Raw genomic sequence first — 72,089 nt, 5'->3', positions numbered from 1 at the left:
CCGCACGCTGACATGAAAATTCTGGCCCTAGAGTACTATTATTCTATATGGTAGAAGTCATGGGTTTATGTGCTTTTATATTACTTACCTTGAGTTTCCTCACAATTCTATAATTCTCTTTTTGTCACTACTGATGTCATTCAGTGACACAACCAATGGATCATATCTAAGTTCTGCAGACCTGCCACATCCAGTTGTGAATGGTGGTGGGCAATTAAACAGCTAACTGGAGGAAAAGGCTGTGTAAATATCCACATCCTCAATGATGGAGAAGCCCAGCCATCAGTGCAAGAGACAAGATTGAAACATTTGCTACAATATTCAGCCAGATGTGCCCAGTGGATGCTCTATCTCAGCCTCCTCCTGAGGTGCCCAGCCAGTTTTCAACCAATTTGATTCATTCCACATCAAGAAACATCTGAAGGCACTGGATACTGCAAAGGCTATAGGCCTTGACAATATTCCAGCAATAGCACTAAAGACTTGTGCTCCAGAACTAGCTGTGTCCCTAGCCAAGTTGTTCCAGTACAGCTACAGCACTGGCATCTACCCGGCAATGTGGAAAATTGCCCAGGTATGTTCTGTCCACAAAAAGCAAGATAAATTCATCCCAACCAATTACCGCCCCTTCAGTCTACTCATGACCATCAGCAAAGTGATGGGAAGTGTTGTCGACTGTGCTATCAAACGCCAGTTACTCAGCAATTTCCTGCTCACTGATGTTCAGTTTGGGGTCCGTCAGGATCACTCAACTCCTGACATCATTACAGCCTTGGTCCAAACATGGACAAAAGAGCTGAACTCGAGAGGTAAGATGAAAGTGACTGCATTTGATATTAAGGCACCACTTGACTGAGTGTGGCAGCGAGGAGCCTAGCCAATGTGTATCAGGGGAAATCTTTCCACTGGTCGAGTCATACCTAGCACAAAGGAAGATGGTTGTGGTTGTTGTTGGAAGTCAATCACCTCAGTCCCAGGACATCGCTGCAGGATTTCCTCAGAGTAGTGTCCTAGGCCCAACCATCTTCAGCTGTTTCATCAATGACCTTCCCTCCATCATAAGGTCAGAAGTGGGGATATTCGTTGATAATTACACAATGTTCAGCACCACTTGTGACTCCTCAGATATTGAAGCATTCCGTGTCCATATGCAGCCAGACCTGGACGATATTCAGACTAGGTTTGATAAGTGGCAAGTAACATTCGTGCCACACAAATGCTAGGCACTGACCATCTCCAACAAAAGAGAATTTAACCATATTCCCTTGACATTCAATGGCATTACCATTACGGAATCCCCCACTATCAATATACTGAGGGTTACCATTAACCAGAAACTGAACTGGACCAGCCATATAAGTACTGTGATTACAAAAACACGTCAGAGGCTGGGAATTCTGCACAGAGGAACTCACCTCCTGACTCCCCAAAGCCTGTCCACTATTTACAAAGCATAAATCAAGAGTGTGATGAAACACTCTCCGCTTGCCTGGATGAGTGCAGCTTCAAAAACACTTAAGAAGCTCGACACCATCCAGGACAAAGCAGCCCACTTGTGTGGCATCCTATCCACCGCCTTAAACATTCACTCCCTCCACCACTGATGCACAGTGATAGCAGTGTGTACCATCTACAGTTGCACTGCAGCAACTCACCAAGGCTCCCTCGACAGCACCTTCCAAACCTGCGACCTCTACCACATAGAATGACGAGGGCAGCAGATGCATGGGAACATTATCACCTGCAGATACCCCTCCAAGTCATACACCATCCTGACTTGAAACTATATTGCCACACCTTTACTGTCGCTGGGTCAAAATCCTGGAATTCCCACTAACAGCGCTGTGGGTGTTCCTTAAACATGTGGACTGCAGCAGTTCAAGAAGGCAGCTCAACACCACTTTCTCAAGGGCAGTTAGGGATGGGCAATAAACGGTGGCCTAGCCAGCACTGTCCACATCCCTTGAACGAATACCACTGCCTCAACCACGGTCTCTGTGGATGAGAGTTTCCTTGACTTGCCCAATTAGTGTACTCGGAATAAGTTAGACCTCTTTGCATCAGGCACAGCAGTCATCATGTCAGCTGCTGAAGGTGCAAATGAGGAATTCTTGACTGAGAAGAGCTTGCAGACCTTTTATTGATGAATTCTGAATGCAAGAAACATTCTTAAGGATTTTTTTGCTGTCAGTGAACAGACACATGCACTTATTTAGGAGGGTTCTCAGAGAGTCAAACTAGTGCCTTTTTGGAAATGATGTTCACACATTTTGTCCCCTCACCAGTTAGAGTATTAAGGAGCATTCACTTTGAGCATCTATGCTCATGGTTCTTCTAGATTCTATCTGAAAGGCAGATTGCTCAAAGTGGTTGGCTCCTTATGCTGCATAGAAAGGTTATGGGCGTGAGGTGGTGGTGGTCCCTTGGCTGCTAGCTCCTGACATACTGTCATTGTTGGCTGAATCTCTGGAAGGTGCATCTGCATAACCTGGTCACACCTTCAACTGGTGTGGCACTCTTAAGGGAAAAACTACTGGAGGCCTGGCATGTGCTGCTGCCTTGAGGGGTCAACATATTATACTGGGAAAGTAGAAGATAAGAATGAGTGAAAATCATCTCCTTGGGATTAAGGAGATGGAAGGGACTGGAAGGTTGTAACTGTGTGGCACTTCAAATGGATCCCAGTGTAACAGTTCAGGTGTTCAGTCAATAACCTGAGTACAAAACCTGTGTATCCCTAAACAATCTGTCCTTGTATTCAAACAGGATGAGGACTTTAAGGGGTGGGGTAGCTCCATTTGGTGGCCTGTTTTGGTGGGCACTATGGGGAGAATTTTCCCAGGAAGGTGGAAGTGGCTTTAGAGGCGGGCAGTGAGAGGCCGGCGGTGGGAGGGGGCAGGAGGAGAAAATTGAAAAAAATGCCTTTGAGCCAGTATTCTAATGTGCTCCTGCCTCCTTTCCTGTTACGGGGTAAACAGGGAGTGAAGTCAAGAGGTGGGAGAGCAATTAAAGTTGTTAAGCGGAAAATTAAGAGAGATTTGCTTATAGATCCTCTCCCGAGAATGAATCAGTCCCACAGTGTGTCTTAAACTTGGCAAGTTGGAAAAGGCAATAGCACAGGGAGAGGGACGTCCTCAATGTAACTGACAAGTTGTGATGACTTTGATCAGTTACACTGGAGATTTGCAGATATGGCCAGATGAGAGACTGCTTTGCTACACACTCCTTCTGTCAGACTCCTATCTCTGCATAACAGGAGATTGCCAGCTCATTGGAAGGCACTTCAGCTAAACTGCACCTCACCCACCATCTGCCAGACTTTAGAGTGGAATGACAGCAACTTATGTAGTTCCATTATCCACCTCCACTGAGGGTCCAGGACAAGTTTGCCCTGCTGTATGCTCCAGTAGCAGCAGGGACAACAGCAAAAGCAGTAACATCTGTCTCCTTCTCAGCCACATGCCTCTCCCCATGGCGAAGGAAATGGCCACCAAGATGCCGAAAGGAGGTGAGACTCCCAACAGAGGGTCTAAGGCAGAGGTCCCAGCTATCACAACATATGTGAGCACCAGTGCTGCAGAAGGCTCAGGTTCGTCACAGCAGACATCTGTGTGCACATGGTGCTAGATTACCTTCCCAGTAGACCAGGCAGGCATTCATTAGCAATGACTGATAAGGTACATGTCACTGGAGGTCCACCCACCACTTCCCCCAACTACTTCTCTGCCTTTCATCAAGTTGTACACTCTTTTCTGCAAGGACAGAAAGCAGGGAGGTGTAAATGGTCCTAACGACGTGTGCAGAGCAGTGGAGGGTAACTGTGAGACATGATTGCAAGAGGACATTAGACTGAGGATGACTGTGAGTGTTGGCTATTCAGAAGGAGTGACTACCACACTGAAGTGGTTCATTCCAGGGCTTCACTGGGGAGCTCTGTGGCATATCCTAAGCATCTGCTCATAAATGCATCTGAGAGGTGACTGATGCCCTATTTAGCAAGACACACAATTACATCCAGTTTTCCCTGGATGAAGCCAGCCAGGCTGCTAGAGCAGTGAAGTTTGCAACGATCTCTGGCTTCCTACAGGTGCAGGGTGCCATCGACTACACACATGTGGCAATAAGAGCTCCCTGGCAGCAGCCACTATGATTCATCAGCAGAAAAGGCTTCCACTCTCTCGATATTCAGCTGATCTGTACCACCAGAAGCAGATTATGCAGGTCTGTGCAAGATATCCTGGGAGATCTCACGGCTCTTACATTTTGAGTCACTCACAGGTATTTGATGACCCTCAGCACATCCAGGGTTGGCTCCTCGGTGATAAAGGCTACCTGTTAAAGACATAGCCATTGATGCTTGTTAGATAGTCACAAAGTGCTTCAAAGGAGAGGTACATTGCAGCTCATTCTGCGACAAGCTCCTTGATTGAACAGACAACTGGCATGTTGAAGATGTGTTTCAGATGTCTGGACCAGTCAGGCGGCGCTCTCCAGTACTTTACCCAGATGGTGTCCTGCATCACTGTGATTTGCTGTGCTCTCCACAACCTGGCGCTACAAAGTGGGGAAGGACTTGTTAGGTTGAGAGATGGAGGACCTGCGTGTCTCCTCCAATGAGGAGGACGTCAAGAGGGCTGAGCTCAATAAGGCTGGGGAAGCTGGGGCTCCAGAGGAGGAGGCCATAGCATGGGCCAGATGTGTCAGACATGCTTGTGAGATCCTTATAGCCACAAAGTTACAGGATGATGATGCCGACTAGCTCATATGATCCTCTTTCACCTGTGCTCTCCATGCTGTCTAGACATGAACACCTTTGTTGCTATATGCAGCATCTCAATGAAGGACATCAATCTCAGAATAAGTAGTTACAATCTTACGTGATGCTGGCGTCATCCTTGGAATACTAAGTAGCCTCTGGAACATGTGGCCACTCTATAATGGGACCATAACTCCACCAGCGTGCACTGTGAACAGAGAAGACATGGTGCAGTCTCTTCTGGCATCTCACCGACATTCCACTGCCTATGACAGCCTTCAAGAGGCAGGAGTAGTACTGCCAACCTCAGGGCACTCGTGGCAATATGCCTGGTGTGTTGCTAGGCGCCTATGGAGGACAATCAGCACTTACTGGTTCACGCTTTGATGTCTGAGGTCTAATCTGAAGCTGGACTGTCGGATCTCTCCACAGGCAATCACTCATGCAAGGTTAGTGCTCAGGCCTTATCATTATACTGAGTCCATAGCATGAGATCATTCTTTAGAACGCAGTGATGGATGTGAACCTGCGAGTCAGGTCGCATTTGTGTATAATGTGAGAGCTTCCGCAGCAGCATTGTCTGAAGACTAACAATCACGTACGACCATGTCTTCGTCTGGAGTACCCCAACTTCCCGTGCAGCCTAGCCCTTGCATCTGTGGGCCTGAGAATCCAGGCATTGCATTTCGGCATTCATTAGTTAATTCTTTGATAATAAACAGCACACATCAGATGTAGTGAAGTTTTGCCCTGATCCCATTTGAGGCCTGCATATTTTCATTCCAGAAGTTTCAGATGTCCACACGGAAACCAAGCACGTTGATAACATTCTCATGATCAGAGAACCATGTGGATTGCCCATCGGAAAGCTGTCTCAGGGATTTGGGCAAGCCATGCTAGCCACACCTTCAGATCCAGAGCGGCATCCTCCCATGTATTAGTCCAGCATTTAGGGCCTTGACACACACCTCTGATCTCACAGTCATTTCCCTCTAGCAGGCATTTCAGGGGTCACCAAGTGTTAGCTATGTGCATAGCTCTGCATTATGCAGGTGGACAAGTGGGAACTAATATAGGGGTGATGTCTAGCAGTAAATATGGACATGACACAATGCTGCAGGCCACCAGGAGCACATACGATCTCTGAATATTGGTCGATATGTAACCCATTCTCAATCCTTACAGCCATTACATGGAGCCCATTGAAATATGCACCAACTGAAACTGACTCCAATGTCGCTGGACATTAAAACCTAGATGGACCACATGGACCATTCCTCAGTGCAGAAGCATTAGGTGAGTAAACCAGACTGCAACATCCATACTCATGAGGCCACATGATATGATGCTCTGACCCAAGTCCCAGATATGCTTTGCCCAACCACCATTTCTCTGGAGCCAGAGACTTTGCTCATGCCCTTGATGTGCACAGAAAGGCAACGCACTATAATGAAATGGTACGAGACACATGACCTGAAGCACATGAAGGGAGATATGTGAGGAGGGGCAGCCTCTGCTACACTTGTATGAGCTCAGAATGTTGCATCAGATAGAAGAGCCATTCACTAGATGAGAAGTTCACAGAAACAAAATGTTTACATTTTTGCAAAGTATATACAGTGAGTGAACACCTTTGCCACCTTTGTGTTCTCAATATTTCTTAGTTTTTCTTACCCTAATGCTACATTTCGGTGCAACTCCAACATCTGCAGCAGAGGTGGAGGCAGCCTGCTGACTGCTCCGCCCTGTTGACTGTGATGACTTTGATGGGTGTCCTCTGGATGGCCGAGGCCTGGAGGACCCTGGCCTGCTTTGGGTCTCCTACTGTGAAGCAGGTGCACTCTCTTCAGCCTGAGGAGCTAGAGTTGATTGGGTCACAGGCAGAGGGGACTTGGAGCATCTGGCCAACCCAGGAGAGTCCTAGGTGGATGGTCCTGGGAAGTCCAGCTGACACTCCTCCTCCCTATGGATGCCCAAGGACCCTCTTTGAGGAGAAGCAGCTCCTGGAGGGATATTAAGGTGCCCCATCCCCCTCTCCCCTAGCAACTGCTGGAATGTTTTCATGGCTGAAGCGATAGTTTGCTGATCCTCACACATCTGGCAGAAACTGCTAGACCAAAGCCTCCACGGCTGTCGTCAGCCTTCCAATGGAGACCTTGATAGGCAGACATGTCGGGGCCAAGATATCAGACTGAATGCAGACAAATTCCTCCATCCTCCCTACTGATCTGGTGATGGCTTCTGACAACGCTGCTGGTTGTGCCCCTGTCTGCCATTGGAGCTCCAACATCTCTCTAAGGACCAAGTCCAGAGGCTCATTATTGGACTCAGACTCAGAAGAAGTCTGGCCTCCAGCAGTCCTTCGAATGTCAGTGAACTTGGCTGTCACTACCACCGCCTGCTGTGAAGTGTGTTTGAGAGAATCAATGGTGATATCCCTTGTGCTAGTAGTGTTTGAGATCCCTGATGGCCTTGTGAGAGTGTAAGTTGAGATTGAGATGTTTGACGTGCCCTGGCAGAGCAGATGAGATCATTCATCCTCTTCCTGCACTGGATAGCTGTCCTCTTCTGCAGAGCGTTGGCGCTGACCGCACTGGCAACCTCCTCCCAAGGCTTGGTGGCGAGGTTGGTGGAATGTAAATAAGTTTTTTAAAGTTATCAATCTCTACAGGGATCATAACACATGAGAGATGTGGTGGTATGAGGCTATAAAGTGGAGGAAGGTTTAGGTGCTTGTAAAGGTAAATGCTTTGAGTGAAACTGGGTACCTATTGTATAGAATAGCGAGTTGGAGATGCCTCTTAATCCAAAAGTATTGTAAATGATTAGCTGTGGAGATGTTGCTTTAAGAGTGTGAAGAATGTGCTGGTATCTAGATTGGGCAAAGAAGGAAAGTGAGTTATCTTGCATACCCTGTGGAGCATGCTGAACATCTTAGAACACAATTCAACACTGTCAGTGCCACCTCCATCCAAAGGGTATCAGTGATAATTCTGGGTGATTTGATGGCATCCATTCCAAGGAGTCTAATTCATCCTGCCCTCAATACCTCCCATAAATTGAGAATGAGTGAAGTTGTGCATTCTTTGATGCCACGCTCAGCTAATCTCTCAGCACAGGTAGCACTTTAATAATTCTAATTCTGACCGAGTATAATAAAAGATAAAGGTAAAACCAGCAATAAAGTAATTTGAGAAAAATGAAATAAAAATGAAAAAGACAGTTTAGCAGTCTTATTTGCTTGTCCCTCGGTATTTTGTTGAATAGCACAAGCTGGATAATGCAATCCAAAAGCTTCTGGCTCAGCTGTTTATATCAGCTTTACACTGATTTTACCCCAATGCCTGCACCAGTGGATAAACAAATGAACTTACCCAGGAAACCTCCATGCTTCTTGTTCTCGAGGCCAGTGATGAATATAACTCTAAATAAAACATCAATGTAAATAACATGAAAGAAATTCAGCGCCAATCTTTCACAATTTATCCAAATCTTTCCAATTGTTGAAACCTTGTTAGATTCCAGTGTGCTAAATACTTTGGGGGGGATTTTTTGGTCCTGCCCGCCATGGGTGGGACAGAAAATTTGACAGATCGGCAAAAAGCTCTTTGACTTTGGGCAGGAATTTTCAGATCTGTGGTGGGTAGGACCGTAAAATCACCCCCTTTGAGTCTGGCTGCATAACCATAATCTTTTGGTATCGCCCTCATATGCCTTCAATGTAACTTTTCCATAGTTCTAATATCTTTGTTCTAATTCCATGCCAAGAACTACAAAAGGTATTTCACAATGCCTTGTGCAAATTCAACATCACTTCCCTGCTTTTTCGTTCATTGTTCCTGTGTATAAAACTTGAGAAACTGTTTATCTTTTTCATAAACTTTTTAATCTGTGCTTCCACCCTTTTATTTCATTAGTCCGTTAATATTCTTACTTCTTAAGGTATACTTTGTTTTGCTGCTCTGTTTTGCTGGATTCCAAATTCAGGACAAAAGGAGGATGATAATGAATGAAAAATTGTGGGGAGCACATAAATAACTCCCTGATGTGTTTATTCAATGAGGAAGCTTCAGTGACAGTAGTGCCCATTCACAAAACTGTCAAAGAAAAAACGATCTGCCCTTAAAGTGAGCCTTAAAACTATATATTACTCTTCTGTGTCCTTAACAATGCCTTTCAATATTGTGAGATGTACATCATCGGGGCTCAGCAACTGTTTTATATTTAGTCTCATTAACTTTTTGTAACTTGCGATTGAAGCACACAGATTGAATGAAGATTTTAAAAAAGGTTCCTTTATTCCACCAGCACCAAAACTGCATAAACTTTCACGGGAAAGTGGAGCTCCAAGGAACGAACTACCTACAGAGAATATTCACCACCAATGCCCCAGCTCCCTGCTCTATTCATGGCCTCAGCTCCTCAATGCAGTGACTCACCAGGTTTGTTCTGCTGCCCAACTCCTGGCTGCAGCCCTGCTGCCCTCTCCATCTCCATGAGGCTTCTCAGACTCAGGGGTGCTGCCAGTCGGACTAACAATGGGTCTAACTCCCCTCCTTAACCCACCCCCCACCTCCCAGGGGCTTCAAGCTGCCCTAAGCTCCTGCCACACTGCTATTCGCAAGGCCTAGCCTTGTCCCTGTTGCTTTCTCCCTTGACTCATGGCATTTGGCTCCACCCCTCAGCTTGTCACAGACTCTGCTCTCTGCAGGGAGGGACCCACATGGGCCGACCAGTTAACCAGCCATCTGGAGGCCCTACCACATTTTTTTAAAATACATTTTTCTTTTTGAATATTTTTATTAGTAAAACCTCCACATCTACCTCAGGTAGTCTTACAATTCCACTTTCCTCTTCCTTTGTAAAAACTGAGGGAAATTACTTGTTGTTATCTCTGCCGTTCCATCACTTCCAAGTACAAGATGCCCCCCTCCATTTCCAAGTAGTGCCACACTTTCTTTTGTAATCCTTTATTTCTTAACTGGGTAGATCTTGACTTTGCGCATTAGTTTAAGATAGATGATAATGAGTGGGCAACCAGTTTCACAATTCCAAATGTTTATTTCACTGAAAACAGGCTCATTTCTAACTCACAACAGTTTTACTCTATATTATTTACAATTGGCAATTGCCTAAAGTTTCTCAATAACCAGCATTCTGAAAATAATCCACCCAGTAATTACATTTGTTCTGCTAGCTATATTAAATTACTTTAGGCTGCAACATAGGGGGTTGATCTTACTGCAACAAATAGGAGTTCTGCTGCAAATTCTATATACAATCTTGAAGGCCAGGAAATTTCTTGGAAAGACTCCTGTTCTACTACATTACTTCACTGGAAGTGCAGCGGAGAGTCATTGTGAATGATTGAAAACTCATGAGTGCTACAGAAACCAATTGATTATTGAGAGAATTTGCACATATAATAGCACATTTGGCTACTCTTGATACCTGCTCTCTTGCTATTGCTCCTCTAAATGGGTATAATACTAATGTGACAACTTCAAATAAAGCAGCTTGATGTCTGAATAAGGAGCTTCAGGAGATTTTGAAACTGAGGAAATGTGAATCTAAAGTATTTAAAATAACCATTTTATCAGCTGTAATGTGCTGTACAAATTGCACGGAATGTATTTAGTTTACTGATAGCAGTGACTGTTTTTGTATGTTAATAAGTAAATTTCAAAAGCAAAGCTGCCTCCAACTTCATGTCATAATGTTCCTGAATGATATATTTCCATACAAAAGTTTAGCTTGGCTAGGCACAACAGACTTAAAATGGAATTCTATCGCTGCACTCTGAAAGAAACTCTTTTGCCTCAGGATGTGAGTCTAAGCAATTGATTTCAAGGGAATTAAATAGAATTAAAACATGGAAACATGCCATTTTGCTCAACCAGCCCTTGTTGATGTTCATCCTCCACATGAGCAGTAATCCTAATCCCATGTGCCTGCCCTGTTTCTATATCCCTTTATTAGTTATTGATATAGGAATAGGAGTAGACTATTCAGCCCTTGAAGCCTGTCTAACTTATTCTAAGATATTGGTAACTCCGATAATTATTTCCACAGCCTCACAACACAACATAAAAAAATTCAAAAGTGTCAGCCATGGTTCAGTTGGTAGTACTAATGCCTTGGAGTTCCAAGGTTCTGGATTCAAATCCCACTCCAGGACTTAAGTACAAACATCAAAGCTGATGCTCCAATCTTGTATTGAAGGAGTGCTACAGTTGGAGGTGTCTTTTGGATGAGACACTAAAACTGAGACCCCATCTGCCTACTTGGGTAGATGTAAAAAATCCCATGGTGCTATTTTGAAAAAGAGCAGGGATGTTATCACTGATGTCCTGGCCAATATTATCTTTCAATAAACATCACAAAACCAATCAGGTTGTTTGTGGGAGTTTGCTGTGTGCATATTGGCTGCTGTATTTCCAACATTACAACAGTGACTACACTTCTAAAAGTACTTCATTGGCTGTAAAGTTCTTTGAGATATCCGGTGGTCATGAAAAGGGCTGTATAAATGCAAGTCTTTCTTCTTTCTCAGTTCTATTCTCTTATATTCATTTTATAACTGTGCTGTTTTATTCTCTGCTGCCTAACCACAACACATGGTCTGTTTCTATCTTCTGTCTTCTCCTTTCATAACTTTAAAATATCTCAAATCATATCACGCTATTCACTCTCCTATCTTAATAAAAACAGTCCGTAGTTTTTAAGTGATATATATCATGGCCATAATTATAACTTAAGCAGGTAAATCTTATTAACATACAAATGTTAATACAATCATGTATGTAAATGTAACCAGACAGGATTATGGTTAAATGTTCACCTCAACCATTAAAAATGTAAAAATTCCAGAGGTAGGAGGTAACTTTAATCTAACTTATGTGGGAAACTGATAGGATCTGATTGGCTGCCTGTTTTACTTCCCGTTCAATTTTATTTTCCATTAAAATCAATGGAATGTAAAATGGGAATGTAAAACAGGTGATTGATCCAACCTTGTTGGTTTCCTGCCAAACAGTTTAGATTAAAATTATCATCTTTTGTTTCAAACCTGTCCCAGTAAAAATTCCACTTCATAAGAACAGTGCTGCTCTGTTCATTATCTAGCTGTGGTAATAGAATAATTATAATAACTGCCGTGTTGCTATAAAGCTGCTCAAGGGAACATTCAGGTTATTGAAAGTGTCCTTTAATCTGGTTTGAATTGACCTTTTGGGCAGAATTTTACGGGCGGGCATGCGCTGACCCAAACGGGCGTAAAATAATGTGAAAAGACGTCGGGCGAGCGTCCCAACATCATCCTGCACACACGCAATCTTCAGATTGGCAGGCGGTGCAGGGGTCGAAGCTGTGCCTGCCATCAATTAAGAGCCACTTAAGGCCATTAAAAAGGCAATTGATCCCAATTTTATGTTGCCCATGTGATTTTGCACTTGTCACATGGCAAAATGGGCAGGCGGGCAGCCCACGTTTTGCAAAACCTCATCCAAAAGCGGGATAAAAATGTTCAGCAGTATTGCCAGTGTTAGTTGTGAAGAGTTTATGAGATAGTTTGCTGCTGATCGTTTATTTGAACTTGACAGCTTCATCTCCCGTTCTGAGCTTCATTCTTAGCCTTTCGAGGCTTCATTTCAGGACTCATTGGTGCTCCAAGGCCCCTGGAGGATTTCGACCATGTGGACCCTTCCAGGTATCAGATTGCCTTCCGTTACCCTGGTCGTGGGATTTGTGGTCTATGCTGGTGGCACCTCCTCTGAGGAGGATGAGAGGGGCAGAAGGGAAAGGAGGCCAGGTATCCCAATGCAGCTTCCAGGGGAGCGACCTGTGGAAGGAGGGGCATAGGCACAAGGGGTGCAAGGCCAGCGGGAGTCCACGATGGAAGGGGCTGCAGAAGACACCACTATCCTGCTGCCAAGGTTTACAATATGTCTGAGATGCAATGCTGAAGGAGGCTCCGCCTCTCCAGGGAGACTGTGACATCCATTTATCAGATGATTTGGCCAGAGATCACCTCCAACAGTGTGGGTGGACACCCCATGCCTGTGGCTCTGAAGGTCACAGTGGCCCTCAATTTCTATGCCTCCGGAGCTTTCCAGGGGTCAGACCTCTGTATTCTTCAGAGAGGCAGGGACAACTGGGATGCCTTGATCCAACGCTCTTTCAGCTAGGGTGCCAAAGATCTACTTTCACCTCATGCCAGTGTAGCCACCTCCATCCCAGATGTCTGAAATGACCCTTTCATTTGAACCTAAAGTTCACTCGGTGCCCGTGCAGTAAAGTTTAGAGCCACTCACGTCCAACATTACATACTGGCATACCCTGCACCAAAAATATACAAAGGTGAAGCATACTCAGGCCATTGCAACAAAAACAAAATTTATCTCATTTTGTCCATCCAAAAAAATTAACATAATCTTTTCTGGTCTTAATTCCCAGACCAGAAAACATAAACAAAACATTACACGACAGAATATCACCCGTGAACAGTCCCCCTTGTGCTCATGGTACCTTAAACTTATGTTTGTGAGTGCTACGTCTTGGTGCCCCCCTCACTGGTACTGCTATCTGCTGTCCTGTTGGCCTTGATGACCTTGCCGGCTATCCTCTGGCTAGTGGAGTCTGTGCTGGCCCTGCCTAGCAGGGAGCGGCCAGTGCCATAGTTGGCACCTCCCTGGTAATCGCAGCCTCATCAGATGCCATGGCCACTGGCAGAGGGGCAGAGGAGCTGCTGGCATCATCCAGAGTGCCCTGAGAGGAGTCTGCGGAGATGACAATTAGCTTGTGTGCCAACATAAGGTCACTCTGGACCTCCCTGCTCGTCATTGTTGGATGGGCACCTAGCTGGGATGCTGGGTACCTCATCCATCTCTCACACTGGCACTGACCACCTGAGGTCTGAGTGCAACTCCAGGAATCCCTGATTCTGTTCCTGAAGATGCCCCTCCATGAGAGTTGCCACCTTCTCAATGGAGGAGGCAGTGTACTCAGTCATGAGGGTCAACGCAGTGCTCATGCTGCACATGGACTCCTCCAATACAGAGACCAAGGCACCATGGCCTCATGGATCTCTGCCAGATCCTCCTGTACATCCTGCTGGACATCCAACATCTGCCGCCTAATGAACGACTCCGGATGCTCATCAACTGCCTTCAACTGAGCATCATCCTGTTCTCCAGTAGCCCTCTGACTGCCAGCGCCCTGGGCACTCTCTGCCTCTGTCTGCTCCTCCAGCGAGTGTGAAGTGCTCTCACCGCTGTTCACCGATATTCTAGCCGATGATCTAATGGCCACCAAGGTGCTGGTATCTGCGCTGGTGCCTGGTTCAGAGAGCGGGTGTGATGCAGATGCATGTGAAGCCTGGTGGTCCTATGGCATCAGGGGTGGCTCTTCAGGGTCCTGCGATTGAATGCGTGCTGGTTAATCTAAGGGAGAACAATGACATGTCATTAGTTTAAATGATCACATTGTCACTGTGCATGCCAGGCGCCCTTCTGAGACCATGGAGATCTGCATCATGGTGCCATCATCTTTCAATGATCAATGAGGAATCTAGTTTTGAGGCTCCCATCAATGATGAGAGTACACAAGAATATTTGCACCATCCGAAACTCTTACCTCTGTGCACTGCACCCTTACTTCTCCAGCTCCAAGGCGTCCTGCTCAAATCTGGATAGGATTAGGAGGTTTGGGGGCCCTCTGCCTGTCCACGATCTTTCAATGTTGTTATGGACCGTCTTCTCCTGAAAGGACAGAGGAGCATTTGATTAGTCCACTCTCTACCTGCAGCGCCATTGCAGCCTGGCCAACGCCACCTGAGAAACACTTCACAGGGCACATCTGAGTTGTGGCCCTTGAGCCACAAGGCATTCAGTCCAAGCAGCCAGGGGTCACCTCCTTGGCCAGCTCTGGCTTCATTAAGAGTTGGCACTCAGATTCTAACACCCCTAAGCTCCACCAGGGGACAGCCAAACCTTAACACTTCAACACACTGATCCATGCCAACATGGTATTCACCCTTTCCAAGCGCAGCAGGTCATTTTGCAGCACTGGACCCATGTGCGCCACGCAATGTCATGGCTGCTAAGCTGCGCTGCCACATCCTCCCAAGCTCATTTTGTTAGGTGCAGTGGTCTCCTCCTTCCATCTATAGGGATAAGGGTGTCCCGCCTGTCAGCCACCTCCTCCAGGAGGACCGCGAGGCACTCATCCGAAAATCAGGGGGACCGAGTGCCCACCTGCCCTTTCCTCCCACCTGACGTCTCCAGCTGCACTTGATGTCATAACTTCAGTGTTCACAATGCAGAAGACGCGTCCGTGCCTTGCAGCCTTCAAGGAGCTGCCTGTGTCATTTTAAGCCGGCCACTGGGTTGCCTTTGGACTTGGCGGCCGACAGGCCCCTACCCCGCCCGCCCCTTCCCAACCATTAGGCGGACACGTTTCCCGCTGGACAGGCCTTAATTGGTCAGCCAGCGTGAAATCACGGGTCGTCCATCGTGGGCAGTGGCCCGTTTCCAGCCCGCCTATTGCGCCCGTCCACCAAGGGTAAAATTTAGGCCTTCATGTTCTTAATGAGGAATACATCCTGCAGGCTTTTAGCCATTTATTTTGGTTGTCCCCAGGCTATGTCTAGGTTCCATCATATCAGGGAAAGGCATCATCTCTTTGGGTGCATCTACACCACATGGACAGTTCAAGAAAGCAGCTCACCACCATCTTCTCAAGGGCAACGAGCTATAGGCAATAAATGCTGGCTCAGTCAATGAAGCCCACATCCCATGAATGATTAAAAAATCACACCCACATACCAGTATTTCACTAGAAATTGTTTTGGTATATTAGCCTATGGAAGAAATATGTTCTTTAGAATAATTTTTAACACTTTTATGGACTAATTACAATCTTTGTTGATTTATGATTAAGTGCGACATTAATACCTTGCTGTATCCTTTTGATGCTATGTATGGATAATTTATTATGAATAAATTTGACTTGTATTTGTGGCCTGCACATATAGTCTAACAGTATTTTTTGACTAATGAAGAATCAGAGACATGTTGGGTAGCCAACATGTTTTGATAAAAGTGTAATTGTTAATTTTAAGGCATACCAAATCTGGTCACTTCACACACTTGATTGTATGCTTTGTGTTATAAGAGGTGCTGATCTACTTATGAATCATCCTTGTTGCTGTTAGCATTAATAAAGCAAGATGGGAGGAAAGCCCTAACTGTAAGAATAATGTTACTCATATTTTAATTTTGCATCTTGCAGATAAACATGTGTTATTTTCATCTTAAATTCAAGTAAAAACATTGTACAAAATAACTATAGAGATGAAGCAGTCAAGAAAATGTATATTTTATTTATATGAGTTTATTCAACACATATTTAGACATCAGAACACAATTCACACTTAAAACAACAGAGCTTGCCTCCATTCTTCAAGAGAGTCCATTAGAGAATGTGACGGGACAGAACCTAACACCATTTTTTTATAAAAATAGACCTCATTGCTATTTCTTAATTTCAAACTGGACCTTTTGGCTGAAAAAAGACCATCAAGATGACTGACCCGCTGTCTGAGTTATTGTTTATTAGTCACCAGAAAAAATGAAGCCAGTTTGCAGTTTCGGAAATGTTACACCTCGTTATTTCTGAAGAGCTGTTAATAGACCACCTGGGGACTGCACAGCCCAACTTCAAAGGGAGCTACACGAAGGCCATTTCTATTTGATAAACCAGGCCTGCCAGCAGAGCCAGAGAGTCTACGGAGACAATGACTTCCCAAACACCAAACTTTTAACAAATAGCACGTCTTTCAACCCATAATGACTGAGACATGCTGGAACACGAAGCCAATTCCCAGACACTGGATAAACATCCTTTGTTGAAGATATTGTGGAGAATTAAGGTCACATGACCTAGTCTCTGGCTCGTGAACAGGTTAATGTTGCCCTTCTGGCTGCAAGCCCAGTCTGCTGTTTTAACATCTGACTAGCAGGCCACACAGAAAGAGCTCTGGCCAGGCGGGACAACTGGCCCCATCCACCCTGCCTCTGCTGAAATTTCTGTACCATTGCCTACAAACTGATTCATCTCTTCCTGTCCAGTTATCTTGTGAAGCCAACACCACCAGAAAAGCAAATCTTAAACCATCAGTTTTCAGCCCGTCAACCTCCATGAAGGAATTCTTCATGGGACTTTGATTCTGGACACTGAACCTCACTTGAACCAATATTTATTTTCTCTGTGGTCTCTGTACTGTTAAACCTCTTTTCTCTATCCCTCTCTTTACTGTATGTGTGTGGAAGGGGATGTTGAGGACCCTCCTTTTCACAGTTTTTGAATGTGTGCAATAAACTAACCTTTTGAGTTCATCCTACCTTGAGTTGGCTGTGGGGTTATTAGTAGGAATGGGATCACTCAAAAATTGAGGGGTTGGGATATACGCCTCTACTTATTAAAAAGGAAACAAATCAAACACTTTTCTCTTTACAGATGGGTAGTGAGAGGAAAAAATTAGTGCTGTTTGAATGGAACCTCCTCCTGTCTGTAGCAGGAAAAATAAGATTACCAGAATGATAGGATTAGGATGACTGTTCACCCCTATTCCACCTGCCATTAGTTAAAACTGGGTCTGCTGTCTAAATCAAACTGAATTATTATCTCTATGTCAGATAGTCTTCCACAACTGGAGACATCACAATCTATCATGGAACAGATTCATTTCATTGCATATAACCAGAGAGAAGTAATGGCTAGACCAAAGAATGTAGTTGTTTTCTCTAGTTCCAAATTTGCCTTTAAGGACCAGTGCCAGCTGCTTCAGGGCAAACCAATCTTGCAGATTGGGTCTCAGATAGTTGTTTATGTTCCTTATTTTCATGCAGGGCCTATCTTCAGCTTCAGAAATGGGAACTGTATTGTGTTTGGTATCTCAGAAATATGCAGAGATGACACAACAGGTTCTATATGTGACCAGGCCTTTAATTCAAAACGCTTATAAAAAAAAATCTGTAGCCACAAGCTTACTTTCAGTTTCTCTGTAACCACACCCACAGGTTTGACTAACAGCACACAGCATAGAGAAGTCAACAGACATATTTAATCAGGTGCCTAACAATTGAACACATATTTTGGCCCCTTGTAAAACTAAGACCTTATTTTAAATTAAACCATCCTAAACAACAAACATATGTACATCAAGTAATTTCATAGAGGTCAAAGTATTTATTGTCTCTAAGTACAGAAATAGTCTTTGAGATACGAAGGTCACCAATGGCAGCGCTGAGATCAATGAATTTGAGGCTGTGGTTCCGCTTGATCGCCTCAATGAGGCAGATGATCAACATTAGTTCACTCATCAGAACAGGAAATGTATTCTCATATTCACTTGAAATATCCTGCTCTGCTCGCTATATCAAACATCTTCTGTTCCTGTGTGGCATTCCTGAATGATATCAATGAAGACCATTTCATAGGCTGCTCAGGTTTCAGCCCATGATGCTGCCTGGCTCTGAAGAATCTGTGTAAGTTTGCATAGCGCTGTAGGAAGCAGTGCTACATGAACAAATTTCTCCCCTTTGTACTTCAGCTAGTGCAGTCGCATTTACTTTGACCTTTTGCACATGTGTGGTGATCAACATGCATTCTATGCTATGTGTCAGTGATCATGTAGCATTTTATTTTAGGCCATGTCTTTCACCTACCACCCCTACCTCCCAACTCTCTTTTCCCATGACTATGTACTTGCTTATAAACTCTTAAATCTCTAACATCTTTCAATTCTGATGAATTTTCATTGACCTGAAACATTGGGCTGAACTTTCCCAGCTAAGTGGAGGCAGGTTTCGGTGTGTGTAGGGTGGAGGTGGGGGTGGGGTGGGGGCCGGCGGGGATGGTGAGGGTGAGAGAGAGTTAAATCCCCTGATGTCATCTTGCTGCATTCCAGCTTTCCCCAGATTGGGATCTGAGTTCAGTGGGGAACCCCCTTAAGTCTGGCAGGGAAACAATTGAACCAATTATCTTTTTAATCATGAAATGCTTCTTTTCTAACTGCAGTCATGTCTGTACCTCTCCAATGCACAGTGGGTAAAGCTTCTTCAGTGAAACTGACAAGCTGGGAAGGCTTTGATCAGTGAAATTGAAGAGTTCCAGCAATGGTCAGATGAGAGACAGCTGTCCAAAACACTTCTTCTCTCAGAAAGTGTTATCACTGCTGGGCAGGTCAACAGCTTGGAAAACATTCACTCGCACTTCCCTGCTGCCAGCCTTCTATATGGCATGGGAACAACTTCTGCAGCTTCACTTTCCATCACTGCTGAGGGTTGGGGGCAGAACCCACACCACAGCCAACAGCTCCAGTAGCAGCAGGAGTACCACCAGCACCAGAACCAGCACCAGCAACTTCTCCTCAGCTGCATGCAGAAGCGATGGGCATTGAGATCCAACTCTAAGGAGGTGAGACCCCAAACTCAGGTTCTACAGACAGAGGATCAACTCTCCTGATATGCTTCAGCACTGGAGAAAATGTGAACTTGTTCACTTTGTCAGGAAAAATAGAAAACTATACTATTTAAATTGAGAGAGATTACAGAACTAGGTGGTACAAGGAGATCTTGGTATCCTGGTACATGAATCACAAAAAGTTTGCTATGATCCCAGCTGATGTTAATATTGGACAAATCAGATCCCTGAGCAAAACCTAGCTTGATAGATTCTAACTTTTTTCTTTAGAAACGTGGAGGTAAGTTATTGAACAAATTCACAGGAGTCTGCTGATGAACTTTTAATACAAAGAATAAAATATTTATTAAAACAATAAAAGTGAACTATATTACACCAGACACAAAGGTTGGAAAGATCTCAATACAAAGATGATTCAATTCACACTATTCCTTTACCTGTACAGCCACATAAACCAGTGAAGAGTTACCACTAGCTTGACATAAAGGCTTCTACCTAGAAACTGACACAGTTGCAAATGATTTTCTTCCAGTGAATCCCTGAGCATTCACTTGATGCTTCTCACCTAACTCATATCTGTCCCCGAGACACCCAAAAACCACATTCTAAACTCACTGTTTCTTCAACTGCAGAGCAAACAAATGAGTTCCCTGAACTCAGTCTTCCAGTAGGACCTCTGCTAAACTGATCACTTTACTGAGTCCTATTAGTGACTCTTCAGCTAACTATTGTCCTAATAGCCTTGTGGTTTTACTTTTCAGAGAGCTTAAACCCCATCTTCTCTCTCAGACACACACACTTAACTCGCTCCCTCTCCACCCATCTTTTTCTGTCTCTGTGTCACTGGATCAGAGCCACTAGGCAACAGTAAAACCTTTTCTACCTTCTTTTGTTTTGTTTCCCGAAGCACTAAACTTCCAACCCTTTTAACCCATCCCTTTCACTTCAGGAGTTGTAAAACCTCATTATAAATGTATATATACAAACAAATGCAAAAGACCTGAAATCTTTCAGTGGCACAAAGGTTCATAAACAAAACCTAAATGAAACTGAAGCTATTTTTACCTTTCCTGACACACAAATATATATATTTATCCAACAATACATAAGTCAGGAGTGTGATGGAATACTCCCCACTTGCTTGGATGAGTGCAGCTCCCACAACACTCAAGAAGCTTGACTCCATCCAGGACAAAGCAGCCCGCTTGATTGGCACCACACCCACAAACTTTCACTCCCTCCACCACTGACGCACAGTAGCAGCAGTGTGTACCATTTACAAGATGCACTGCAGGAATTCACCAAGGCTCCTTCGACAGCACCTTCCAAACCCATGACCACTACCATCTAAAAGGACAAAGATAGCAGATAGATGGGAACACCACCACCTAGAAGTTCCCCTCCAAGTCACTCACCATCCTGGCTTGGAAATGTATCACTGTTCCTTCAATGTCACTGGGTCAAAATCCTGGAACTCCCTTCCTAACAGCATTATGGATGTACCCACACCACATGGACTGCAGCGGTTCAAGAAGGCAGCTCACTACCACCTTCTCAAGGGCAACTACAGATGGGCAATAAATGCTGGCCCAGCCAGCGAAGCCCATGTCCCATGAATTAATAAAAAAATATATATATATTTCTGAGTGTAAATTCAACTTAAAATTATATATTCTTCATAACAAAGTACAGCAAGAGATCAGAAAGGCCAATGGAATGTTGGCATTTATTGTAAGGGTAATCAAGTATAAAAGTAGAGAAATGTTTCTGTAATTAAATCAGGCTTTAGATAGACTGCACCTGAAATATTGTGTATAGTTTTGCTCTACTTGTTTTTATTCTTTCACAGGCTGTAGGCATCACTGGCTTGGCCAGCATTCATTGCCCATCCCTAATTACCCTTGAGAAGGTAGTGGTGAGCTGCCTTCTTGAACCGCTGCAGTATATGTAATGTAGGTACAATCACAGTGCTGTTAGGGAGGGAGCTCCAGGATTTTGACCCAGTGACTGTGAATGAACGATAATATAGGGTGGCGTGTAGCTTCGAGGGGAGCTTGCAGATGGTGACGTTCCCATGCATCTGCTGCCCTTCTCCACCTGGATGGTAGAGGTCATGGGTTTGGAAGTGCTGTCAAAGGGGCCTTGGTGAGTTCTCCAGTGCATCTTGGAGATGATACACACTGCTGCCACTGTGCACTAGTGATGGAGTGAGTGAATGTTGAAGGTGGTGGATGGGTGTCAATCAAGTGGGCTGCTTTGTCTTGGATGCTGTTGAGCTTCTTGAGTGTTGTTGGGCCCACACTGATCTAGGCAACTGTCGAGTATTCCATCACAGTCCTGGCTTGTGCCTTATAGATGGAGGTCAGGCTTTGGGGACTCAGGATGTGAGTTACTCACTGCAGAATTTCCAGCCTTTGACCTGCTCATGTAGCTACAGTATTTATATTGCGGGACCAGTTTAGTTTCAGGTCAATGGTAACCCCTCACACCCACCCCCACCCCCAGTATGTTGATCTAGGGGGAATTCAGCAATGGGAATGATATTTAATATGTTAGGAATAATGTGTAGTTTTAAGTTTAATTTATATTTTGTATTTGGGTGTTAAGAAAGATGAAACCTGGTTTTCTTTCATTTAGAGGTTCTTGTGAGCTGGCTGCCAGGAAGTCTGGGGCCCTGTTTGTAAGAATGCATTTTAATGAGGTTTTACAACTCTTGAAGTGAAGAGATGGGTTACCAAGGGGTTAGTAGTTTAGTGAAGTAAAAAAAAGAAAGGGAAAAATTTTCCCCCCATCGGCGGGGGGGGAAGTGCGGGAGCAGGTGTGGGCGGGCGCGCCTCTGATCGGCGCCCCCAATCAGGGGCACACTGCCATTTTATGTGGACGGGCCAATTAAGGCCCGCCCAGCGTGACATCCACCAGGAAGCGCAATGTGGTCCCTGTGTGGGTGGAGGGGATTCCCTCAGCTGGGAGTGTGCTCTTTTGCGCATGCGCTTGCGTGAAAGAGCGCACAGATCTCCCTGAGGCTAAGTGCCGCCTCAGGGAGATTGGCTCAGAATTAAAATTTTTAATACAAATCATTAAAAAATTTCTCTGACATGTCCCCTCGTGACACTGTCACATGAGCTGGGACATATCCACAACTTTTATTGAAAGATTTGATAAAAATTTAAATACCATCATGAAACCTCATCCCACCCATGGATAGGCAGGTCCATTAATTACTTCAATTAGTTTTTCAATGGCCTCAGTAGGCCGTTGACAGGTCAGTGGACGTACAACTGACTCGGCTGTGCCCCCACTGATCTGAAAATGGAAATGACGCGGGTGACATCGGGAGCTCCACCCAAAGTCATCCCACATCATTTTACGTGTCGGCGAGTGGGCCCCATCCCTGCTTACCAACCGGAAGATCCTGCCCATAAAGTAGAAAAACTGCTATTGTCTAGCTACATTGGTCCAGAGACACACAGAGAGACATGGAAACACAGAACGGCAGCCAGTTAGTGTGTGTATACCAGAGAGTGCAGGCAGAAGATCTAACCTTTCTAACAAGAAATCTTGCAAGCCTACTGGGGAACTGAGTTTAGCGAACTAATGTGTTTGCTCTGAAGTTGAAGTAATTGTGAGTTTAGATTGCAGTTTTTGGGTATCTCAGGGAGAGATACCAGCTGAAGAAAAGCACCTAGTGAATGTTCTGCAATCTGCTGGAAGAAAACAGTTTGAAACTGAGCTAACCCAAGCAAGAAACCTTGGCGCTGAGACAGCGGTAAATTTTCACTGGGGTTTTGTGTTTGTAAGGGTTTCTGAGATAAAAGGAATAGTGCGATTTTGAATCCTTTTCTGGTGTCTGTAGTGAAATCTTTCCAACCTTTTTGTCTAGTGCAATATTGTTTTTCTTTGCCTTGTTTAATACATGTCTTATTCTTTATGTTGAAAATATACTGCCAGACTCTTGTGAAGGTGTTCAAAAAAAAGAACAACTTGAGGGTCTACCAAGCCAGGTTTCACTCTGTCATCTAACTTGTCCAGCATTGACATCACCTGGGATCATAACAAACGGATTAAGAATCCTTGAATTTCAGTGGGACCTGTGATACCTTACAGAATGAGTATGTCCAGGTACTGGGCATAGGAACATGTTTTGCTGTGAAGTATATTTTAAATTTTAAAATGGCTTTGACTGTTGCTAAGACTTTTCTGGGAGTAGAAGATGTAACAATGGATTATCTGAAAGCCTTGCGTTATGGATCGGAGGGGGATTAATTTGAACAGTCCTGATTTCTTCTCTCACTACCCGTCTTTAAAAAGAAAGGTTTTTGATTTCTGATTTCCCCCCTTTATCAATGGTGGTGTGTTTTCCCCAACCCTTCAGATTGGAATGATCCAATCCTCTATTATTAACCCCACAGCAAACTCAAGACAAGGTAAAATGAGAAGGTGGGTTTATTTTACACACACACAAAGCATGGAAAGGAATTTCACAATGTCTGCCCCTTTTTGCATTCATGCAATAAGAGGGATAAGGGAAAGAAAGGAGTGCAGGGAAAGACCACAATAAAAATAAGAGTTCTGATTTGCCTTGAGTCCAGAATTCAGAAACAAAAGTCCAGCGGCATATTCCTTTAGAGGTTAGCAGGCTGAAACGGTTGCAGGATGATCTGACTTTCCAGAAGTACAGACTTCTGCAATGGGCGAAGGCATTTAGATGTAAGATGGCTTAGTCTTGAAAGCACAAATGCAGAAGATTCTATGTACCAGTAGTTCACAGTGTAGATGAGGGCCATGCACTTTATTTGGACAGGGTTCTTTCTGCTGCTTCCGATTGGATAATAAAATGGTAGAATGCCTGGGTTCAGTTCCACATGGCAATATTACAGGTTGTAGCAGCTTGATGGAGGTCATGTGACATACCTCCCACTTCTACTCCTGGGTCTTGGTCAAAAGATGTATTTTCCCAGGTCTGGAATCTTGCGGTGTTTAATAGAGGAGTCAGGGTCCCTTTTGTGCTTTGCAGACATGCCATCTCCATTGACAGGAGCTGTGCCTTAGATGTGCTAAGAGGGTTGGTGCATTTCTTTGGAATTTGATTGGCGACAGTCACAGAGGTCATTGGGCACCTTTTTAAAGATAACAAGGTCCCTGCTGTTTTCTGAAGGTTAGAAATCCATCTGGCATGAGTCATGGCCATTAGGGTAAAGCCTTGTCCATTTTTAAAATGACTGAGAGTGTTAGCAGGTAAATTGAAGGTAGAAATAAAAGCAGCATTTTGTAAAGATAATATGATCAAAGTAATTACCCGGTGTTTGGAATTAAAAGAGGGGACACCTGAAATTGGCGTGCCACAACTGGAAGTAGCAAATATTTCAGTTGCAAAAAAAGTATCTTGAGATAGGAAAAGATAAAGAGATTTTAAAAAATTGAATTGGTGGAAAAAGAAAGAGAAGTGAAAAAACTTGAATTAGAAAGAAAAGAGAAAGAAAAAGAAAGAGCCAGATAAATGAAAATGAAAAAGCTCAAATTGGAAAAAGATGAGAAAGAAAAAGAAAAATTGTAGAAATGGAAATGCTAAAGCTTGAGATTTTAGTTTCAGAGAGAAAGAGATCGGACAACATGCCTTGGCTAGAGAAAAGCTTAGAATAAAGGAAGAAAGAGGAGATAGTAGTTCAGAGGAAGATCCTGATTTTACTGAGGAATTTGATTTAACTAAAAATTGTTGTTTAGTGCCTAAATTTTCAGAGTATGAAGTTGAAAGATATTTCACCTAATTTGAAAAGCTGTGAAGTTGAAGCGGGTGAATGATGCTTGGGCCTTAATGTTACCAAGTGTCCTGTCAGGTACAGCAATGAATGTGTACACTAGTCTGTCAGAGAAACAGTCAGCAGACTATGAAGCAGTTAAAAGGGCAATGCTCAATGCTTATGAGCTTGTCCCTAAAGCTTATCAATTAAAGTTTAGGACCATAAGAAAGAAACCTAATCAGACATTTGCAGAATTTGCAAGAGAAAAATAAATGTTATGGGATCAGTGGTTTCATTCACTGAAGTTAGAAAAAACTTTTGAGGACATGTGCGAAATCATGATTATGGAAGAATTCCAAAATAATATTCCAGTAAGCAAAAAGACCTATTTAGATAAGCGTCAAATATCAAAGATCTGAGAGGCGGCAATTTTGGCTGTTACCTATGATATCTCACACAGACAGTTACTTGTGGGGAAATGGTCATATGGGAATCAACAAGGAAACTGGAGGAATAGAAAATCTGGGGATGGAAAAGGTACTCGTTCTAAGGAACAAACAGAAGGATTCCAAAATAATAAAGGAAATAAGCTAGAACCTAGAAATGTCGAAAGAAAATAATATGCCTCCATTGTAATGAGACTGGACATACTAAACCCAATTGCTGGAAATTAAATGAGAGCCCTATTGCAGTGATAGGAACACTTAAGGAACCCTCAGAAAAAGTTGGACCAGGAAAGGAAATGGGTACTAAAACTGCAGCAGTGGTACAGGTGAAACTTGTTCCCTCAGAAGCTATTAGGAACTAGGATATGGCTCAGGATGGCCAAGAAAATTCTTCCTCAATTACTGCTAAATAGAGTCAGGCTACCAGAGGTTCTCGATGTTTTATCTCGAAAGGAGATGTGTTCCCTTACTGCTCGAACAAAATAAGTAAACAAATTATGGAATGGTTTGAAGGTTTTGTTTATAGAGGAGAGGCATTCCCTTATTCTTCTAATCAGGTAAGCACTACCGTTTGCCATCCATGTTGGGCGGGCCTTAATTGGCCCACCCATGTGAAATCGCGGTGTGGAGCTGATCACAGGCAGCAGTCGGCTCCACAACTGGCACCACCTGCTCTTGCCGTGCCTGCCTGACCAATGTAAAATCCTGGCCAATATCTTTTAACAATTATTGGATGTTTCAACAGGATTTCCTGAGGCAGGGAAAATTACGGCAAAGTGCTAGTGGAAAAGTTAATTTAACTCTTTACAAGATATGCATTACCTAAGGAGATACAATCAGATCAAAGCTCAAATTTTATGTCACAAATATTCAAAGAACTAATGAATAGTTTGGGAATCAAACAATTTAAATCTTCAGTTTATCATCCACAATCACAAGGAGCATTAAAAGGTGGTATCAAACTTAAAAGACCATGATTAAAGCCTGCTTTTATACCTAATCGCTTTGATAATTTAAGCCCCACAGTCAAATTAAGAAAAATGATATTCCTTTTACAAGAGAAATCGAGAATGAATCAAAAGTCCAAAATTCTAAAGTTGATCCCCCAGTAATCAGATTGGAATACACGGAGGTGTTTAAAAATGTAGACATAATATCATTCTATCTTCCAGAAAACTGTTGAGGTGACTTACGAAAGCTATTGCAAACTCATAAATTGATTTGTGTAAATAGACAGGGAAAACGTCTTTGGCCATACATGATGCTAATGTGAGAGGGGCATCACCCATAAAGCAACACCTTACAGCCTCAATCCAGAGAGGTTATTAACAAATGAACATACGAACAAGGAGCAGGAGTAGGCCTTTCAGCCGCTCGAGCCTGCTCCACCATTTAATAAGATCATGGCTGATCTGATAGTAACCTGAAATCTGCATCCGACCTAGCCCCGATAACCTTGCTTACCAAGAATCTATCCACTTCTGCCTTAAAAATATTCAGATTCTGCTTCCACCACCTTTTCAGGAAAAGAGTTCCAAAGATTCACGACCCTCTCAATAAAAATATTTCGCCTCATCTCTGTTTTAAATTGACGGCCCCTTATTTTTAAACAATAATCCCTAGTTCTAGATTCTCCCACAAGAGAAAGCATCCTCTCCACATCAAACCTGTCAAGACCTCTCAGGATCTTATATGTTTCAATCAGGTCAACTCTTACTCTTCTAAACTCTAGCAGATAAAAGCTTAGTCTGCCTAACCTTTCCTCATAAGACAACCTACCCATTCCAGGTATTAGTCAGGTAAACCTTCTCTGAACTGCTTCCAATAAATTTACATTCTTCCTTAAATAAGGTGGCCAATACTGTACACAATGTGGTCTCACCAATGCCCTTGTACAACTGGAGCATAACCTCCCTACATTTGTATTCAATTTCCCTCACAAATTATAACATTCTATTAGCTTTCTTAATTACTTGCTGTACTTGCATACCAGCCTTTTGTGATTCATGCACTAGGACACCCAGATCCCTCTGCACCTCAGAGCTCTGCAATCTCCCACCATTTAGATAATATGCTTCTCTTTTATTCTTCCTGCCAAAATGGACAATTTCACATTTTCCCACATTAAACTCCATCTGCCACATCTTTGCCCACTCACTTAAACTATTTATATCTGCTGGTAGCCTCCTTACATCCTCTTCACAACTTACTTTCCTACCTATCTTTGTGCCATAAACAAATTTGGCAACTATCCCTTCAATCCCTTCATCCAAGTCATTTATATAAATTGTAAGCAGTTGAGGTCCCAGCACTGAACCCTGTGGTACACCACTTGTTACATTTTGCCAACCTGAAAAAGACCCATTATGCCTACTCTCTTAGCCAGCCAATCTTCTATCCATGTCAATATGTTACCCTCAATACCATGAGCTTTTATTTTCTGCAATAACCTTTGATGTGGTACTTTATCAAATGCCTTCTGGAAATCTAAGTACAGTACATCCACCGGTTCCCCTTTATCCACAGCACATGTTACTTCCTCAAAGAATTCCAATAAGTTGGTTAAACACCATTTCCCTTTCACAAAACCATGCTGACTCTGTCTGATCACATTGAGCTTATCCAAGTGTCCTGCTATAACTTCTTTAATAATAGCTTCAGACATTTTTCCTATGACAGATGTTAGGCTAACTGGCCTGTAGTTTCCCATTGTCTCCCTCCCTTTTTAAATAAGGGAGTTACATTTGCTATCTTCCAATCTAATAGGACCTTCCCTGAGTCTAGGGAGTTTTGGAAAATTAAAACCAATGCATCAACTATCTCACCAGGCACTTCCTTTAAGACCCAGGATGAAGACCATCAGGACCCGGGCTCTTGTCAGCCCTCGGCTCCAACAATTTACTCAGTACTATTTCTCTGGTGACTGTAATTTTCCTGACTTCCTTCCCCACTTCCATTCCCTGATTTAAAGCTGCTGCTGGGATGTTACTTGCATCTTCTGTAAAACTCATGCAAAATATCTGTTCAATTCATCTGCCATCTCCTTGCTTTCCATTATCAATTCTCCAGACTCACATTCTATAGGGCCAACGCTCACTTGTTAACTCCTTTTTAAAATATTTATAAAAACTCTTACTGTCTGTTTTTATATTTCTGGCTAGCTTTCTCTCATGCTCTAATTTTTTCCCAAGTGGTTTGCCATGTGAGGAAAGAAATCAAGTCCATGATATAAAATGACATTATTGAACCAAGTCACAGTAACTGGAGCTCACCTATCATAATGGTACCAAAATCAGATGGGTCACAATGATTGTGTATCGATTATCGCAAAGTCAATGCAGAAAGAAAGGCAAATTCATATCCGATTCTATGATTAGAAGACTGTAATGAGAAGATCGGACAAGCAAGGTTTGTTCCAAAATTTGATTTATTGAAGGGATATTGGCAAGTACCATTGACAAATATGGCCAAAGAAATATCAGCTTTAGTACTCCCAGATGGATTTTATCAATGTAAAGTCATGCCTTTTGGAATGAAGAACGCACCAGCAACTTTTCAACAATTAATCAACAAGGTCATTGAAGGATTGTGCAACTGTGTTGTATATTTTGATGAGTGGATTGTGTTCAGCCAAACCTGGGAGGAACATTTACAACACTTGAACGAATTGTTTGATCGGTTATAAAGAGCCAATTTGGTCATAAACTTGGCGAAAAGTGAATTTGCCAAAGCAAAAGTGACTTATTTGGGACACATTGTGGGACAAGGCCAAGTGGCACCTAGAAGAGCAAAAGTAAGGGCTATCTTGGATTTTCTAGTGCCTAAAATAAAACAAGAGATTCTGTGGTATACAGGCATGAGTAGATTCTATCTGAAGTTTGTTCTGAATTTCAGCACTGTAGTGATTTCCCTGGCAAGCTTGTTAAAGAAAGGCAAGGAATTTGAATGGACAGAGGAGTGTCAAAGTGCCCTTGACAGCTTGAAAGCTGTACTGACTACCACACCAGTTTTAGCAGCACCGAATTATGTTAAGCCATTTAAACTGGCTGTTAATGCCAGCAACATAGGTGTTGGTGCAGTTTCATTACAGGAGGCTGAGATGAGGATCGCATGGCCATTCAGTTACTTTGTGGAAAAAGGGACTTTGAGTTTGGCGTTGGCTCGACAACATTTTGAAGTCTACATATTCAACAACCCTGTCAAGACTGTTACTTATATAGACCATAATCTTTTAATCTTTTTTAGGAAAATTTCATGCCAAGAATCTGAGACTATTTCATTGGAGTTTAATGCTACAACCATACAGCTTGAAAATCATCCATGTAGCAGGAAGGGACAGTATCAATACAGATGATTTATCAAGGACAAATATGGAGGAACAAGAACATTGTGATCAAAATGGACTTGTACAGATTGTGATTTATCTGTATTTGATGTAAATTTAATGTATCCACTGGAGTAAAATCTGTATAAATAAAATAGAGGTAATAATAAGAGGAGGTTGTAATAGAAAATCAAAATGCCTCTTAAAGATATCTTTTCATTTTTTTTCTGCGGGAGGTGTTGGGAACAATGTATAGCTTTACATTTAATTTATATTTTATATTTGGCTGTTAAGAAAGGTGAAACCTGGTTTTAGTTTCATTTAAAGTTGGGTGCAAGGAAGTCTGGGGCCTTGTTTGTATGCATGCATTTTTAATGAGCTTTTACAACTCTTGAAGTGAAGAGATGGGTTAGTGGTTAGTAATTTAATGAAGTTAAAAAAGAACCTAAAATAAAAAGAAACTGTGCTGTTGCCTAGCAACAGGGGTCCAGAGACACACAGAGAGACAGGGAAATGCAGAAGGGCAGGCAGTTAGTGTGTGTATACCAGAGAGTGCAGGCAGAAGGTCTAATCTCTCTACAGAGAAATCTTGCAAGTCTGGGAAACAGAGTTTAGGGAACTCATATGTTTGCTCTGAAGAAGTAATAGTGTGTTTAGATTGTGGTTTTTGGGTGTCTCAGGAGAGAAGAAAAGAATTTAGTGAATGTTCAGCAGTCCACCAGAAGAAAGCTGTTTGAAATTGAACTAACCCAAGCAAAACACCTTGGTGTTCAGACAGTGGGCGGATTCATCCTAGAATTGCACTAAGTGTGGTAATGGCACACAACGCATTACCGTCGGACGCAATGGCGGATTTTTGTGCCATCTCGTATCCTTCCTGGCACGTCCCACTTCATTAATAATATTCATGGGAAACACACCAGATTGTTGATGGACAGCCTCCAATTTTCCCTCCATGCTGTAACCTCGCTGCTTCCTCGTACCGGACACCATATTCAAACTGCTGCCACGTACACAGTTCTCAATGATTGCAGCCCAGGACTGCTCCAGCGAAGGGATGGCCCCAAAAGCCAAGTAGAGTGCAACCTCCTGATTCAGTGGTTGGACGCCGTGGAGGCCTGCCGCCATATCCTCTATCCCTGTTCTGGCTGTAAGAGGCCCATCAGTCTCACCACTCGGGCTTGGAAGGAGGTGGCAGTGATGTCGGTGCCACCACTGTACACAGGTCAGTCATCCAGTGCAGGAAAGGGTGAATGATCTCATCAATGACGCCAGGGTAAACCATCACATCATTCTCATCTCACCCACTCACAAGCCCATCATACATTAACTGGCATCTCACTCACTGCCAGCTCAAAGGAGATCACCATTCACTATCTCACACACACTCTCACATCTCCATCTGGCCTCATCTCTGGAGATCACCTCCTCATCCTGTCCATGGCTGCACTCAGCACACGCCATGCCTGGCATCCATCTTGTTTGGCCTGGCATGCACCTTGCTCTCACTCTCTCCATCTGTCTGTATGCAGGACAAGATCACGCTCAATCAACGGAAGAAGTCCCAGAACAGGCATGGACTGCTGGACATCAAGGTCCTCACTCCATTCAAGAGGTGCGCATTGGAGCTGATGGGAGAGGATGTGGACCATTCCTGTGGTGACGGTGAGGTTGGCGGCAAGCATCCACATGAGCATCCTACACCACATCATCCCACTGTCAACGCTGGTCTGAGTTCTTGGTGTAATGCAGCTGTCAAGCACTAATAATCTCCACTTTCTCTCTTAGGCACATTTGCCACGTCGCACTCATGCAACCTTGACTCTGAGTCCAGCACGGAGAGGGCCTCGGATGAGGACCCTCAGGGCAGCACCGTTGAAGATATGTCATGGTGCTCACTCACACCCTCCACCAGCACAGCAACACACACCGCAGTGGGACCCAGGTGTGGAACAGTCTCAGGATCACAGTCCAGTGATCACAGCACATTGCCTGTTGTGGAACAGGCAGAGACAGGGACATCTGAGGTTGCTGGCACTTGGAGGACTGCTGGAGGCAAGGAATCTGCTAAGTCTGAGTCAGACGATGAGCCACTGGACTCGGTCCTCAATCAGTTGTTGGAGCTGCAAAGACAATCACGGGAACATCAGGAAGTGCTGTCTGGTGCACTCCTCAGATTGCAAGGGATGATGGAGGAATCCGTCTGCCTTCAGTCTGAGATCATAGTGCCGGCATGCTGATGCACTGAGGTCAATACTGTAGGACGGTGACCACCATGGAGACCTTGTTCCAAGACATCGGTACTGCACTGCTGTGTGAGCTGAATTCCATCGCTGATGCCATATTTGGTCTCCAACAGTGTCAATGCGAGAGGGGTGCGGGGCAACTCAAACAAACTCTAGCTACCCCTTCTCCTCAAGCAGTCAGCCAGGGGCTGCCGGGAACCCATAGGGAGGAGGACCAGCAGCTTGACATCCCAGAGCCATCCACCCGTCCATCCAGGAACGTCTGGCCAATCCAAGTCCACTCTTCCTGTGACCCCATCTTCGCCAGCTCCACCGGCTGAGGAGGGAGCACCTAGCCCACAGCAGGATATCCAAAGCAGGCCAGGGGCCTCCAGGTCTCAGCCCCCAAGAGTAGGCATACCAAAGTCATCACACACAACAGGGCGTAGCAGTCAGCAGGCTGCCTCCACCTCCACTGTGGATGTCCGCGGAACACCAAGACATAGCGGCAAGGTTAGGAAGGTTAAGATGATGTAGTTGAACTGCATGGGCACAGGTGTTAATCAGTTATACATAATATTCATTATTGTCTCCTTGTCTATGGCTTCTTGTTATGATGAGCAGTGTTCGTGTCATTCAGATATGAAACCTTGGTTCCTGCACAAGATAAAGGCATGTGCTCAGTCCAGGGCCTCTTCCCTGTGCAGTGTGTAACCTTCAGACCAAAGTGATGGTCCGGCCTCACACTCCCTGGACATATTACTGATGCCTGCACCTCGATGGTAGAATGTCTAGAATGTCGTGGGCAGGCGTTACAGAGTTCCATCATTCTCTCTATGTGCTCTCAGCACCTTTGAGGTTGGGCTGGTCCCCCATCTCTTCAGCATCTGTGTATTGTGATGGTGTGGCCCTGAAAAGGACAGGTGCTGAAGGATGTCAAAGGATCAGGTTCACTTAAAGTCTCACAGCTGCGTCTCCATGATATGACTCTGATCACAGAGCACAAACAAGCTGCCCTCAGCCAGACAGGAGTCAGATGTTCACAAATGCAATATGAAGATCTATGGAGTGTCCTCACTGCATGTCGTCATCATCCTTCTGGAATCTTGCGACCATTAGGGCTTCGGCTGTGTCTCCATGACATGAGCCTGAGCACTAAGGGTATGTGCGCTCCCATCCGCCATGCAGGAGTAAAACATTCACAGATGCAAGGCGATGATGTCAGGACTGTCCTCACTGCATCTCGTCATCATGCTCCACAAATATTGTGGCTATTAGACACTCACAAGTGCGCCTACCTCGTCTGGTCAGTGCAATGGCCACATCACCGGCATCCTCGCCTTCGATGGCCTCATTGCCCTCATCCCCGTCGACATCCTCCTCAATGGAGGAGACATGCAGCTCTTCCATCTTCTCCTCAGCCAGGCCCTCCCCACATCACAGCACTAAGTTGTGTAGCGCGCAGCAAGCTACAGTGATGTACAACATCCTCTGAGGACTGTATTGCAGTGCTCCACCAGACCTGTCAAAGCACCAGAACCTAATTTTAAATATGCTTATCATTTGCTTCACCAAAGTCTGGGTTGCGGCATTAGCATTATTATATCATCACTCTGCCGCAGCCTGAGATCGCCGCACGGGTGTCATCAACCATGTCCTCTGTGGGTAGCCCTTGTCCCCAAGGAGCCAGCCCTTCAGCCTCCCTGGACCCTGGAAGATGTCATGGATCTGAGACCTGCTAAGGATGTAGGAGTCATGGACGCTTGCTGGGAATTGTGTGGTTGCAGACCAGCTGAACATTCAGCAAGTGGAAGCCCATGTGGTTGACATAGTTGACTGCTTGTTGCCACGGAGATCTAAATGCCACGAGTGCAGTCGATGGCACCCTGTACCTGTAGAATACTAGAGATCACCTCAAATCCCAGTGCTCTTGCTTCCTGGCTTGTCGGATCCCGATTGAAATGCATATCATTGTATGCCTTCGTGAAGATGGTGTTCGTGACTTCCTCTGTACACTTGTGCAAGAAGGCTTGCGATATCTCACAGGGGTCATCTGTGGAGCCCTGGATGGATCCACTCACATAAAAATTGAGTATCGCAATCATTTTAATGGCCACTGGCGGTGGATGCCCTCCATATCCCCGTGGTGCCAAATCCTGCGGCATATGGCATATGTGACCCACCAGTTCCCTAGACATGCGCAGTTTTCAGCAACTCTGGTTCTCAGTCACCTGTAGGAATGGCAAGTGCCGTCTATTTACCTTGGGTCTAGTGAGGTACCTACGAGCGATAGCTCACTCTGGATCTTCAGCTGCGTGCGCAGGAGGCCCTTGTGCCCCTTCACCTTGAGTGTGGTGCTCCTCCCATTGGCAAGCCAGGTGCCTCTGCCACACTCCTCTCCTTATTCTCTGCTCCCTGTAAGCTATGAGGCATACCGCTAAATCACCAGGCTCCATGACCCTGATGTTCTCTTCCAGCAGGATCAAAGAGAAAGATGCATGGGTAAGCATCTGTGTCCTAAGGGCCTCTCTTAGTTAAGTCTGAAGGCCCCTTCACACGTCCAGGAGTGTGCTGGCCACCACTTGGAAGGCCAGAATGTAGTGCACTTCATGGATGTCTGAAACCCCATCCACCTCTGCCCAATTCCAATGGACCGATTGGCGGCAGCTTCGGCCACTGCATGCTGTGCTCTCAGCTCAGGCGCAGACATTCTCCTAACCCACGCTGCAAGGCTGCACTGTTAGCTTGAACCATGAGGGATACTGGCCTAAACCTTAATAAAGACATTGCAAGGGGCTGTGAGTGCCTCCAACAGTGATTGTGCCATGGCTACCTTTTGCAAAGGGATTCTACAACTTGCCCACTCGATTAATTGTTCTGCAGCCCCATAAAATGCACATTAATTCGTAGTCTGTGCTGAGGGGTGAAAAGTTCTAGAGCATTTGGTGGCACATTCATGTTTTTGCGTTGCTTGAGTGAGCTGAAATGCTCCAGAGGCCAGATTCCAAGCATGTCAGTGGAGCTGCTGCTGAATGGTCTTAGCTGCGGAAGAATGCTCATTTTTGACAAGCTTTTCCAAGTGCGTAGCCGCTTCCCTCACCCTTCACCCCACCTCCCCTAAACCTACTTCCCAACCCTGGCTTGTGTACTTCCTTCAGCCTGTGCTGGCTTGCACTCTCCTGACCTCACCTGCACTGGAGCCCCTGCCCTGGCACCGCACCAAAAGCCAGCAGGGAAAAGCAACATGCATGTGCCCCTCACAAATGCGCATGGCCTCTTCCTTGATGTCCTACAGGCGCTCTACGCAGTATGCACTCACCTCTGAGTTCCCCTCGGTAAATTTGACATGGGGAGATGATTCCGGCATGTGGGCACAATGATGAGATGCAAATGCATTAAAATCAATTTGTCAACATTTGACGGCGGAAAACGTAGCCTGTCCTTGGCGGGCAGAGTGGACAATCACAAACTGTTTCCATGACAGCATAAAATAGATTTTTGGCCTTCTCGCCATATTGGGTGGAATTTTCCATGCCCATTGGCGTCGGATGAGCTCTGCGGCATGAGTAGACAATATGGCGAGAAGGCCAGAAAACAGTTTCACGACATTGTATATAAGGTGTGCCGTTGGCGGCTGCAGGGAACACGGAGGTGAGTGCATGATGCACAGCGCTCGCCCGGGTCGCTGGTTGGACTTCAAGATTGAGGCACGTTGGGTGGGGTAGCATTAGGGCTGGGGAGGCAAGGGCTGCCCTGAGGTTGAACATAGTGCACAAGCACATGTGGGGGGTTGTGGGGAGGGAAGCAGCCATGCATTAGGGAAACTTTGTGTAAAATGACCACTCCTTGCAGGTGAGACAGTTCAGGCGCAGCTACGTTGACATGCATGGAGTTGGGCCTCTGGCTTATCTGCCCACTCAAGCAACGCAGAGGCATGAAAGTGCCACCAAATGCTCCAGAACTTTTCACCCCTCGAGCACAGAATGCAATCTAATGAGCATTTTAGTGGTCTGCAAAACAGACGACTGGGCACATTGTACAATCTCCTTGCTAAAGCTGGCCATGGAGCAGTCACTGGTGGAGGTGCTCACAGCCCTTTGAAATGTCATCATCCCAGTTTGGACCAGTCTCCCCCATGGTTCAAGTTAACAGTCCAGCCTTACAGCGCAGGTTAGGAGAATACTTGTGCTTGAGCTGAGAGCACAGCATGGAGTCCTGTGGGCAAAGCTGCCGCCAATCGGTCAGGTGGAGTGAGGCAGAGGTGGTTGGGGTTTTGGGCAGCCATGCAGCGCACCAAACTCTGGCCATCCAAGTGGTGGCCAGCGCTCTCCGAGATATGTTAAGGGGCCTTCAGACTTAACTAAAAGAGGTTCTTAGTATGACCAAACCAACCAACATTCTCTCTCTTTCATCCTGCGGAGGGAGTACATCAGGAGCATGGAGCCTGACACACTAGCTGTATGCGTCGTGGCATATAGAGTGCAGAGACAATGGAGAAGAGAGTGACGGAGGTGCCTGGCTGTGCAGAGGGAGGAGCAACACCCTCAGGAAGAAGGGACGGTGGGGTTCCTGCTCACACCGCTGAAAATCCACAATGAGCCATCATTGGTCAGCACCTAGCTACACCCAAGGTCTATATACGCCACCTTTCATTTCTGCAGGTGACTGACAACCAGTGTCACTGAAGACTGCGCATGTCTTGGGAACTGGTCAGTCACATCTGCCAGCTACTGCAGGATTTGGCACCATGTGGACATGGAGGGCATCCACTGCCAGTGGCCGTGAAAATGACCATGGTGCTCAATTTTTACGCCAGTGGCTCCTTTCAGGGCACCATAGGTGACCTCTGTGGGTTATCACAAGCCTCCACCCACAAATGCATCCATAAGATCACGGATGCCATCTTCTCCATGGCACACAACTTTGTTCATTTCGCCCAGGACCAAGAGAGCCAGGATGCAAGAGCGAAAGGACTTGCCCAGATCTCAGGTTTCCCATAGGTGCAGGGTGCCATCAACTGCACTCACATGGCACTCAGATCTCCATCGCAAGAAGGGGTCAACAATGTCAACTACAAGACCTTCCATTCGCCGAATACGCAGCTGGTGTGCAACCACCACAAACGCCTCCTGCAGGTCTGCGCACTGTTTCCAGCGAATGTGCACGACTCCTACATTCTCTGTCGGACACAGATTCTTGACATCCTCCAGGGTGCACAGAGGCTGCAGGAATGGCTCCTTAGGGACAAGGGTTATCCACAGAAGATGTGGCTGATGACACACGTGAGGTGGCCTCAGCCTGCAGCAGAGAGAAGGTATAACAAGGCTCATGCTGAAACTTGCAACTTGGTGGAGCAAACCATCAGGATGCTGAAGATGAAGTTCCAGTGCCTGGTCTGGTGGAGCCCTGCAATATAGTCCACAGAGGGTGTCACACATTGTCATCACCTACTTCCCCCTCTACCACCTGGTGCTACAAAGAGGAGAGGAGCTGGCTGAGGAGGAGCTGCAGGAACTGGAGGTCTCGTCCAATAAGGAGGACATCGATGGCAAGGAGGGTGAGGAAGTCCTCGAAGGCAACGATGACAGTGATGAGGCTCTTGCACTGGCCAGGCAAGGCAGGCGTACTCGGGATACCCTCATAGCTGCTAGGTTTGTGGAGGATGATAAAGACATGCAGCGAGAAGACACCATGGATCCTCACATTGCATCTATGAACGTTTGACTCCAATCTGGCTAATGACAATGCACATACCCTGTGTTACAATGCTCCTGTCATGGAGACAGGTCGCTCAGTTGCAGGAGGATGATGATGACGTGCAGTGAGGACACTCCATAGACCTTCACATAGCCTCTGAGAATGTCTGACTCCTTTGTCCGCCTTCAGCAACTGACCCCTTCAGGAGCACAGCATCATTGGTCACAGGTGCTGAAGAGATGTGGTCCAGCGCCACCTTAAAGGTGCTGAGAGCACAGAGAGAATGACAGACTCTGTGACGGCTGCCCACGACATTCTGGCAACACTAACAAGCAGCAACGAGGTGCAGGCATCAGTAACATGTCCAGGGAGTGTGAGGCCAGACCATCACTTTGTTCTGAAGGCTGCACAAAGCACAGGAAAGAAGCTCTGGAGTGACACACCTGCCTTTGTCCTGTGCACAAGAGTTTCACATCCAAGTGACAAGTGAAATTTGAATTCAATAAAAATAAAAGTTGGAATTAAAAGTCTGATGATGACTTTGCGACCATTGCCGATTGTTGTAAAAACCCATCTGTTTCGCTAATGTCCATTAGGGAAGGAAATCTTCTACCCTTACCTCGTCTGGCCTACATGTGATTCCAGACCCACAGCAATGTGGTTGACTTTTAAATGCCCTCTGAACATGGGCAATTAGAAGTGGGCAATAAATGATGACCTAGCCAGTGATGCCCATATCCCGTGAATGAATAAATAAAAACTCTGCTCATCAGAACAAGGAGCCATGGGTAGGTAGACATTGTTGGGAGTTTATTTACAATAGTGTTTAACACCCGTGCCTAGACTGTGCAACTACATCTTCTAACTTTCCTAATCCTGCTGCTATGTCTTGGTGCTCCCCGGATATCCACAGTGGAGGTGCAGCCTGCTGACTGCTACGCCCTGCTTGTGATGACCTTGGAAGGTGTCCTCTGGAGGGCTGAGACTTGGAGGGCCCCAGCCTGTTTTCAGAGTTCCGCTGTGTGGCAGTGACACCCTCCTCGGCCTGTGCAGCTGGAGCTGCTGAGGTCACAGGCAGAGGGGATTTGGATGGGCTGGACATTCCTGGAATCACCTGGATGGATGGCCCCCAGGGTGTGCACCTGCTGATCCTCCTCACCTGGAATATTGTGTGCAGTTTTGATCTACTTATCTGAGGAAGGATGTTCTGGCTATAGAGGGAGTGCAGCGAAGGCTTACCAGACTGATTCCTGGGATGGTGGGATTGACATGTGAGGAGAGATTGAGTCGGTTAGGATTGTATTTACTGGAGTTCAGAAGAATGAGGGGGGGATCTCATAGAAACTTATAAAATTCTAACAGGACTAGACAGGGTAGATGCAGGAAGGACGTTCCCAATGGTGGGGAAGTCCAGAATCAGGTGTCAAAGGCTGAGGATATGGGGTAGACCAATTAGGATTGAGATGAGGAGAAATCTCTTCATCCAGAGAGTGGTGAGCCTGTGGAATTCGCTACCACAGAAAGTAGTTGAGGCCAAAATATTGTATGTTTTCAAGAAGGAGTTAGATATAGCTCTTGGGCGAAAGGGGTCAAAGGACATGGGGAGAAAGCGGAAGCAGGCTATTGAGTTGGATGATTAGCCATGATCATAATGAATGGCGGAGCAGGCTCCCAGGGCCGAATGGCCTACTCCTGCTCCTAATTTCTATGTTTCTATGTTTCTTTGAGTGCCTGATGGCCCCTGGCTGACTCCTTGAGGAGAAGTGAGATCGGGCTGCCCCACACCCCTCTCGCGTACACACTGTTGGAGGCCAACTATGGCGTTGATGATGGAGTTCAACCTGTGCAGCATTGCAGGAGTGATGTCATGGACCAAGGTCTCCATGGTAGCCATCATCCTACCAGCATTGAACTTGGTGCATTGGCATGCTGGCACTATCACCTCAGCCTGAAGGTGGACTGACTCCTCCATCGTGCCTTGCAATCTGAGGAGTGCAGTGGACATCCCTTCCTGATGTTCCCAAGCTTGCCTGTGACATGACTGAGTCAAGAGACTCTACATCTGACTTGGACTCAGCAATGTTCTGGCTTCCAGCAGTCCTCTGATTGCTGGTCACCTGGTAAGTCTCTGCCGCCGCCTGCTGTGGGTCAGAAAGTGCGATATGCTCATCAGATTGTGATTCCAAGGCTACCCTAAAGCTAGGTGGAAGATGTGTGTGACCTCTGCGATGGGACTTCAGGAAGGGTGCCTCCAGATTCCTCTTCAGAGGATTCTTTGGGGCTCGATTGGAGACCCTGGGTCATGTCAGCTGTTGGGCAGATGTGCCTGCGAAAGGAAGGGGAGATAATTAGTGGATGGCAACACTCTATGAAACAGGACACATCACTCACAGCATGGTTGTCTGATGGATGTTGCACTGCTGGATCCTCACTTGGTAGAGAACCACTGGCCTCACCGTTAGCACAGGACCGGTCCAGATTGTTGCCAGTCAGCTGGATGGCTGTGTTTTCAAGTTCGTGAGGACTTTGATTTCAGGCATTCCTCCACCAGTCTGCAACATCTCCCTCTTGTTGTGTGCCAGCTTGTCCTGCATGAATAGAGATGCAGGGAGTATAAGCAGGACACCTACTAGCCCAGATGATAAGTATCTCTGGCACATGAGGGTGGTGAGTGGTCCCATGGATGGGATGAGGACGATGAAGGTGTGTGTGTGTGAGAGAGTGAATGGTGCTGTCCCTTGAACTGACAGTGAGTGAGGGCCCTCTGAATGTGTAATGGGTTTGTGGGCATGTGAGTTGAGAGTGATGAGAAGGGTGACTTCATCTGGCGGAATGAAAGAGATCATTCATCCTCTTGCAGCACTGGTTGTCTAATTTTGCAGTGTGTTGGCACTGACCACCGCTGCCATTGCCTCCCAGGCCAGAATGGTGATATTGCTGCCCATCCTTTGGCCTGAGCCGGGGTAGAGGACATGACGGCAGGTCTCCATGACATCCAAAAGGCACTTTAGGGACACATCATTGAACCTGGGGGCTGCAGCCTTTTTGCTTTTCAGGACATGTCTTCCGTGCAGCAGTCCTGGGCTGGAAGCACTGAGAATTGTGCGCCTGGCATGATGAAGTGGCGAGGAATTGGTGTGGCAGGTGAATGAGAACCCGCCCACCATGGGAATGGCATGTTACCCGGGAACGCACGATTAATGCAGTGGGTTTGGGACAATACAATGTGAGAGGCCATTATTGCAGCCGGCACCTGATACTGTACTTAGTGGAAATCTGGGACAATTCCGCCCATTGCCTGCTCACACCACCAAGCATGCCCACTGCCAATGGGAGCAGAAAATTCTGAACAGTGGTAAATCTTCACTGGGGTTTTGTGTCTGTAAGGGTTTCTGGAATAAAAGAAATAGTGAGAGTCTAAAATATTTCCTGATATCTGTGTTGAAAGCTTTCCAACCTCTCTGTCTCATGTAATATAATTTTTTCCTGTTTAATTACTGTTTTATTCTTTTTGTTAAAAGTATACTGGCAGACTCTTGTGAATGTGTTCAGTAACTGACCTCCATGCTTTTTTGGTAGGGTCTACCAAACCAGGTTTCACTTTTGCATCTCACATATCCAGTATTACCATCAGCTGGGATCATAACAAATGTCAAGGGGAGATGTTAGATTCTTTCTTGTTGAAGATGGTCATTTCCTGCCACTTAACAGCCCAAGCCTGAATGTTGCTCCGGTCTTGCTGCATTTGGACATGGATGCTTCAATTCTGCTCACACCACCAAGCATGCCCACTGACAATGGGAGTAGAAAATTCTGAACAGTGAATGGTGCTGAACATTGTGCAATCATCAGTGAACATCCCTATTTCTGACCTTATTTTAGAAGGAACGTCATTGATGAAACAAGTGAAGATTGTTGGGCCTAGGGCACTACCCTGGGGACCTCCTGCAATGATATCCTGGGACTGAGATGATTGACTACTAAAACTACAACCATCTTCCTTTGTGCTAGGAATGACTCCAACCCATGGAGAATTTTCCCCCGATTCCCATTGACTTCAATTTTTCTTGATCCCACACCCCGCCAAATGCTGCTTTCCTATCAAGGACAGTCACTTTCACCTCACCTCTGGAATTTATCTCTTGTGTCCATGTTTGGACCAAGGCAGTAACGAGGTCAGGATCTGAGTGGCCCTGGTGGAACCCAAACTGAGCATTAGTGAGCAGGTTATTGCTGAGTAAGTGCCACTTGATAGCACTGTTGATGACCCCTTTCATCACCTTGCTGATGAGTGGTTTTATGTAGATATTTCCAAAGAATAAACTGTGAATGCACTCTAACGAAAAAAAACTGCTACTATATTAATGTAGGGCATGATTTTCAGCTCAGTGCGCAGGCGCGCGATATTTCAGTCGGTGGGGGCGCGCGGGAGTCGGCGGCGTGCCCGCCGACAATTAAGAAGCCTATTAGGGCCCTTAAGTTGGTGATTATGTGGAATTTTTCACTGCCTCTTGGCAGGTGGGTGAATAGGCCAGGTGGCCTTTGCATTTTTTGCGAAATCTCATCCACAGCTGGGGATGAGGTTTCTGACAGTGAATCACAAAACAATTTTGAAAACTTATACTCATTTTCAACATACCCCTGTTCATGTGACAGAGTTACCTGTGGGGACATGTTTCACTTATTTTTCAAATCCTTATATTTTATTTTTAATTCCTTCAGCTCCCTGAGGCAGCTCTGTGCCTTCAGGGAGCTTTCAGTGAGCGTGCCCCCGCGCATGCGCAAACTTCAGCGCTCGCACTTGTCCTGCCCTCGGAGGCAGCACTGAGGTTCTCAGCGTGCATTTCATGCTGGCTAGCCGTTGATGGGCCAGCTAGCATGAAATCGCGGTCGGGGCCTGATCGCGGGCAACGGACCGTTTTGTGGCCACTCCTGGGTTCGCCTGTTACACCCGCCTGACAAGGGGAAAATCCTCCCCATGTAGTTTAAAAAATAATGGAGTAAACAAGAAAGCTTACATTAGGACCAAATGTGTCATTTTTGATACCGTACATTTACAAAAGGACAACTGAATCCATGGAAACCTGCATAAACCATGGGCATCATAATCCGTTGGCAAAAAACCAAGTCTGAGGATAACTACTGCAATACAGCAATGGTACCGGTGAATCAGATGAAAATGGGCAGCAGCGAATTAATAAATTCATGGAACAGCAGACACACCGATAATTGAATGGAGTGGAAATTACCAATAAGTTCATGGATTAATGGAGCAGCAGGCACAGCAACATAAAAGCATGACTTAAAATCAATAAATGAATGGAGTGCAGATAACATAAATATTAAATCGTAGAGAAACATAAATTTTTTTTTAAGCATTATATGATTTAATGCAATTTCTTCTGATTCTAACCAATCTTTTTCTGGTTGTTTTGATGTTTGTTTTCTGTGTGCTTAACACCAAAGAGATAAAACAATTTGCTGGAACATCAGGGATAAGACATGAAAAATGTAAATTTTTCTACAATATAGCTGCAGATCTATTTTAATAATAATTACTTGTATTGAACCATTTTTTTCCGCAGATAAAAGGTGATTTTTCCCCTGTTTATGATTTTATATAGGCATATTATGTTCAGTAAGTAACTGAAATGAGGGATGCTTCATGTAATATTGAACAATCCCACTTACCAGATGGACTGCAGCAGACCACCACCTCCAAGGGCAATTAGGGATGGACAACACCTTGCCAGCAATGCCCACATCCCTGGAAAGAATAAAAACTAATCTGATGAAGGAAGCATACCTGTTTCTGCAATGAGTGAAATAAATTAACTTTAAATTTACTGCGGTCATCCACACTGCAAAGTTTGCATTATGATTCATTGTTATGATATTTAAGCTTGTATTATTAGCTTTCTTCCACTGCCAACACATGAAACCTTATATATTTGATGTTGTCAAATTAGTTTGAAAACTGGAGAGCTCAGATCCTTAGAAATGCCTTGTTCTGTGGTTTGTGCTCTGCAAATAAATGCAGGAATATATACTGATCATAACGTTTACTATTAATTGATGTCACAAACAGTTAATATTCCTTGTCAACATCATCATGAATCAAGATCATGGAACATAATGATATATGTTACCTGCACTTATACTCATGGTTGGCAAAAAAAGGCAAAAAACAATAACGCTACTCTTAATTTTTTTTTAAATGTAAAGGTATAAAATGAAAAACAATATTGTAGAGTGATATTAAAGTCTGTCATTTAATCTCAGGTTTCTTGTAACCAAACTGCTTAAAAAGCTTCACGGTAAGCTTGTCTTATCCTGTTAGACTTTTGTATCATAATCACCCACTTAATTTAATTCAGTGGTAATGAATTAAACATAAGAAACAGCAGTAGTCTAAGGAAATGGAAAGATAAGCCTGTTAGTTGAAACCTGAGTATTGCAGAAAGGTAAAATTAAATTGTGATCTAAAATAATTAGGTTGCATGAACGTACTCCTACAACTATTCTCATCTTACAAAACATTTCAAAAGACAAGTCAAAACAGCCATCAATATGGTGTAAAATTGTAAAACTAGCACACAATTTATAATTAGGGTGCTAAATCTATAATTTATCTTCAATCTATCTTCAATAGGCCTCATTATAATTAATTCTGTAGTATTGGGAAGGTAGTTGAACATCATTTAATTTTCTGTAAATAAACCATTCCCCTGATTCAATCAAGCAGCACAGAGAGCCGGAATTTCCTGGTCCTGTGTACAGGAATCATCACGGGCGGGATGGAAAATTTGATGGACCAGCCAAAAGTCCGTTGACCTTGAGCAGGAATTTCCAATCCTGTGTCAGGCAGGATCAGAAAATCTCAACCATTGTCATTCCGAAGAAGGGAAATTACCTAAGAATACTGTCTCTTTAAGAAAAGAGTTTGTTGAGCTGTCTAGAGATTTCCACCCACACTGTAATGTCATGCTTTTTCTCTTGTTATTGCTGGTAGATCTTGATTTTCTCTCCCAATACCACCATCATAAACGTTCATAATCATCACTTCTGCTTTTTTAGTAATCTCTTCTGCAATGCAAGTATGGATATAAAGGAGATTTCTTCAAAGTTTAATTGAATTTCTCAAGCTGTATTTGTAGTTGCCTGCAAAGCCTGGTCACCATTTTTCAGTTTTTCACAAATGTCATTTTGATCAGTAATCTTCTGTAGCCTCCTCCAATTGGATTGATTCTGGTTGTTTGCAGCTGTGAGCTCTTGGGTTTATAATTTACACCTAGATATCTGCCTTTCATCAAATACTATTTGGCCAGCGCTCATATTCCTCCTATGAATAATATAGTGGTAGGAACTAACAGTATGAAGGGAGAGAGACATTTGAAAACTATTTTTATCCTGGTGAAGAATTGCAATCACAGACCTCAACAGAAAAATATTTAAATGTACAACTACACTGGGGGAAGAGTTCTTCAGCGTTACCAAATATAGCACAAATAAAACTCCCTACATAAAACAGAGAGCAGTGATAATGCAATTAAAGCTAAACCCATGTCCAAAATAAGTGCGCATCAAGATCATATTAGTGAGCATATAGAAATGGATGGGATAATCAAAGACAATCAGCACAGATTTGTTAAAAGCATGTTATAATTTGCAAAGTTAATAAGGTCATTTGATGAAGCAATTCTTGAAATGGGTAATATAGAAACATAGAATATTTACAGCAGAGAAGAAGGCCATTCAGCCTATCATGTCTGCACCAGCTATGAAAAGGAGATCCAGCCTAATTCCCCTTTCTAGCTCTTGGCCCATAGCCCAGTAGGTTACAGCACTTCAAGCACATATCACATATTTTTAAAAATGTGATGACAGTTTCTGCCTCTACTACCATTTCTGGTAACTTCACTCTAATCCTTCTTTACTCTAATTTTACACCCCTAGTTATTGACTTATTTACTAAGAAAAACTGGCTTTTTCTATTTTGTATAGGCTCCTCATAATCTTGTACAGCTAATTGAATCTCCCTCAGCTTCCTCTGTCCCAAAGAAAACAACCCCGGCCTGCCTAATCTTTCCTCCTAATTAAAATCCTCCACTCCTGGCAACATCTTCATAAATCTTCTCTGTACTCTTTCTAGTGTGATCACATCCTTCCTGTAATGTGATGACCAGGCCTGTATGCACTACTTTAGCTATGGTCTAACAAGTATTTTATAAAGTTTGAGCATAACCTTCCTGCTCTTATATTCAACGCCTCAGCTAATAAAGGAAAGTATCACATATACTTTCTTAAGCATATTATCTACTTGCCCTGCTACCATCAGCTTCACTTCTCAGTCTCCTACCATTTATAATGTAATCCCATGTCTTGCTTGTCCTCCCCAAATGCGTTACCTCACACTTCTTTGGATTGAACTCCATTTGTCACTTCTCTGTCCACCTGACCAGTCCATTGATAGCTTCCTGCAGTCTACAGCTTCCTTCCTCACTATCAATAACAGAACCAATTTTTGTATCACCTGAAAACTTCTTTATGCAGTAGATGCAAAGTAAATGGATTTTCACAAAGCCTTTGGTAGGATCTCTCACAGCAAGCATAAATTTAGACATATTGTATAAGACAAAATGAAGCAGTATTGATAGAAAGTTGGTTGATGTCCAGGAAACAAAGGATTAGGGTTAATGGATACTGGCTGAGTTGAAGAAGAGTTTGAAGTGGTGTAAGACTTGTCTGTTATCATGATATCAAAATTTGTCAGTGACCCAGAAGTAAAGAGTTGGAAACCTGAGGAGGAAAATAAAAAGCCTCAGCAAAATGTAGCAGGCTAGTGGAATGGTATACTATCGGCAGATTTAATTTAATGCAGAGAAGTGTGAGATCATGCGGATGAATTTCCAAAAGTATCCCCAATTTCCTGCTGCAACCTTAGCAGAATAATCAGGGAAACCCAGGAAAAACAGTGTAATTAGCATTTGGGATATTTGTCCAATGGCTCTTCAGCTGAGGTTACTCATTAGGAGAACCCCTGACTGCAGAAATTCACTCTCCTGCTTTTTGAGAGAATAAGACAAAAAAGGAAAGATGAAATTGATGAAAAGATGCTAAAAAGTGTGGAGGAACAGAGAGGATGATAACTCCAGAAAATTCTGAGTACAGGCCGGTAAAGCCGTAAAACAGACCAATAGTATTTTAGGTTTTACAAGCAAGAATACAGCAGAAAAGCAATAATGTACATTTGTACAAGACAGTGGTTAACCATAGTTGCCAAAATTAACTCAACAAAGTGGTAATTGACATTCTCTGTGTCTGGCCATTATGCATCTCCAGCATATGACATGGAAGACTACACCACCACCTTGCTCAGATGTCTCCATTGTCTAGCTCAGTGTGACTGTTCTTGGTAGATTCCACTTTTAACTATTCAGTTGCCACCAGTGCATCTGTACCAAAAGCTATTTATCCATCATCTCAGGAATCATCCAAGGATCCATTCTTAGTTCCCTCCTCTTCTTCAACTGCTTTATTGTGTGACAAGATAATCCCAAACATTTATGCTGATGACTTCCAGCTCTATCTGTTTAGCACACCTCTTGCACCCTCAGTTGCTTGTGCAACATCCTGTCTTGGATGACCTGAAATTTCACACAGCTATAAATTAGACATACCCAACCTATCATCTGTGGGCCCCGGCCACAGATTACATGCCTCACATAAATCCTTTTTCCTTCCCTGGCCACCATCCCAGGCTGAACTAGATTGTTCAAAACTTCAATGTTCCATTCAACCCCATGCTGGTCGTTCACTCCATATAATCTGCCTCTCAAAGAACACCTTCTCCCACTTCCAAAACATTGCTCACCTCTGCCCCAACTCATTCTCTACTGAAACCCTCATTCATGTCTTTGTCACCTCCAGACTTGACTATTCCAATAGTCTTCTGGTCATCCTCCAAAAACTTTAATTTATCCAGAACCATGCTGCCAATATCCTACCCTGCACCAAATTCCACTCACCCATCACCATTGTCCTTACAACCTCCCCTGCTTCTTCTGTGAGACACAGAACTGTAATCAAGCAAATATTGACATTAAGCCAAAGAAAATGATGTTAGGAGGCACGAATAAAAGCTTAAGATAAAAGCAAAATACTGCTGAAAATCTGAAATAAAAACAGAAAATGCTGGAAAAACTCTGCTAAGCTTTTCCAGCATTTTCTGTGAATAAAACCTTGACAATTAAGGAGGGAGAGAGAAAGAGAGGTTTTGAGAGGGAATTCAAAAGCTTGTGAGATGTAACAGCAAACTTATATAAAACCTTGGTAAAATCATAATTAGATGGCTGCACCAGAGTATTGGAAGGATTTTAAGGCAATAGAGATTCACTATATAGCACCTATTCACGAGAATACTGCCTGGCATGAAGGACTATGAAGAAAGATGTGAAAAATTGGGGACTTTATTAAAATGGAGGGAATCACAGGATGATTTGAGTTTGAGATTACAAGGAGATTGGGCAGGGTAAATAGAAACAGAAGGACAGACATTAAAACCCTGTGAGAATCACTTGGAAAGTGGAAGAGGCAGGAAGCTATCAGCCTTCTGCAGTATTATGCATGGAAATTTTAACTTCTGAACTTTAGCTGCATGCTTTCTGTCTGTCTCTTGTTGACTGGAAGCATTATATAACCAGGAGGTGAGGTGCAGGTTTTTGGGTAGCAGCCAAAAGAAGTCAGGCAAGCAGTTAGGAGGGGTTCAGGCAAACAATATCATGGGTAGGAAGAGGAGGGAGCAGGGAGCTCGAGGTCGGAGGCCTAAGGTTTCCTTGTAGGGCCTTCAGAAAAACTCCTGCTTCTTCTGGTTCACAAGAAAACAAAAATGAAATAACTTACATTCCTGGGCTTCTCCTGGTTCCAGCTTCACTTGCCATGAGACTGTTCTTCCATGAAGAGCTGCAGCTGCTGGAGATGGGGCTGAATGGAGCCATTTGAGTTCTGATGAAAGGTCACAACCTGAAATGTTAACTCTTGTTTCTCTCTCCACAGATGCTGTCTGACCTGCTGAGTTTTTCCACCGTTTTCTGTTTTTATTGCAGATTTCCAGCATCCATAGTATTTTGCTTTTGGGTGTCATTTGATCTTGAATTGTACATTCAAAGAAGGATCCCATTTTTGTCTTGTGACTGTCCTACATGCTTGTTCCAAACAGCAGGTTAAAATTATGTTCAGTGGGAAGGCAGTGGAATTACAGAGAGTAAATCGCTGTCCTGATTTTAAGCACCATCTGCCCACTTGCCCACTGGGAGGGCAGGGTTAAATTTGTGCTGTTTAAAATCCTGTGGTTGAGGATTCTATAATAAGGGGGCATAGCTATAACATCAAATGAGCCTGCTAACCCAAGTTAGATTTCCCTCACCCACCTGAGGGCCATTACTAGTAAAGCAGCCAGACCAAACTGGTCCCGCAGAGACTGGCTAGCTGCCTGTGGAAATGTAATTGACATCACTACGATTATTGAGACAAACCTTGAGGATCAATTTCAGGACATCCATGAGTTTAATCTTCGGATATGTGTTTGAATTGGTTGCTAACCAATTTCTCTCTCGTTCTCTCTGTAATTGGAGAAGATGGCTCAATAGAATTTCAGAATGGAAAATAAAAGAGGAATGACTCACCTTTGTTGATTGTTTACAAGGCTTTTAAGACACAAAATCTATCAATGTGAATTAAATGATTAATATTATTCATCAGGTTATCAATTGTCTAAATATATTTTTAGCTATTGTTACTTGATACGTGCATTTTTGTACTGATCAATAGAAAACAACACAGTGAAAAACCCCTGTAATGGCTTTCTCATCACAAATTTTGCGGACAAAATTCTTACAATTTTAGTTTGTCCTGAAAACATGTGAATTGCTTATGTCAAAGGGTCCAATCATGTGTATTTGAAATCTATTTCTTTGCCAGTTTTAATTACATGGAGATTACAACACAGCAACAAGACATTCTGTTCAACCAGTCCATTGTTTTTTATCCTCCGTAAAAGCATTAATAGTAATCCCAAAGACCTGCTCAGTTCCCATTGCCCTTTCCCCTTTCCTTTAACCTTTTATCTGACCTACTCTTGAATATTAACAAAAGTGTGGAATTTTCCATTCCGGACACGAAGTGCGGTGGTGGGCAGGATTAGTGCCAAGTTTCCTGATCGGTGGGTCGGGTTCTCACACCCAATCTTCCGTTTGAAACCTCATTAATTATGCTTAGGTGAGCTGCTTCGTCTACCCGCTGTCACCTCACAGGGTTGAAGTTCCTCACACCATATTTAAATGCCATCTGAACACACACATTACTCTCCGCAGCTCAGCTATTTTTTTTTATTCATTCATGGGATGTGGGCCTCGCTGGCCAGACCATCATTTATTACCCATCCTTAGTTACCCTAGTTCAGAAGGCATTTAAGAATCAACCACATTGTGGATCTGGAGTCACATATAAGCCAGACCAAGTAAGGATGGCAGGTTTCCTTCCCTAAAGAACATTAATGAAGCAGATGGGTTTTTACAACAATCGACAATGTTTCACGGTCATCCTTAGACATTTTAATTCCAGATTTTTATCGAATTCAAATTTCACCATCTGCCATGGTGGGATTCAAATCCAGGTCCCCAGGCATAACCCTGGGTCTCTGGATTATTAGTCCAGTGACAATACTACTATGCCATAACCTTCCCCAGTCGGAGGTTCTGGAGATGGCCCCAAGGAACAAAAAGTGTGCGCGAAGGTTAACCACGGTCCCTGGAGGTATTAATTAGAGGTGTCCACCAGCACCGGGAGGTTCTTTTTCTCATGGATGGATCCAGGAGGTTCACCAGCCTCACCTCACCCACCTGGGATGCAGTCGCAAAGGAAGTCATCCCCACAGACAACCACCAGAGAAATGCCATCCAATGTAGGAACAGGATGAATGATCTCATCTGCACTGCCAGCGTAAGTCAACCTCCAAACTCACTCTTATAATGGCATTATGTGCTCACAGTGTCACCCAGCTCAGTGGAAACAAGCCCAGTCTGTCCAACCTATCCTCATAAGACAAACCGCTCATTCCAGCCATTAATTTAGTAAACTCCCTCTGAACCCCCCTCCAACGCATTTACATCGTTTCCTTAAATAAGGAGACCAAAACTGCACAAAGTGTACAATGCCCTGTACAACTGAAGCATAACATCCTTATTTTTATGTTCAATTCCTCTCGTAATAAAGGATAGCATTCCATTAGCCTTCTTGATTACATGCTGTACTTGCAAACTAACATTTTGTGTCTCATGCACGAGAACACCTAGGTCCCTCATGCACCTCGGAATTCCACAGTCATTCTCCGTTTAGGTAAACTCTACTTTTTTGTCCTTCCAGCCAAAGTGAACAACTCCACATTTTCCCACATTATACTCCATCTGCCAGATTTTTGCCCACTCACTCAACTTATCTGTATCTGTCTGCAAACTCCTTATGTCTTCCTCATACTTTCCTACCTATCTTTGTGTTGTCTGCAATTTTAGCTGCAATGTTGTCACTTTCCTCATCTAAGTCATTGATGTAAATTTAAAAAGTTGAGGCCCCGGCACAGACCCCTGCGGGACTCCAGTCAGCATATCCTGCCAATCAGTAAAAGACCCATTTATGCACACTCACTGTTTTCTTGCCAGCTGGCCAATTATCTATCCAGGCTAATATGTTACCCCCTACACTATGAGCTTCTATTTTCCATAATATCCTTGGATGTGGCACCTTATCAAATGCCTTCTGGAAATCCAAGTACAGTACATGCTCCCCTCTATTCACCACAATTATTATTCCTTCAAAGAACTCTAATAAATTGGTTAAACATGGTTTCCCTTTCAAAAAACCATGCTGACTCTTCCTGATTACCCTGAGCTTTTCTAAGTGCCCAGCTATAACCTCTTTAATGATCAACTCTAACACCTTTCCCATGACAGACATCAAGCTAACTGGTCAATGGTTTCCTGTTTTCTGCCTCCCTCCCTTCATGAATAGACAGGTTATATTTGCTACTTTCTAGCTTGAAGGAACCTTTCCAGAATCTAGGGAGTTTTGGAAAATTAACACCAGCTCATCTACTACCTCATTAGCCAGCTCTTTTAAGACACTAGGATGAAGTCCATCTGCACCCAGAGGCTTATCAGCCCGCAGCTCTATCAGTTTGCTCAGTACTGCTTCTCTACTGATTGTAATTTCACCAATTTCCTCTCTCCCCTTAACCTGTTGATTTACAGCTATTAATGGACTGGTTTTTGTATCCTCTATAGTGAAGACAGAAGCAAAATATTTGTTCATTTCATCTGCCATTTCCTTATTATCTACTATTAGCTCCCCATTCTCACTCTCTAGAAGACCAACACTCATTTTACCTACTCTTTTCCAGTTTAGATGCCTGTAGACACTCTTGCTATCCATTTGTACTTTTCTAGCTAGCTTCCTCTCATACTCTAATTTCTTTCTCCTGGTTAATCTTTTAGTCATTCTCTGCTGTTCTTTATATTCTGACAAATCATCTGACCTGCCACTCATCTTTGCACAGTTATATGTTTTTTTTTAAGTTTGATGCCTTCTGTAACTTCTTTAGTTAACCATGGATGGTGGGTCCTCCCTCTAGATTCTTCTGGATTTGTGCACGGAGCTGCACTCCATTGCTCTCGGCATATGTGGCATCCATCAGTGGCTAGGCAAGAGGAGGGTTGGGCACCTCGACCTCCTTCCAGGTGCTCCTTCTCCTCAAGGAGTCAGGCAGGGGCCTTTGGACACCCACAGGGAGGAAGGACTTCAGCTGGACATCCCGGGGACATCCACCCAGGTGACCCTGAGAGTGTCCAGCTGATCCCAATCCTCACTGCCTGTGACCCAATCACTTCCAGCTGCACAAGCCGAGGCTGGTGCATCTGCCTCAAAGCAGGAGACCCAAAGCAGGTCGAGGCCCATCAGCTCTCAGGTCTCCAGAAGACACACGCCAAGGCTATCAGAGACTTCAGGGCATTGCAGTCAGCTATGTTTGGCTCTGTTTGGCTATGCCAGGCATTATTTTGCTCTGTTTGGGTCTGTTTGGCTCTTCCAGGCTCTGTTTGGCTCTGTTTGGTTTTGCCAGACTCTGCTGGCTCTGTTTGGCTCTGCCAGGCTCAGATTGGCTATGTTTGAATCTGTTTGGCTCCGCCAGGTGCTACTTGGCTCTGTTTGGCTCTGTGTGGATCTCTTTGGCTCTGCCAGTCTCTGCCAGGCTCTGTTTGGCTCTGTTTGGTTCTGTTTGGCTCCATTTGGCTCTCTTTGGCTTTGTTAGGCTCTGTTTGGCTCTCTTTGGCTCTGCCAGGCTCTGTTTGGATTTGTTTGGCTCTGTTTGGCTCTGTTTGGATCAGTTTGGCTATGTCTTTCTGCGTTTGGACCTGCCAGGCTCTCTTTGGATCTTTTTTGCTCTGTTTGGCTCTGATGGCTCTGCTTGGCAAGGCAGATGAACTTAGAGCTTGGATTAGTTCTTGAGACTATGATGTTATTGCTATAACAGAGACTTGGTTGAAGGATGGACAGGATTGGCAGATAAACGTTCCAGGATTTAGATGTTTCAGGCAGGATAGAGAGGGATGTAGAAGAGGTGGGGGAGTTGCACGGCTGGTTAAGGGGAATATCATTGCTGTACGACAGGAGGACACCTCGGTGGGCTCATGCAGTGAGGCAATATTGGTAGAGCTCCGGGACAGGAATTACGACCATTTGGAAGCAAATGGGCGTATTAGTGAGAGGCAGCATGGTTTTGTGAAGGGGAGGTCGTGTCTCACTAACTTGATCGAGTTTTTCGAGGAAGTGACAAAGATGATCGACAATGGAAGGGATTGTTAAAAACGTGGATTTCAGTAAGGCCTTTGACAAGGTCCCTTATGGCAGACTGGTACAGAAGGTAAAGTCGCACGGGATCAGAGGTGAGCTGGCAAGATGGACACAGAATGGCTTGGTCATAGAAGACAGAGGGTAGCAGTGGAAGGGTGCTTTTCTGAATAGAGAGCTGTGACTAGTGGAGTTCCACAGGGATCAGTACTGGGACCTTTGCTGTTTGTAGTATACATAAATGATTTGGAGGAAAAAGTAACTGGGCTAATTAGTAAGTTTGCAGACGACACTAAGGTTGAAGGAGTTGCAGATAGTGAAGAGGATTGTCAAAGGATACAACTGGATATAGATCGGTTGGAGACTTGAGCGGAGAAATGGCAGATGGAGTTTAATCCGGACAAATGCGAGGTAATGCATTTTGGAAGGTCTAATACAGTCGGGAATTATGCAGTAAATGGCAGAACCCTTAAGTGCATTAACGGGCAGAGGGATCTGGGTGAACATGTCCACAAGTCACTGAAAGTGGCAACACAGGTGGATAAGGTAGTCAGGAATTCATATGGCGTGCTTGCCTTCATTGGGTATATTGAGTATAAAAGCTGGGAAGTCATGCTGCAGTTGTATAGAACTTTGGTTAGGCCACACTTGGAATATTGCGTGCAATTCTGGTCGCCACATTACCAGAAGGACATGGAGGCATTGGAGAGGGTGCAGAGGAGGTTTACCAGGATGCTGCCTGGTTTGGAGGTTATTAGCTATGAGGATAGGTTGGAGAAACTTGGATTGTTCTCACTAGAGCAACAGAGATTGAGGGGCGACTTGATAGAAGTTTACAAAATTAAGAGTGGCATGGAGTGAGTAGATAATCAGAAGCTTTTTCCCAGGGTGGAAGAGTCAATTACTAGGGGACATAGATTTAAGGTGAGAGGAGAAAACTATAGAGGAGATGTGCGGGGCAAGTTTTTTATGCAGAGAGTAGTGAGTGTCTGGAATTCGCTGCCAGAGGAGGTGGTGGAAGCAGGTACGATAGTGGTGTTTAAGAGGCAGCTTGACAAATACATGAACAGGATGGGAATGGAGGGATACGGACCCTGGAAGTGCAAAATGTTTTAGTTGACGGGTAATATGATCAGCGCAGGCTTGGAGGGCCAAAGGGCCTGTTCCTGTGCCATACTTTTCTTTATTCTTTGTTCTTTGGCTCTGCCAGGCACTGTTTGGCTCTGTTTTGCATTGATTGGCTCTGTTTGGCTCTGTCTGGATCTGCCTGGCTCTGTTTGGTTCTTTTGGCCTCAGCTTTGCTCTGGGAGGCTCTGTTTGGCTCTGTTGGCTCTGTCTGGCTCTGCCAGGCACTGTTTGGCTCTGTTTGGTTCTTTCTGGCTCTGCTTTGCTCTGTTTGGCTCTATTTGGCTCTGCTTGGCTCTTTTTGTCTCTGTTTGGTCCAGTTTTACTCTGTTGGGCTTAATCTGGCACTGTTTGGCTCTGCCACGGTCGTCTCACTCTATATGGCTCTCTTTGGCATTGTTTGGCTCTGCCAAGGCCTGTTTGACACTGTTTGGTCTGCCAAGCTTTGTTTGGTCTGCCATGCTTTGTTTGGCTCTGTTTGGCTCTATTTGGATGAGCCAGGCTCAGTTTGACTCTTTTTGGCTATGTTTGGCTCTGTTTGGATGAGCCAGGCTCAGTTTGGCTCTTTTTGGCTATGTTTGGCTCTGTTTGGCTCTGGCAGGCTCTTTTGAAGGCTCTGTTTCACTTTGCCAGGCCCAGTTTGGCTCTGTTGGGCTCTGCTGGGCTCTGCTTGGCTTTGTTAGGCTATTCAAGGCTCTGTGTCACTCTGCCAGGCTCAGTTTGGCTCTGTCTGCCTCTTTTTGCCTCTGTCAGGCTCTGTTTAGCTCTGATGGGCTCTTATGGACTCTGCCAGGTTCTGTGTGGCTCTGTTTTGCTCTGCCAGGGTCTGTTTGCCTCTTCATGGCACTCTGACTCTCTTTGGCTCTGCCAGGCGCCATTTGGCTCTGGTTGGCTCTGTTTGGCCCTGATGGGCTCTGTTTGGCTCTGTTTGGCTCTGCCACAGTCTTATTGGCTCTGTTTGGCTCCCATTGGCTCTGTTTGGCTCTGCCAGGCTCTGCTTGGCTCTGCCAGGCTTCATTTGGATCTGCTAGGCTATCTATGGCTTTGTTTGCCTCGGCCAGGCATTATTTAGCCCAGTTTGGCTCTGCTGGGCTCTGTTTGGCTCTGTTTGGCTTTTCAAAGCTCTGTTTCGCTCTGCCAGAACCAGTTTGGCTCTGTTTGGCTCCTTTTGACTCTGTCAGCTCTGTTTGGCTCTGCTGGGCTCTGTTTGGCTCTTGTTGGTTCTGTCAGGGCCTGTGTGGCTCTGTTTGGCTCTGCCAGGGTCTGTTTACCTCTTCCTGGCTCTCCTTGGCTCTCTTTTTAGCTCTTTCAGAAACTGTTTGGCTCTGTTTGGCTCTTTGTGGCCCTGCTGGGCTCTAATTGGCTCTGCTTGGCTTTGCCAGGCTGTGGTTGGCTCTGATTGGAGCGGCCAGGCTCACTTTGGCTCTTTTTGGCTATGTTTGGTTCTGTTTGGCTCTGTCAGGCTCTTTTTAAGGCTCTGTTTCACTCTGCCAGGCCCAGTTTGGCTCTGTTGGGCTCTGTTTGGCTCTCTGTCTCTGCCAGGGTCTGTGTGGCTCTGTTTGGCTCTGCCAGGGTCTGTCTGCCTCTTCATGGCTCTCTTTGGTTCTCTTTGGATCTGCCTAGTGCTATTTGGCTCTGGTTGGCTCTGTTTGATCCTGATGGGCTCTGTCTGGCTCTGCCAAGGTCTTATTAGTACTGTATGGCACTCATTGGATCTGCCAGGCTCTGCTTGGTGCTGCTTGGCTCTGCCAGGCTTTGTTTGGATTTGCTAGGCTATCTATGGCTGTGTTTGGCGCTGCCAGGCATTATTTAGCCCTGTTTGGCTCTGCTGGGCTCTATTTGGCTCTGTTTGGCTTTTCAAGGCTCTGTTTCACTCTGCCAGAACCAGTTTGGCTCTGTTTGGCTCCTTTTGACTCTGTCAGCTCTGTTTGGCTCTGCTGGGCTCTGTTTGGCTCTTGTTGGCTCTGTCAGGGTCTGTGTGGCTCTGTTTGGCTCTGCCAGGGTCTGTTTGCCTCTTCATGGCTCTCTTTGGCTCTCTTTGGATCTGCCAGGTGCTATTTGGCTCTGGTTGGCTCTGTTTGATCCTGATGGGCTCTGTCTGGCTCTGCCAAGGTCTTATTAGTACTGTATGGCACTCATTGGCTCTGCCAGGCTCTGCTTGGTGCTGCTTGGCTCTGCCAGGCTTTGTTTGGATTTGCTAGGCTATCTATGGCTGTGTTTGGCGCTGCCAGGCATTATTTAGCCCTGTTTGGCTCTGCTGGGCTCTATTTGGCTCTGTTTGGCTTTTCAAGGCTCTGTTTCACTCTGCCAGAACCAGTTTGGCTCTGTTTGGCTCCTTTTGACCCTGTCAGCTCTGTTTGGCTCTGCTGGGCTCTGTTTGGCTCTTGTTGGCTCTGTCAGGGTCTGTGTGGCTCTGTTTGTCTCTGTTTGGCTCTGTCAGGGTCTGTTTGCCTCTTCCTGGCTCTCTTTGGTTCTGCCAGGTGCTATTTGGCTCTGTTTGGCTCTTTTTGGCCCAGCTGGGCTCTATTTGGCTCTGCTTGGCTTTGCCAGGCTCTGTTTGGCTCTGTTTGGAATGGCCAGGCTCAGTTTGGCTCTGTTTGATTACGTTTGGCTCTGTTTGGCTCTGCCTGGCTCTATGTGGTGCTGCTTGTCTATGCCAGTCCCTGTTTGGCTCTGTTTGGCGATGTTTGGCTCTGTTTGGCTCTGCTGTGCTCTGTTGGCTCCGCTTCGCTCTGCCAGGTGCTCTTTGGCTCTGTTTGGCTCTGTTTGGCCCTGCTAGGTTCTGTTTGGCTCTGTCTGGCTTTGCCAGGCTCTGTTTGGATCAGCCAGGCTCAGTGCGGCTCTTTTTGTCTATGTTTGGCATTGGCTGGCTCTGCCAGTCTCTGTTTGGCTCTGTTTGGCTTTGTTTGGCTCTGTTTGGCTTTTCAAGGCTCTGTTTCACTCTGCCTGGCCCATTTTGGCACTGTTTGGCACTTTTTGGCTATGACAGTCTCTGTTTGTCTCTGTTGAGCTCTGTTTGGCTCTTTCTGGCTCTGCCAGAGTCTGTGTGGCTTTGTTTGGCTCTGCCAGGGTCTGTTTGGCTCTTCCTGGATCTCTTTGGCTCTCTTTGGCTCTGCCTGGCTCTGTCTGGCTCTGTCTGGTCTGCTTGGCTCTGGCAGGCACTACTGGGCTATGTTAGGCTCTGTTTGGCTCTGCCGGGCTCTGTTCATTTCTGTTTGGCTCTGTTGGACCGGCCAGTCTCTGTTTGGCTCTATTTCGCTATTTTTGGCTCTGTTTGGCTTTGCAAAGCTCTGTTTCGCCCTGCCATGCCTAGTTTGGCTCTGTTTGGCTTTGCCAGGCTCTATTTGGCTCTGTCTGGCCCTTCAAAGCTCTGGTTGGCTCTTTTTGGCTCTGCCAGGCGCTGTTCAGTTTTGTTGGGCTCTGTTTGGCTCTTCTTGGCTCTGCCAGGGTCTGTTTGGCTCTGTTTGGATCTGCCAGGCTCAGTTTGGCTCTGTTTGGCTATGTTTGGCTCTGGCAGGCTCTATTTGGCTATGGTTGGCTCTGCCATTCTCTGTTTGGTTCTGTTTGGTTGTGTTTGGCTCTGTTTGGCTTTTCAAGGTTCTGTTTCTCTCTGCCTGGCCCATTTTGGCACTCTTTGGCTCTTCTTGGCTATGACATGCTCTGTTTGTCTCTGTGTGGCTCTGTTTGGCTCTTTCTCGCTCTGCCAGAGTCTGTGTGGCTCTGTCTAGCTAGACGTTTAGTTCTGTTGGGCTCTATTTGGCTCTTCTTGGTTCTGCCAGGGTCTGTTTGATTCTGCCAAGGTCTGTATGCCTCTTCCTGGCTCTCTTTGGCTCTGCTGTGCTCTGTTTGACTCTGTTTGGTTATGTTTGGCTTCGTTAGGCTCTGCCAGTTGCTACTTGGCTCAGTTTGGCAATGTTTGGCTCTGTTTGGATGAGCCAGGCTCAGCTTGGCTCTTTTTGGCTATGTTTAGCTCTGTGTGGCTCTGGCAGGCTCTTTTGAAGGCTCTGTTTCCTTCTGCCAGGCCCAGTTTGGTTCTGTTGGGCTCTATTGGACTCTGTTTGGCTCTTTTTGTCTCCGCCAGGGTCTGTGTGGCTCTGTTTGGCTCTGCCAGGATCTGTCTGCCTCTTCATGGCTCTCTTTGGTTCTCTTTGGCTCTGCCAGATGCTATTTGGCTCTGTTTGGCTCTGTTTAGCCCTGGTGGTCTCTGTTTGGTGCTGTGTGGCTTTGCCAGGCTCTGTTTGGCTATATTTGGATCTGCCAGGCTCAGTTTGGTTCTGTTTGGCTATGTTTGGTTCTGTTTGGCTCTGCCAGTTGCTGCTTGGCTCTCTTTGGCTCTCTTTGGTTCTGCCAGGCACTGTTTGGTTCTTTTTGGCTCTGCTTTGCTCTGTTGGCATTGCTTAGCCCTGAATGTCTCTGGGAGGCTGCTTTTGATTCTGTTTGGCTCTGCCTGGCTCTTTTTTGCTCTGCTTGTCTCTGCCAGCCTCTGTTTGGCTCTGTTTGGTTACATTTTGATCTGTTTGGCTCTGCCAGGCGCTACATGGCTCTGTTTGGCCCTGTTGAGCTCTGTTTGGCTCTGTCGGGCTCAGGATCTATTTGCCTCTTCCTGGCTCCCTTTGGCTCTCTTTGGCTCTGCCAAGTGCTATTTGGCTTTGTTTGGCTCTGTTTAGCCCTGGTGGTCTCTGTTTGGTGCTGTTTGGCTTTGCCAGGCTCTGTTTGGCTTTGTTTGGCTATGTTTGGCTCTGTTTGGCTCTGCCAGGTGCTGCTTGGCTCTCTTTGGCTCTGTTTGGCTCTCTTTGCTTCTGCCTGGTGCTGTTTGGCTCTGTTTGGTTCTTTTTGTCTCTGCTTTGCTGTGTTTGGCATTGCTTAGCCCTGCATGTCTCCGTGAGGCTACGTTTGACTCTGTTTGGGTCTGCATGGCTCCTTTTGGCTCTGCTTGTCTCTGCCAGTCTCTGTTTGGCTCTGTTTGGCTGTGTTTGGATCTGTTTGGCTCTGCCAGGCACTACGTGGCCCTGTTTGGCTCTTTTTGGCTCTTCCAGAGTCTGTGTGGCTTTGTTTGGCTCTGCCAGGATCTGTTTGCCTCTTCCTGGCTCTCTTTGGAACTGCCTGGCTCTGTATGTCTCTGCCAGGCTCTCTTTGGATCCGGTTGGCCCATCCAGGCTGTGGTTGGCTCTGTTTGGCTCTTTTTGGCTCTGCTAGCTGCTGCTTGGCTCTGATTGGCTTGCTTTGGTTTTGCCAGGCACTGTTTGGTTGCTTTTGGCTCTGCTTTGCTCTGTTTGGCTCTTTTGGGATCTCTTTGGCTCTCTTTGTCTCTGCCAGAATCCTTTTGGCTCTGTATTGTTCCCATTGGCTGTGTTTGGCTCTGCGAGGCTCTGCATGGCTCTGCCAGGCTCTGTTTGTATCTGTTTGGCTATGTTTGGCTCTGTTTGGCTCTGCCACGTGCTACTTGGCTCTGTTTGGCTCTCCTTGGCTCTATTTGATTCTGCCAGGCGCTGCTTGGCTCTGTTTGGCTCTCTTTGGCTCTGTTTGGTTCTGCCAGATGCTGTTTTGCTCTGTTTGGTTCTGTTTGGCTCTGCTTTGCTCCATTTGGCATTGCTTAGCCCTGTATGGCTCCGCTAGTCTGCGTTGGGATCTGTTTGGATCTGCCTGGCTCTTTTTGTCTCTGCAGGCTTTGTTTGGCTCTTTTTTTGGCCCTGCTGGGCTCTGTTTGGCTCTGCTTGGCTTTGCCAGGCTCTGTTTGGCTCTGTTCGGAGCAGCCAGGCTTATCTTGGCTCTGTTTGGCTATGTTTGGCTCTGTTTGGCTCTGTCTGGCTCTGTTTGGCTCTGCTTGTCTCTGCCAGTCTCTGATTGGCTCTGTTTGGCTATGTTTGGATCTGTTTTGCTCTGCCAGGCGCTACTTGGCTCTTTTTGGCTCTGTTTGGCTCTGCCGGGCTCTGTTGGCTCCGTTTCACTCTGTCAGGTGCTATTTGGCTCTCTTTGGTTCTGTTTGGCCCTACTGGGCTCTGTTTGGCTCTGTGGCTTTTCCAGGCTCTGTTTGGCTCTGCCAGCTCTGTTTGGCTCTGTCGGGTTCTGTTTGGCTCTTATTGGCCCTGTCAGGGCCTATGTGGCTCTGTTTGGCTCTGCCAGGGTCTGTTTGCCTCTTCCTGGCTCTCTTTGGCTCTTCCAGGAACTGTTTGGCTCCGTTTGGCTCTGCCAGGTGCTAATTGGCTCTGCTTGGCTCTGCCAAGGTCTTATTAGTACTGTATGGCACTCATTGGCTCTGTTTGGCTCTGCCAGGCTCTGTTTGGCTCTGTTTGGCTGTGTTTGGATCTGTTTGGCTCTGCCAGGCATTACGTGGCTCTGTTTGGCTCTGTTTGACTCTGCTGGGCTCTGTGTGGTTCTGTTTGGATCTGACAGCATCAGTTTGGCTTTGTTTGGCTATGTTTGGCTCTGTTTGGCTCTGCCAGGACATTGTTGGCTCTGTATCACTCTCATTGGCTCTGTTGGCTCTGCCAGGCTCTGCCTGGCTCTTCTTGTCTCTGCAGGCTCTGTTTGGCTCTTTTGCATTCTCTTTGGCTCTGTTTGGCTCTGCCAGGATCTTTTTGGCTCTGTATCACTCTCATTAGCTCTGTTTGGCTCTGCCAGGGTTTGTTTGGCTCAGCTTGTCTATGCTTGGCTCTACTTGGCTCTGCCAGGCATTATTTAGTCATTGTTTGGCTCTGTTTGGCTCTGCTGTGCGCTGTTTGGCTCTGTTGGGCATTACAAGGATCTGTTTCACTCTGCCAGACCCAGTTTGGCTATGTTTGGTTCTTTTTGCCTCTGTCAGGTGCTGGCTCTGTTGGGCTCTTTCTGACTCTGCAAGGGTCTGTGTGGCTCTGTTTGGCTCTGTTGGGGTCAGTTTGCCTCTTCATGGCTCTCTTTGGCTCTCTTTGGCTCTGCCAGGAACTGTTTGGCTCTGTTTGGTGCTGTTTGGCTCTGCCAAGCACTATTTGGCTCTGTCTGGCTCTTTTTGGCCCTGCTGGCCTCTCTTTAGCTCTGTGTGGCTTTGCCAGGCTCTGATTGGCTCTGTTTGGAGTGGCCAGGCTCAGTATGGCTCTGTTTGGCTATGTTTGGCTCTGTTTGGCTCTGTCAGACTCTATTTGCCTCTGCTTGACTCTGCCAATTTCAGTTTGGCTCTGTTTGGCTATGTATGGATCTGTTTGGCTGTGCCAGGCACTACGTGGCTCTGTTTGTCACTGCCGGGCTCTGTTGGCTCCATTTCGCTATGTGAGGTACGATTTGGCTCTGTTTGGCTATTTTTGGCTATGACAGGCTCTGTTTGTCTCTGTTGAGCTCTGTTTGGCTCTTCCAGAGTCTGTGTGGCTTTGTTTGGCTCTGCCAGGGTCTGTCTGCCTCTTCTTGGCTCTCTTTGGAACTGCCTGGCTCTGTTTGTCTCTGCCAGGCTCTCTTTGGATCCGGTTGGCCCATCCAGGCTGTGATTGGCTCTGTTTGGCTCTTTTTGGCTCTGCCAGGTGCTGCTTGGCTCTGTGTGGCTCTGCCAGGCTTTGTTTGTATCTGTTTGGCTATGTTTGGCTCTGTTTGGCTCTGCCAGGTGCTGTGTGGCTCTGTTTGGCTCTTGTTGGCTCTATTTGGTTCTACCAGCTGCTTTTTGGCTCTGTTTGGTTCTTTTTGGCTCTGCTTTGCTCTATTTGGCATTGCTTAGCCTTGTATGGCTCTGCTAGTCTGCATTTGACTCTGTTTGGCTCTCCCTGGCTCTTTTTGTCTCTGCAGGCTCTGTTTGGCTCTTTTGGGTTCTCTTTGGCTGTTTGGCTCTGCCAAAATCTTTTTGGCTCTGTATCTCTCTCATTGGCTCTGTTTGGCTCTGCTGGGCTCTGCCTGGCTCTGTGTGGCTCTGCCATGCTTTGTCTGGTTCTGCTTGGTTATGTTTGGCCTTGGTTGGCTCTGCTAGGCATTATTTAGCCCTGTTTGGCTCTGCCTGGCTCTTTTTGTCTCTGCAGGCTCTGTTTGGTTTTTTTAGGTTCTCTTTGGCTCTGTTTGGCTCTGCCAAAATCTTTTTGGCTCTGTTTCTCTCTCATTGGCTCTGTTTGGTTCTGCCTGGCTCTGTGTAGCTCTGCCATGTTTTGTTTGACTCTGCTTGGCTATGTTTGGCCTTGGTTGGCTCTGCCAGGCCTTAGTTAGCCTTGTTTGGCTCTGCTAGGCCCTGTTTGGCTATTTATGGCTCTGGTTGCCTCTTTGGATCTCTTTGGAACTGCCTGGCTCTGCTTGGCCCATCCAGGCTGTGGTTGGCTCTCTTTGGCTCTACCAGGCACTGTTTGGTTCTTTTTGACTTTGCTTTGCTCTGATTGGCATTGCTTAGTGCTGTATGGCTTCGGGAGTCTGTGTTTGCCTCTGTTTGGCTCTGTCTGGTTCTTTTGGTCTCTGCGGGTTCTGTTTGGCTCTTTTGGGTTCTCTTTGGCTCTGTTTGGTTCACTTTGGCTCTCTTTGGTTCTGCTATGCCCTGTTTGGCTCTGTTTGGTTCTTTTTGGCTCTACTTTGCTCTATTTGGCATTGCTTAGCCCTGTATGGCTCCAGGAGACAGCGTTTTACTCTGTTTGGCTCTTGCTGGCTCTTTTTGGCTCTGGCAGGCTCTGTTTGGCTCTTTTGGGCTCTGCCTGGCTCTTTTTGTATCTGCCTGGGTCAGTGTGGCTCTGTTTGGCTCTGCCAAGGTCTGTTTGCCTCTTCCTAACTCACTTTGGCTCTGTTTGGTTCTGACAGTTCTGTTTGGATCTGTTTGGCTCTGTTTGACTCTGTTTGACTCTCTTTGTTACTGGTTGGCTTGGCCAGGTACTCCCTCACTTTGTTTGCCTCTGCCAGTCTCTGTTTGGCTCTGCCAGGCTCTGTCTGGCTTTGTCTGGCTCTGTTTGGCTCTGCCAGGCTCTGTCTGGCTTTGTCTGGCTCTGTTTGGCTCTGCCAGGGTCTGTTTGGCTCTGTTTGGTTAGGTTTGGCTCTGTTTGGCTCCATCAGTCTCTATTTGGCTCTGTTTGGCTCAGTTTTGCTCTGATGGACTCTGTTTGGGTTTGTTTGCCATGTGTGGCTCTGCCAGGCTCTCTTGGCTCTGTTTGGCACTGCCAGGCTCATTTTGGCTCTGTTTGGCTCTGCCAGGTGCTGCATGGCTCTCTTTGGCTCTCTTTCACTCTGACTCTTCCAGGTGCTGTTTGGCTCTGTTTGTTCTTTTTGGCTCTGCTTTGCTCTGTTGGGCACTGCTTCACCTTGTATGGCTCTCGGAGGCTGTGTTTGACTCTGTTTGGGTTTGTCAGACTCTTTTAAGCTCTTCTATGCTCTGTTTGGCTCTGTTGTGTTCTGTCTGGCTCTGCCAGTGTCTTTTTGGCTTTGTATGGCTCTCATTGGCTCTGTTTGGCTCTGCCAGGCTATGTTTGGCTCTGCCAGGCTTTGTTTGGCTCTGCTCGTCTATATCAGCGTCTGTGTGGCTCTGTTTGGCTCCTTTTGCCTCTTCCTGGCTCTTTTCTGCTCTCTTTGGCTCTGCCAGGCTCTGTTTGGCTATGTCTGGCTCTGTTTCACTCTGCCAGGGTCTGTTTGACTCTGTTTGGCTCAGTTTTGCTCTGACAGACTCTGTTTGGCTATGTTTGCCACATATGGCTCTGCCAGGCTCTCTTGGCTCGGTTTGGCACTGCCAGGCTCAGTTTGGCTCTGTTTGGGTCCGTTTGATACTGCCAAGTGCTGCATGGCTCTCTTTGGCTCTCTTTCACTCTCTTTGGCTCTTCCAGGAACTGTTTGGCTCTGTTTGGCTCCGTTTGGCTCTGCCAGGCACTATTTGGCTCTGCTTGGCTCTTTTTGACCCTGCCGAGCTCTGTTTGGCTCTGCCAAGGTCTTATTAGTACTGTATGGCACTCATTGGCTCTGTTTGGCTCTACCAGACTCTGCTTGCCACTGCTTGGCTCTGCCAGGCTTTGTTTGGATTTGCTAGGCTATCTATGGTTGTGTTTGACTCTACCAGGAATTATTTAGCCCTGTTTGGCTCTGCTGGGCTCTGTTTGGCTCTGTTTGGATTTTCAACGCTCTGTTTTGCTCTGCCAGAACCAGTTTGGCACTGTTTGGCTCCTTTTGGCTCTGCCAGCTCTGTTTGATTCTGTCGGGCTCTGTTTGGCTCTTATTGGCTCCATCAGGGCCTCTGTGGCTCTGTCTGACTCTTTTTGGCGCTGCCAGGGACTGTTTGCCTCTTCCTGGCTCTCTTTGGCTCTCTTTGGCTCTGCCAGGTGCTATTTAGCTATGTTTGGCTCTGTTTAGCCCTGGTGTTCTCTGCTTGGTGCTGTTTGTCTTTGCCAGGCTCTGTTTGGATCTGCCAGGCTCAATTTGGTTCTGTTTGGCTATGTTTGGCTCTCTTTGGCTCTCTTTGCTTCTGCCTGGTGCTGTTTGGTTCTTTTTGGCTCCGCTTTGCTATGTTTGGTATTGCTTAGCCCTCTATAGTTCCGGGTGGCTGCGTTTGATTCTGTTTGGCTCTGCCTGGCTTTATTTAGCCCTGTTTAGCTCTGTTTGGCTCTGCTGGGCTTTCTTTGGCTCTGTTGGGATTTGCAAGGCTCTGTTTCATTCTGCCAGGGTCTGTGTGGCTCTGTTTGGCTCTTTTTGCCCCTGTCAGGCTCTCTTTGGCTCTGCTGGGCTCTGCTTGGTTCTTTTTGTTTCTGCCATGGTCTGTGTGGCTCTGTTTGGCTCTGCCAAGGTCTGTTTACATCTTCCTGGCTCTCTTTGGCTCTGCCAGGCTCTGTTAGGCTATGTTTCACTTCGTTTGGCTCTGCCAGGCGCTATTTAGCTCTGTTTGGCACTTTATGGCCCTGCTGAGCTCTGATTGGCTCTGTTTGACTTTGCCAGGCTCTCTTTTCCTCTGTTTGGATCAGCCCGGCTCAGTTGGGCTCGGCGAGGCTCTGTTTGACTCTGTTTGGATTTTGAAGGCTATGTTTCGCACTGTCACGGTCTGTGTGGCTCTGTTTAGCTCTTTCTGGCTTTGCCAGGGACTGTTTGGTTCTGTCGGGCTATGTTTGGCTTTGTTGGTCTCTGCTTGGCTCTTTTTGTATCTGCCGGTCTCTGTGTGGCTCTGTTTGGTTCTGTTTGGCTCTGCCAATGTCTGTTTCCTCTTCATGGTTCTCTTTGGCTCTCTCTGGCTCTGCCAGGCTCTGTTTGGCTCTGTTTGGCTAGGTTTGGCTCCATTTGGCTTCACCAGGCTCTACTTAGCTCTGTTTGGCTCAGTTTTGCAATAACAGACTCTGTTTTGCTACATTTGCCACGTATGGCTCTGCCAGGCTCTCTTGGCTCGGGTTTGGCTCTGCCAGGCTCAGTTTGGCTCTGTTTGGCTCTGCCACGTGCTGCATGGCTCTCTTTGGCTATCTTTCACTCTCTTTGGCTCTTCCAGGTGCTGGTTGGCTCTGTTTGTTTCCTTTTGGCTCTGCTTTGCTCTGCTGGGCACTGCTTCACCCTGTATGTATCTGGGAGGCTGTGTTTGACTCTGTTTGGGTTTGCCAGGCTCTTTTAAGTTTTTCTATGCTCTGTTTGGCTCTGTTGCATTCTGTTTGGCTCTGCCAGTGTCTTTTTGGCTCTGTATGGCTCTCATTGGCTCTGTGTTTGGCCCTGCCAGGCTTTGTTTGGTTCTGCTTGTCTATGCCAGGGTCTGTGTGGCTCTGTTTGGCTCTTTGTGCCTCTTCCTGCCCCTCTTCTGCTCTCTTTGGCTCTGCCAGGCTCTGTTTGGCTCTGTTTGGCTATGTATGGCTCTGTTTCGCTCTGCCAGGGTCTGTTTGGCTCTGTCGGGCTCGGTTTTGCTCCATTTGGCTCCACCAGTCTCGATTTGGCTCTGTTTGGCTCAGTTTTGCTCTGACAGACTCTGTTTCGCTATGTTGCCATATTTGGCTCTGCCAGGCTCTCTTGGCTCTGTTTGGCACTGCCAGGCTCAGTTTAGCTCTGTTTGGCACTGCCAGGTGCTGCATGGCTCTCTTTCACTCTCTTTGGCTCTTCCAGGTGCAGCTTGGCTCTGTTTGTTTATTTTAGGCTCTGCCAGGGTCTGTTTGGTTCTGTCAGGCTCTGTTTGGATCTTTCTGGTTCTGCCAGGGTCTGTGTGTCTCTGTTTGGCTCTGTTTGCCTCTTCCTGGCTCTCTTCTGCTCTCTTTTGTTCGTTCAGGCTCTGTTTGGCTCTGTTTGGCTATGTTTGGATCAGGTTGGTTCTGCCAGGGTCTTTTTGGCTCTGTGTGGCTCTGTTTGTCTCTGTATGGCTCTGCCAGGCTCTGTTTGGCTCTGACAGTTCTGTTTGACTCTGTTTGGCTCTCTTTGTCACTAATTGGTGCTGCCAGGCTCTGTGTCACTCTGTTTGGCTCTGCCAGTCTCTGTTTGGCTCTGCCAGTCTCTGTTTAGCTATGTTTGGCTCTGTTTGCCTCTGCCAGGGTCTGTTCGGCTCTGTTTGGCCAGGTTTGGCTCCATTTGGCTCCACCAGGCTCTATTTGGCTCTGTTTGGCTCAGTTTTGCTCTGACAGACTCTGTTTGGCTATGTTTGCCATGTATGGCTCCACCAGGCTCTCTTGGCTCTGTTTGGCACTGCCAGGTGCTGCATGCCTCTCTTTGGCTCTCTTTCACTCTCTTTGGCTCTTCCAGGTATTGTTTGGCTCTGTTTGTTTCTTTTTGGCTCAGCTTTGCTCTGTTGGGCACTGCTTCGCCCTATATGGCTCTGGTAGGATGTGTTTGACTCTGTTTGGGTTTGCCAGGCTTTTTTTCACTCTTCCATGCCCTTTCTGACTCTGTTGCATTCTGTTTGGCTCTGCCAGTGTCTTTTTGGTTCTGTATGGCTTTCATTGGCTCTGTTTGGCTCTGTCAGGCTATGTTTGGCTCTGTTTGGCTCTGACAGCTCTGTTTGGCTATGTTTGAAATGTATGGCTCTGCCAGGGTTTCTTTGGTACTGTCAGACTCAGTTTGGCTCTGTTTGGCTTTGCCAGGTGCTGCATGGCTCTCTTTGACTCTCTTTCACTCTCTTTGACTCTTCCAGGTGCTGTTTGGCTCTGTTTGTTTCTTTTTGGCTCTGCTTTGCTCTGTTGGGCACTGCTTCGCCCTGTATGGCTCTGGGAGACAGTGTTTGATCTGTTTGGGTTTGCCAGGCTCTTTTTAGCTCTTCCATGCTCTGTTTGGCTCTGTTGTGTTCTGTCCGGCTCTGCCAGTGTCTCTTTGGCTCTGTATGGCTCTCATTGGCTCTGTTTGGCTCTGCCAGGCTATGTTTGGTGCTATATGGCTCTGCCAGGCTTTGTTTGGCTCTGCTTGTCTATGCCAGGCTCTGTTTGCCTCTGCCAGGCATTATTTTGCCCTGTTTGGCTCTGCTGGGTTCTGTTTGGCTCTGTTTCGCTTTGCAAGGCTCTGTTTCGCTCTGTCATGCCCAGTTTGGCTCTGTTTGGCTTTGCCAGGCTAGTTTTAGCTCTGGTTGGACCTTCCTGGCTCAGGTTGGCTTTGTGTGGCTCTTTTTGGTTCTGCCAGGGTCTGTTTGGTTCTGTTAGGCTCTGTTTGGCTCCTTTTGGCTCTGCCAGGGTTTGTTTGGTTCTGTTTGGCTCTGCTAAGATCTTTTCGCCTCTCCCTGGCTTTTTTGGCTCTGCCAGGCTCTGTATGGCTCTGTTTGGCTACATTTGGCTCTGCCAGGTGCTATCTAGCTCTGTTTGGCTCTGTTTAGCCCTGCTGGTCTCTGTTTGGCTTGTTTGGCTTTGCCAGGCTCTCTTTGGCTCTGTTTGGCTATGTTTGGCTCAGTTTGTCTCTACCAGGCTCTATTTGGTTCCGTTTGGCTCAGCTTTGCCATGACAGACTCTGTCTGGCTTTTTTTGGCTCTGTACGGCTCTGCCAGGCTCTGTTTGGATCTGTTTGGCTCTGCCAGGCTATGGATGTTGGGAATGCACCTAAATGTAGTGGTAGGGTTAGAAAAGTTAAGAAACGTTGAGTTCACTATAGGGGCATGGGTGTTCACTCACAGTATATATGCTGTGCCAATGGAAATATTGCAGCTCACGACAATGGTCTCATCTTTTGAATGTGTCCTGCACATGCCTCTATGTGCCCTCTTATTATGAGGGTAACCCAAGTTCCCACTCCATGAATGGCTGCCTTTGTGTGCCTCAAATTCATGTTATGTTTAGAGGTTTCACGTTAAGTTACTCACCCCTTGTGTAATGTGAGGGAGATGTGTCCAGCTTTTTCCTGAAAGTTTCTGAGTGTGGAACTTTTATTCTACACAAAGCACCATGGAATTATGTGTGCTTGTGTGCCTTGGAGGGTTACCAGTAATGGTGTCTCATCGACTATGAGCTGACGTAATTGCTTGTGCCAAAGCACAAGACCTGCAGCCATGATTGTATCTCCAACCATGTGTGCATCTCTATTACCGCAAGAAGTGCCTGATTCAGGTGGCAATGACTACATCAAGTCCAATAGACACAGGGTTTGCACTGGAGAGGTGCCGTCCACTTCCCAGGAGAGCTACAAGCAGCTTTGGCAGTTCAACTTTCCAAAAGTAGGGTCTGGTGATACATGAGGTTTGCAGGTCCAAGGCCAAATGCAGACCTTGCTCTTGATGTCACAGCTTGTAAAAGTATTTCCGAGCAATGGCATGGCACTAAGGGGCAGAAGATATGCACTCAAGTGCCCTTGCCTGGACCTTACTCCTGCTGGAACCTTGTTACTATCAGTGTGTCACAGGCATATCTTCTGTGACGTGCCACTTCGAAGGCATCATCATGTAGAAGATGACCCTCATCTTCCTATTCAGGTTCCTGACCTTCCAGGGCCTCATTGTCCAAGGAGTTTTCAGCCACCTCCATGCCTCCCTCTGGCAAATGACCTCCCCTTTGAAACACCAGGTTGTGCAAGCTGCAATAGACCATGATAATGCAGGACACCCTCTGTGGGGAGTACTGCAGAGCCCCACCAGAGCGGTCCAAACATTGGGAGCGCATCTTCAGGATGCTAATTGTCTGCTCTATGATGGATCTTGTCACACAGTGTGCCGCGTTGTATCTTTCCTCAGAGACATGGGTGTCATGAGCCATCTTTTCAGCAGGTACCCCAATCACCTAACAGCCAACCCTGTAAGTGCTCTGGCCCTTCGAATATCTGAGGCACCTGGGAATGACTCAGGATGAAGGAGTTGTGGGGGCTCCCAGGGTACCTGGTGCAAACATGCATGCTCAACTTCTGATGATCACACACCAGCTGAACTTTGAGGGATTGGATCCCTCTCCTGTTATTGAATATCCAGGTGCTGCCGCCATCAGCCACATGTGTGCAATCGATTGCACCCGCACTCTTGGGAATCCTGAGATAGCCGCGAATCCCAGAAAAGTAGCAGCCTGGCTAGCATCATCCATTGTGAACTTCACATAGTGATGAACCTTACTTAAAAGGGTATCCATCACCTCCTTGATACAGAACTGAGAGATGCCACATAGGTCCCCTGTTGATCTCTAGAATGAGCAGCTTACAAAAAAAATTGAATGTGGTGGTGACCTTCAGGGGCATTGGCAGGGGATGGCCTCTGAGTCCATGCGACATTAGAACCTCCCACAGAATATGGCAGATATGAGTTACCACACCTCTTGACAAGCATAGACATGCACGGCACTGTCTCTTGTTCATCTCCAAATAGGGAAGATGTTTCCCATAGGCCCTTGATCATGCCAGTCTCATCCTTCGGATGCGTCTGACCTCCTCATCCTCTGGTTCTTCTTGTACCAAGGGCCTCAGGCTGGAGCTCCTCTCAAAGCTGAGCCAGGTGGTGCTGGGCCCTTCTTCTCCTCCTCAATCAGAGCACTGCAATCAAGAATGTAGCACTGGGCGCAGCTTCCATCCTGCAATCCTCCTTTTTCCTGTGTACAGAGATCCAAGTGATTAATGAGAAATGCCCAACTATAGTACTATAGTAGACCTCACTCTTAATGCTCAGGTGAAGAATTTCAGGGAATTAAGCGGAGGAAGGGAAAGAGGTGTTTGGGTGCTTTTGCACTAAACTTTTTCAGCCTCCAGGAATTGATTCTTGCTCTGCTACAGGAGAAGAAGCTGGTTAATTGGTAAATATCTGGTAAGTGATTAAGGTTTATTCTATTCCTAAGGCTCAAAATAGTATATTTTGAGCGAAAGGTGAGCGGGATAAAAGGCACAGATCGAGAGGCCTACCTGCAGTGAGACCAGAGGTAGGGTGACATCATGAACCACAACAATGATGCGAGTGCAGGGAAAGCAGCTGATAGGTGAGTGGGATTGGTAGGTATTTCTAGTCTTTAAAGTAAAAGTAAGGTCTTTAGTTTGTGTTTAGGCCTCTAGTCTTTTTTTTTTCTCTCTTTTTCTTAAAAATAGCTTGTCAATTAAAGAGGGTCCATGAAAGGGTGCAGAGAGAGAGAGGAGAGTCCATTAAAGAGCTCACCTCCAGGAGAAGCACAATACCCACTATGAGCTGCCCAATCACACACCCTCAGCAGTCTGGCCTAACACTGCAGCTTTGACATCATTGATGATCTGGAGTACCCCTTTGCAGGGAGGCTTTGAATGTTTTACTCACCTCGAAGTGACAAGCGAAGTAAAGATGGACAGCTGCGCGCCACTTAGATCCGGTCGTGATTCAGACCAGTCTAAGTTTCGACTGGCGTGGCACACAATTGGGAGGGGGAACGTGATTCCAGTGAGTTGCTTTTTAATGAGTATTCATGACATGAGGATGGGGTTCCCAAAAAGGGTCAGAGGGAAACCTGACTAGCCATCAGCCTGCCATGAAAGTGGTGAGGGCAAAATTCCGACTTATTTTCCTGTTGGGAAAAATCTGACTTTTGGCCTTTCTCTGAATTTTCCGCTCTCACCCATCACAAAATATGCCACTGGTGGGACCAGAAAATTCCGCCGATAGTGTCTGCCTGAAATACTGAGCAGAATCATCCCAGAAATTGGCAGAGGCCGACATCAGGCAGGGCAAGCGGCGTTTGACCCGCTATTGGCAATGGTGGCTTTTTCTCATCTCCTCCACTTCACCCTCAACTCTCAACTCACATACTCACAAACCCATCACACATTCACAGGGCCCTCACTCACTGCCAATTCAAGGGACATCACCATTCACTCTCTCACACACACCTTCATCTGCCCTGCGGATCATGTCCTCATCCCATCCATGGCACCACTCACCAACTACACATGCCAGGCATTCTTCTCATCTGGCCTGGCAGGCATTCTGCTTATACTCTGTCCATCTGTATTCATGCAGGACAAGCTGGCTCACAACAAAGTGGAGAGGTCTCAGACTAGTTGAGGAATATCCAACATCAAGGTCCTCACAGACTGAAAATAGATCATCCAGCTGGCCAGCAATGATCTGGACCATTCCTGTGCTAATGGTAAGGTCAACGGCGCTCAACCAAGTGAGAATCCAGCAGT

This window comes from Carcharodon carcharias, chromosome 4, assembly GCF_017639515.1.
Source record: "Carcharodon carcharias isolate sCarCar2 chromosome 4, sCarCar2.pri, whole genome shotgun sequence".
NCBI classification, from domain to species: domain Eukaryota; kingdom Metazoa; phylum Chordata; class Chondrichthyes; order Lamniformes; family Lamnidae; genus Carcharodon; species Carcharodon carcharias.
Note: the sequence above shows the minus strand (reverse complement) of the source record.